At 40.2% G+C, this 72,089-nt stretch overlaps 3 protein-coding genes and 1 non-coding gene across 7 annotated transcripts; 2 read left to right on the forward strand and 2 right to left on the reverse strand.

Annotated features, from left to right (window-relative positions):
• Nucleotides 1-14,223: 14,223 nt before the first annotated feature.
• On the forward strand, nucleotides 14,224-24,579 carry LOC107814469 (phytanoyl-CoA dioxygenase). Of its 3 annotated transcripts, none has more exons than XM_016639891.2 (9): nucleotides 14,224-14,413; nucleotides 14,505-14,629; nucleotides 14,713-14,773; nucleotides 20,332-20,409; nucleotides 20,485-20,603; nucleotides 22,616-22,763; nucleotides 22,850-22,994; nucleotides 23,113-23,199; nucleotides 24,321-24,579. In XM_016639891.2, the coding sequence occupies exons 1-9, from the start codon at nucleotides 14,356-14,358 to the stop codon at nucleotides 24,361-24,363; spliced, it is 864 nt and encodes a 287-aa protein (XP_016495377.1). In that variant the 5' UTR covers nucleotides 14,224-14,355; the 3' UTR covers nucleotides 24,364-24,579. The 3 variants fall into 3 exon arrangements, with proteins under 3 accessions (XP_016495377.1, XP_016495379.1, XP_016495378.1); XM_016639892.2 differs by having other exon boundaries at nucleotides 14,225-14,413; nucleotides 20,341-20,409; XM_016639893.2 differs by lacking the exon at nucleotides 20,332-20,409.
• On the reverse strand, nucleotides 21,093-21,193 carry LOC142178764 (U6 spliceosomal RNA). Its single transcript, XR_012707018.1, has one exon. It is a non-coding gene; the product is annotated as a U6 spliceosomal RNA (small nuclear RNA).
• A 6,154-nt stretch (nucleotides 24,580-30,733) lies between the features above and the next one.
• LOC107814470 (nudix hydrolase 25) lies at nucleotides 30,734-38,669 on the forward strand. Of its 2 annotated transcripts, XM_016639894.2 has the most exons (6): nucleotides 30,737-30,948; nucleotides 32,311-32,361; nucleotides 32,679-32,771; nucleotides 32,950-33,044; nucleotides 38,077-38,188; nucleotides 38,281-38,669. In XM_016639894.2, exons 1-6 carry the CDS (start codon nucleotides 30,883-30,885, stop codon nucleotides 38,383-38,385), a joined length of 522 nt encoding a protein of 173 aa, XP_016495380.1. In that variant the 5' UTR covers nucleotides 30,737-30,882; the 3' UTR covers nucleotides 38,386-38,669. The 2 variants fall into 2 exon arrangements, with proteins under 2 accessions (XP_075103856.1, XP_016495380.1); XM_075247755.1 differs by lacking the exon at nucleotides 32,311-32,361 and having other exon boundaries at nucleotides 30,734-30,948.
• Nucleotides 38,670-39,234: 565 nt separating this feature from the next.
• On the reverse strand, nucleotides 39,235-41,153 carry LOC107780457 (large ribosomal subunit protein eL31-like). Its single transcript, XM_016601038.2, has 3 exons — nucleotides 41,004-41,153; nucleotides 40,791-40,913; nucleotides 39,235-39,667 (listed from the first exon to the last, which is right to left on the reverse strand). Exons 2-3 carry the CDS (start codon nucleotides 40,871-40,873, stop codon nucleotides 39,388-39,390), a joined length of 363 nt encoding a protein of 120 aa, XP_016456524.2. The 5' UTR covers nucleotides 40,874-40,913; nucleotides 41,004-41,153; the 3' UTR covers nucleotides 39,235-39,387.
• Nucleotides 41,154-72,089: the final 30,936 nt, after the last annotated feature.

The following is a 72,089-nucleotide window of genomic DNA, read 5'->3' on the forward strand; positions in this document are numbered from 1 at the left end:
CTTGGTGGGGAAAGGTTTTTGGGACAGTTATAAAGTGTGGGACTTGCATGGAGAAGTATTAGTAAGAGTTAAAAATTCTAATGATGTATGCAATGTCGAAGTAGATGATGATACTGTTGAAACAGATGATATTCCAAAAATGATTCATGATGCTTGTGGAGTTATAAATATGGAGAATATGAATAATTATCAAGAGGAAAATGGAGAGCCAAATGTGCATGCGAAAAAGTTCTACAAATTGTTGGAAGATTCTGAGAAAGAACTTTATCCTGGTTGTAAAAAAGTATCAAAGTTGTCTTTTGTAGTTAGACTACTTCACTTGAAGAGCCTTAATCATTGGAGCAACAAATCGATGGATGCATTGTTGAGATTCTTTAAAGAAGTTCTTCCAGATGGGTCATTTGTATCATATTCTTTTTATGAAGCGAAGAAGGTACTTCAAGACTTAGGCTTGGGTTATACCAAAATAGATGCATGTGATAATGATTGTATCTTATATTGGAGAGAGTATGCCAATGCCGAATCATGTCCTAAGTGTAGTAAGTCTAGATGGAAGTCAAAAGATACTGGAGGCAAGAAAGTAGCTAATAAAGTATTGTGACATTTTCCAATCAAACCAAGACTATAGAGATTATACATGGCAAGAGAGACAGCCAAAAAAATGAGGTGGCACAAGGAGCAAAATATTAATGATGGTGTATTGCGACATCCATCTGATGGCATGGCTTGGAAATCTTTTGATGAGCTCCATCCAACCTTTTCAGCTGAATCAAGAAATGTTCGATTAGGTTTAGCAAGTGACGACTTCCAGCCTTATGGGAACATGAGTACTAGTCATAGCATTTGGCCAGTCATATTAGTTCCATACAATTTGCCACCATGGGATTGCATGAAGGATCCATATTTCATGATGACACTTCTTATCTCAGATCCTAAGTCTCCAGGCAATGATATAGATGTATACTTGCAACCAATGATTGAAGAGTTAAAAGAATTATGGGAGGGGGTGGAGACTTATGATGCATACTCAAAAACTAATTTTATGATGCGTGTGGCTATCATGTGGACGATTAATAATTTTTCTGCATATGGGAACCTTTTAGGATGGTCAACCAAAGGTAAACTTGCATGTCCTTGTTGCCATAAAGATACACAATCGGTTTCTTTACGTAATAAGTTGTGTTATATGGGTCATCGTCGCTTTCTTCCATTGGACCATCCATGGCGTAAAAATAGGAGGTTATTTTTCATTTTACATGTATCCATTGTTTTTTAAACTAAACTTAGTACAATCTCTAAATTCAAAAGAAAATACCTGGGGACTCCACTGTCCCCACCCTCTCCTTTCACATTCAAGAAAACAACCCCCTTTTGCTTTGCTGAGTGCTAAATCTGCTGACAAAACCAATCTAGATGATATGGGGATCAACTAATTACTAAGAAATTCTCAAATTTATCTCTGGTCATTTTGGTCTCTAGTATGTGTCCCTCTCTGCTCAATGCATAAGTAGTTTTTTGTTGATCATTTGAAGTGTGTGTTTACTCACCATATCAAGGGAATGAATAAATCATTGTTAGGTGGCTGACTGCATAGAATTCAATTCTGTTATTTTATTGACTGGTGATTGATTGTGCATTATAGATGGTTTCAGTAGGTTCTTAGTCAAATATTACGTTGTCGTGTTACTTTCAACAATTTGGACAAAGATTATGTAATACGACTTTGTGCATTCAATTCAATTCGTGCACTTCAGATTTATTATTATTAGTTTTGGTTTTGATAACTGAATTTCACAAAGTATCAATTGCATCTCACACCGATTGAATTTTTTTATAATAATTTAGACTAAGCATCCTTACCCTATATATATATATATATATATATTGTGACCGCAAGATTGATGTTTCCATGCTTTAAAAAGTTATTGCTTGTGGGGTTTTAGAAGTTTTCCAGAAATACCTTTCTTTGCTTTACATCTTCTCGCTCTTTTCGGCTAATTTTCTCTTCAAACTTACAGTATTTTTTGTACATATGCGTATATTAATGATGTTCATCTTTATTTTTTAATAGCAAGGACAAGATACTTCAAGAACGAGGAAGTGAAGTTGCTCGAGGTGTAGTTTGAAGATATTTTTATGGTCGTTTTGTTTATCGTAGAAGACATTGGAGTATGTCTTGAAGACTATTCCTTTTTTGTTTGTGTCGTGAAATGGCAATGTATATACATTGACTACTTTTGACTGTGTAGACTTTTTAACATTAAAAAGATAATAATTCTATTTTGAGAATTGTTATCGGGTTGTACAAATATTTGTAGTTTTATATTTTCTTTTATGGAAAACTTGTGTTGTGACGAAAAATAAGAGCTTTTGCAATTATAACCTACTGCCTCTAAAAGAAAATATAATTAGTAGCGATATTTTGTTGCCACAAAAAATGGAGATTTGGTGGCAATGCCAAGTTGTCACTAAAATATAATTTTTAGTAGCGACAAAAGTAGCCACCAAAGTCAGGCTTTGGTTGCACCCATAGTCGCCGCCAATGATCTCGCCACCAAAGGCTAGCATTTAGTGGTGACGGATTCTCTAAAGTGAATTCTAGTGGCAATCCAAAATAAGTTTTGTGACGTCAAATGTCGCCACGAAAGGTGGACCTTTTGTGGCGACCATTATAAGTTGCTACCAATAAGTATCTGCCACTTAGTATAGTCAACGGCCACTTGGTCGCCACGAAAGGTATTCTACGACGACAATTAAACTTTCTGTGGCAAATTTTGTCAACACTAAAAGCCCTTTTTCTTGTAGTGCCGCCATGAACAAATTATATTTTTTGGTGTTTTACGGCCATAAAACTAGAATTCTACCTGATTCCCATTCGGACGCTCCTGAACTCGGATCGCCTAATATTAATCAAATATGACCTAAGGAACCATAGTCACCGCCTTTCAATGACCAAATTACATTGTTTGGCATTTTACGGCCATAAAACTGGAATTCCGCCCGATTCCCATATTTTTGTGTGCTATATAGCCCACGCTTTCCGCTGTGGGCTTGGTCCCTAGACCCAAATCGCATAATATTTTTTAGGGACATCAAATACGACCTAAGGAACAATAGTCACCGCCCCTCCTTGACCAAATTATATTTTTTGGCATTTTACGGCCATAAAACTAGAATTCCGCTTGATTCCCATATTTACGTGTGATATATCCCACGCCTTCCGCCGTGGGCTCGGGCACCCGAACCCGGATCACCTAATATTTTTTCGGGACATCAAATACGACCTAAGGAACCATAGTCACCACCCCGCCATAACCAAATTACATATTTTGGCGTTTTACGGCCATAAAACTTAAATTCCGCCGGATTCCCATATTTTCGTGTGTTATAGCCCACATCTTTCGCCGTGGGCCCCCTTACCCGAAACTGCTAATATTTTTTTAGGGACATCAAATACGATCTAAGAAACCATAGTCACCGCCTCGCCATGACCAAATTACATGTTTTGGTGTTTTACAGCCATAAAGCTGGAATTTTGTCCGATTTCCATATTTTCATGTGCTATAGCCCACGCCTTCTGCCGTGGGCCCGGGCCCCTGGACTCGGATTGCCTAATATTTTTTCCGAACATCGAATACGATCTACGGAACTATAGTCAACTCCCCACCATGAACAAATTGTATTTTTTGGCGTTTTACGGCCATAAAACTAGAATTCCGCCCGATTCCCATATTTTCGTGTGCTATAGCCCACGCCTATTGCCATGGACCGGGAGCTCCCGGACCCAGATCGCCTAATATTTATCAAATATGACCTAAGGAACCATAGTCACCGCCTTTCAATGACCAAATTATATTGTTTTTTATTTTACGGCCATAAAACTAGAATTTCGCCCAATTCCCATATTTTCCTGTGTTATAACCCACGCCTTCCATCGTGGGCCCGAGCCCCCGAACCCGGATCGCCTAATAATTTTTTGGGGTATCACATATGACCTAAGGAACAATAGTCACCGCCCCACCATGACCAAATTATATTTTTGGCATTTTACGGCAATAAAACTGGAATTCTGCCTCATTCCTATATTTTCGTGTGTTATAGCCCACGCCTTTCGCCGTGGACCCGGGCCCCCAGAACGGATAGGCTAATATTTTTCGATAAATCAAATATGACCTAAGAAACCATAGTCATCGCCATGCCCTGACCAAATTACATTTTATGGCATTTTACGTCCATAAAACTGGAATTCCGCCTCATTCCCATATCTTCTTGTGTTATATCCCACACCTTTCGTCGTAGGCCCGGGCATTCGCCGTGGGCTCGTGCCCCCAAACCCGGATCACAAAGTAATTATTAAATACGACCTAAGGAACCATAGTCTACTGCCCTCCATGACCAAATTACATTTGTTGGCGTTTTACGGCTATAAAACTAGAATTCCACTTGATTCATATATTTTCGTGTGTTATAGCCCACGCCTTCCGTCGTAGGCCCGGACACCAGACCCGGATCGCCTAATATTTTTTTGAGACATCAAATACGACCTAAGGTATCATAGTTCCCGCCCCACCATGACCAAATTACATTTTTTGAAGTTTTACGGCCATAAAACTGAAATTCCGCCTGATTCTCATATTTTCGTGTGCTATATAGCCCACGCCTTCCGTCGTGGGCCCGAGCACTGAACCCGGATCGCCTACTATTTTTCCGGTACTTCAAATACGACCTAAGGAACCATAAACACTGCCCCGTCATGACCAAATTACATTGTTTAGCGTTTTACGGCCATAAAACTGGAATTCCGCCCGATTCTCATATTTTCGTGTGCTATAGCTAGGGCTGATCGGGCGGATATGGCGGTTAATTACTCTTAATGGTTTAGCTTAACGGTTATCGGCTTTTAAATGTATTAATCCGCTAGCCACCCGATAAGATATCGGGCGGATTGGTATCGGTTTAGCTCTTATCGGGCGGTTATTGGCCTAATTAAATCTATATTGCGTGCATTAATTATTTGTTGACCGCCTAGCATACAAATTCATAATATGAAATTACATATTGAGTCCCGACAAACATGTATGCTAACGCCTACATAAGAATGATGTAGTGTGTCATGTGTTGTAGAGTGAAAAAAGTAGCACACATTGTAGGCTAGATTACATCCCAAAGCAGACTACATATGAGTCCAGACATACATGTATGTTAACGCCTACCATTAGATCCCAAAGTAGACTACATTACATGAGTCCAGACATACATATGTCTATTAACGCCTAGCATATAAATTCATAATAGGAAATTCCAGTCTATATTCAAAGTGAATCCAGGATACATATTTCAAAATGATTAATCCATAAGTGAGCAGAATACACATAAATGTTTGGCCTGCAGCTAACGCCTAACAGAGCTTGAATTTATGCAGCTTCAAAGTTCAAACAACAACTTCAAATTTCTAACTTAAACTCTCAACCAGGCATTTCACGCTATATCATTAACCATACAAACAACACCGAGCAAAAGGCAGTTATGTATAGAAATATGGATGGATTATAAGTAGTAAACAATTTACAGGAAATATAGATGCGCTATTTCCCCAGAACATAATTCAAGACAGTATTATCGTCAATATTGTGGGATAAAAGTTGTGGCAACAACACTGTTGTTCTTCTATTAAACATAGACAGTAAACATTAGTTTTAAAAAACAAAAGCAGAGGTGAACCATAGACAGCAGCTTAAACAATCTTATAGTAGGGTGGGAGAATAAGCTAAGCAAATAGGTGGAAGAAGTGGAAGAGTTTTTGATATTTAATATATATATGGATAAAAATAAATTAATATATATATATATATATATATATATATATATATATATATATTCTTAACGGGTTAACGGATTATCCGTTAAGAAAATTGAATAATCCGCCCCCAAACCGATAAGCCGTTAATAAAAAAATTTCAATCTGTTCCCCGTTCGTTAAACCGTTAACCCGATACCAATAAGCCATTAAGCTTCGATTTCGGTTCGGATTTCGGTTTCGGTTCGGTTTTGAACACCCCTAGCTATAGCCCACGCCTTCCGTCGTGGGCCTGGGCCCCCGGACCCGGATTAACTAATATTTTTCCGAGACATCAAATACGACCAAAGAAACCATAGTCACCACCTCTCTATGACCAAATTATATTTTTTGGCGTTTTACGGCCATAAAATTGGAATTCCAATTGATTCCCATATTTTCGTATGTTATAGCCCATATCTTTCGTCGTGGGCCCAGACCTCCAAACCCGAATCGCCTAATATTTTTCGGGACATCAAATACGATCTACAAAACCATATTCATCGCCTCACCGTGACCAAATTATATGTTTTGGTGTTTTACGGTCATAAAGCTGGAATTTTGCCCTCGATTCCCATATATTTGTGTACTACAGCCCACACCTTCCGCCGTGGGTCCGGACCCCCGGACCAGGATCGCCTAATATTTTTCGGAACATCAAATAAGACCTAAGGAACTATATTCACCGCCCCGCCAGGAACAAAGTAAATTTTTTGGCGTTTTACGGCCATAAAACTAGAATTCCACCCGATTCCCATATTTTTGTGTGCTATCACGCCTTTTGCCATGGGTCAGGGTGCTCCTGGACCCGAATCGCCTAATATTTATCAAATATGACCTAAGGAACCATAGCCACCACCTTTCAATGACCAAATTACATTGTTTGGCATTTTACGGCCATAAAACTGGAATTCCGCCCGATTCCCATATTTTCGTTTGCCATATAGCCCACGCTCTCCTCTGTGGGCCTGGGCCCCAGACCCAAATCGCCTAATATTTTTCAGGGACATCAAATACGACCTAAGGAACAATGGTCACCGCCCTTCCATGACCAAATTTCATTTTTTGGCATTTTACGGCCATAAAACTAGAATTCCGCTCGATTCTCATATTTACGTGTGATATAGCCCACGCCTTCCGCCGTGGGCCTGGGCCCCCGGACCCGGATTAGCTAATATTTTTTCGGGACATCAAATACGACCTAAGAAGCATAGTCACCACCCCGCCATGACCAAATTACATATTTTGGCGTTTTACGGCCATAAAATTGGAATTCCGTCGGATTCCCATATTTTCGTGTGTTATAGCCCACATCTTCCGCCGTGGACCCCCTTACCCGAATCGCCTAATAATTTTTAGGGACATCAAATTCGATCTAAGAAACCATAGTCACCGCCTTGCCATGACCAAATTACATGTTTTGCTGTTTTACGGCCATAAAGCTGGAATTTCGCCCGATTTCCATATTTTCGTGTGCTATAGCCCACGCCTTCCGCCGTGGTCCCGGTCCCCTAGACTCGGATCGCCTAATATTTTTTCGGGACATCAAATACGATCTACGGAACTATAGTCACCGCCCCTCCATGAACAAAGTATATTTTTTGGCGTTTTACGGCTATAAAAGTAGAATTTCGCCCGATCCTCATATTTTCGTGTGCTCTAGCCCACACATTTTACCGTGGGCTAGGGCGCTCCCGGACCCGGATCGCCTAATATTTATCAAATATGACCTAAGAAACCATAGTCAGCGCCTTTCAATGACCAAATTACATTGTTTGGCATCTTACGGCCATAAAATTGGAATTCCGCCCAATTCTCATATTTTCCTTTTTATAGCCCACACCTTCCGCCGTGGGCTCGGGCCCCCGGACCCGGATCGCCTAATAATTTTCTAGGATATAACATACGACCTAAGGAATAATAGTTACCGCCCCACCATGAACAAATTATATTTTTGGCATTTTACGACAATAAAACTAGAATTCTGCCTGATTGCCCACGCCTTCCGCTGTGGACCCGGGCCCCTAGACCCGGATCGGCTAATATTTTTCGATACATCAAATATGACCTAAGGAACCATAGTCACCGCCCTGCCCTGACCAAATTATATTTTTTGGCGTTTTACGGCCATACAACTAGACTTCCGCCAGATTCCCATATTTTCTTGTGCTATATACCCCACGCATTCGCCGTGGGCCCGCGCCCCAGACCCGGATTGCCCAATAATTATTAAATACGACCTAAGGAACCATAGTCAACTCCCCACCATGACCAAATTATATTTGTTGGCGTTTTACGGCCATAAAACTGGAATTCCATCCGATTCTCATATGTTCGTGTGCTATAGCCCACACCTTCCGCCGTAGGCCCGGCCACCAGACCCGGATCACCTAATATTTTTTCGGGATATCAAATACGACCTAAGGAATTATAGTTCCCGCCCCGCCATGATCAAATTATATTTTTTGGCGTTTTACGGCAATAAAACTGGAATTCTATCTGATTCCTATATTTTCGTGTGCTATATAGCCCACGCCTTACGTCGTGGACCTGGGCCCCAGACCCGGATCACCTAATATTGTTCCGGGACATAACATACGACCTAAGGAATCGTAGACACTATCCCACCATGACCAAATTATATTGTTTAGCGTTTTACAGCCATAAAACTGGAATTCCGCCCATTACTATATTTTCTTGTGCTATAGCCCAAGCCTTCCGCCGTAGGCCCGGGCCCCCAGACCTGGATCACTTAATATTTTTTCGGGACATCAAATACGACCTAAGGAACCATAGTCACCACCCCTCCATGACCAAAATACATATTTTGGCATTTTACGGCCATAAAACTGTAATTCCGCCTGTATTCCCATATTTTCGTGTGCTATATAGCTCACACCTTCCGTCGTGGGCCCAGGCACCAGATCCGAATCGCCTAATATTTTTTCAGGACATCAAATACGACCTAAGGGACCATAGACACTGCCCTACCATGACCAAATTATATTATTTAGCGTTTTACGGCCATAAAACTGGATTTTCGCCCGATTCCCATATTTTCGTGCGCTATAGCCCACGCCTTCCGTCGTGGGCCCGAGCCCCCACACCCGTATTAACTAATATTTTTTTGAGACATCAAATATGACCTAAGAAACCATAGTCACCACATCTCCATGACCAAATTATATTTTTGGCGTTTTACGGCCATTAAACTGGAATTCCGCTCTATTTCCATATTTTCGTATGCTATATCCCATATCTTTCGTCGTGGGCCCGGGCCCCCAAATCCGAATTGCCTAATATTTTTTGGGGACATCTAATACGATCTAAGGAACCATAGTCACCGTCTCGCCATTACAAAACTATCTGTTTTGGTGTTTTACGACCATAAAACTGGAATTCCGCCCGATTACCAGAGTTTCGTGTGCCCCTGATCTAGATCGCCCAATATTTTTTCGGGACATCAAATATGACCTAGGAACTATAGTCACCCCCCAACCATGTCCAAATTACATTATTTTGCATTTTACGGCCATAAACTTGAATTCCGCCTAATTCCCATATTTTCGTGTGCTATAGCCCACATCTTCCGCCGTGGGCCCGGTTACCCAGACCTGGATCACCTAATATTGTTTTGAGACATCAAATATGTCCTAAGGAACTATAGTCACCACCCCGCCATGAACGAATTATATATGTTGGCATTTTACGGTCATAAAACTGGAATTCCGTTTGATTCCCATATTTTCGTGTGCTAATGCCCACGGCTCCCTCGGACCCGGTTCGCCTGCTATTTTTTCGGGATATCAAATATGACCTAAGGAACAATATTCACCACTCCACCATGACCAAATTACATATTTTGGCATTATTCGGTCATAAAACTGGAATTCTCCCGATTCCCATATTTTCATGTGTTATAGCCCCTATCTTCCGCCGTGGGCCAAGGCTCCATTACTCGAATTGCCTAATATTTTTTCGGGACATCAGGTACAATCTAAGGAACCATAGTCAATGCCTCGCCATGACCAAATTACATATTTTGGCATTTTACGGCCATAAAACTGGAATTCCCGATGTTTAAATGCCCCGAACACGTATCTGAATATATATTCTGGTATTCCCGGGGTTAAAGTGTTGCAATGCGGCCATGTAACTGGGTAGAGATGCAAATGACTTATCCTAGTTACCATAAACAATTTCAAACGCACGTTTGCGCCCGAGAAATGCCTTTCTTTTGGTAATGATGCACCCATATTTCTGGTGGATGGATGTAATACACTCTTTGATCTTGTACCTTATGGACGCTTCAATGTGTGAAATCAAGATAAGAGAAATCAAGTCAACATCCAAGTTAAAGTGATTCCCACTGAATGTGTCCATTTCATAATTGTGGGTACCAATGTATTTACCCATAACCCACATATTTGTTTTCTTCTTCTTCGCACGCAATATCCAATTACAACCCGTAAACCATCTACGGCAAAAACCTTGTATACATCCGGAGTTGACTCCCATACCGTCATCTCACGACACTCTTTTACGATGTACATTTTTACTGCACTGCTTAGGTGCGCTTTATCAGGAAAAAGCATGCCCTTTGACAGCACAGTTGGTCTAGACTCATCCCATATTGCTGTCCGAATTTCGTCAGTATCCTTTGTGAGGTCATCCACATCCGGCATACTTGGCAAATGATCAAGGTAGGGAATCTTCCTTGAATGAGCACGTGAGACTCGTACACTCTTGGTCTAACGGGAGGTGGAGCATGCTCCCTCGTCAAATCAGGTCCAACATTCTCTTCCTCCTCATCATCACCCTCATCAGGGAAGGATGTGTCATCTCCGGACTCATCGGCATTGTTTTCATAATCACTGTTCTCTTCCTGACTCTGTGCATCTGCCAGATCTCGATTAAATATGTCGTCTTCGGGCAATTGAGTCAGGACAGGATGTTCAAGTTGCTCGTTTTCACTGCACAACCAACAAAATAATGAGTTACTCAAATTGATAAATACTTTACATATAGCTATATCACTTCACTTACAAATCGTAATGTGTTAACATCCCATGATGGACATCATCCTGTTGGTGATGACTCCCAGATGGACCACCATGATCCAACACACCAGAACTACGCATATTCCAACTGGGTGTTGATTCATAACTTGTAAAATTCATATCTGGGCGGTACCCCCTGTGGAATATATGAGTGTTAATACAAATTCAATACAACAAAAATAAACATCGTAACACAAAGGAAAACTGAAGTTTACCACTCGTCTTGTGGATTATGTAAAGTAGGAGAGAAATTATTTCCCCGCTACTCATTCGCCCGTGGAGATAAGTTTAGATCAGGCCAAACTCTTTCAGCCGGAACCTGTTCAGCTAAAACTGCTCCAAAATAACTACCCGATAACTGAGGGATATCCCTGCTTTGCGCAATCTCATTATTGCGAACGTCTTCAGCCTTGACGTACATTTCCAACATTTTTATCAAAAGAAATTCCCGGTATTCATCCGGAGTCCTCAAAAAATCACTCAGAGTTTCATCATCCTCGATGTTAAACTCAGCATAACAAGTAACCCCTTGCGTAGTGACAGAATACGGATATCTTCCGGTTACTTTAAGGTTCACCGAACGTTTGCTCACACTCATTTTTTTTTACATAACAACGATATCAATCTATCATACTCCATTGCAAGTGGCAACTTAACATGACACTGTGGAGATAAACTATAGCTTACTGAGTTATTCGCCACCACAACCTCACCCCTCACCCCTTCCCCCCTCCCCAATATAATGAAACCCTAATTCTTCGCACTTCAGATATTTTGATAAAATGCAAAACAACTTAACGAAGAAAAATTTAACAAGACTTCAGAATTTTTCTGAATGGATTTTTACAAAATCCTTAACATCTTTAAATAAGGTAATGCCCAATCCGGGGAATCGATTTTTTTGAGGTTTAGCGCCTTAAATAAGGGCGCTATACCCAGTTAAATTATTGTTATGTCAGTTAAGCGTAGAATAATTATTGGTAGGCCCACAAAATATGTATATCGCCTTAATAAACGATGCTATACTTACCTGTCTTTTTATATTTAAGTATAACGCTCTTTTAAAGGGCACTCTACCTTAACGGACAAACGACCATTAAGGTATAACGCCCTTTAAAAGGGCGCTATATGTATTTTGGTCACTAATTTTTTTCACTTATTTTTGTGTCTTGAGTCCAAAAATTCATTATTTTTATTTCGGACTCGACATTTGCTTAATTGCTCTTTTTGTGCCTGGCGTCATCAGTCATGTCATGGCATCATAGGCCATAGGTTTTTGGCCTTTGAACATTTTTCTTTTATTTTTCATATACACTCTTGATCCTCCATCCGATTCCGGCTCATCTCTCGAACTTTTATTCAGACTTCAAAATCCTAAATCACTCGATTTTATTCCACAACATCTACATAGTTCAGAATAACTCCTACAAGGCATAAAACACACAATTAATGCAAAACACTATCAATTAAAGGTCAAAATAAGTAAAGTACAGTAAATTAGAGTGCAATAAGCGACTAAAATACGAGATTATAGCTTATCATCATGCACACGATTATTCCTTGAATAAGCACTCTACATAACTGCGTAAATGATTTAACTTTGCATTCCGCCTATAAACAATTACTCCTTTCGTTTCTTTTTAGCTGGCATGGCGGTGGGTGTTGAGTTTAATAGTTTAAGGAAAAACTTTTCGCACGTACGAAAAGTATCTTTATAACTTATAGTTATAAATATGACTATAATAACATGTCTTTAAAAGTAAAATGAGAGTGTGTAAATAAACAAGAGGAAGAAACGGTTACAACATACATAGAAAAAGGGATTGTATGTACTAAACATATTACAAATGCATTGCAAGATTTTTAAAAGGGATAGATTTACATTTAAGTTGTAAGTCGGTGAAAGGCAAATCGTTGCAATTTTTATGTTCAGTCAAATTCGATTGGCCAAATTTCTAAAAATTGAGTAGCAATTTATGTTTGATTAATGCATCTTAATTTTTGAATTCTCTTCAAAAAATTAACAGTACTATTTTTCTAGAACTCTACATCACTTAAATAGTAAAACGGCAAAGGGCCAAATATACCCCTGTACTTTCGAAAATGGTCTAAAAATACCCCTCATTATACTATTGGGCTATATATACCCTTTCCGTCATACTTTGAAACAAATATACCTTTATTTTGGATGGAGTGCCATGTGTCAGCACCAGATGAAAACGACCCTTTTTTTTATCCGATCCGTTTTAAAAAACCCATCACCCGACCCGTTTTAAAATTCAGTTTTTTTAAAGCATATATTTTGTAAAAACTAGAATTTGTTTTTGTAAAAACTGAAGAAAAAAAAAGGAATTTGAAAAATATATATTTTTAAGTCTTTTCAGTTTTTTAAAAGTATTATTTTTGTAAAAACTGAAAAAAAAATATTTTTTTTAAAAATGCTTTAAAAACTGAAAATATATATATTCTGTAAAAATTAAAAAAAAAAAGGAATTTGCAAAATTTATATTTTTCAGTTTTTTCAGTTTTTTAAAGTATATTTTTTTGTAAAAACTGGAAAAAAAAATTGCAAAATATTTTATTTTTTTAAAACTAATGCATATGTAGACCACTGTTTAGGAGAGTTTTTTTTTTCAGTTTTAAAAAACATATTTTTTTTCAGTTTTTACAAAAATAAATACTTTAAAAAACTGAAAAGACTTAAAAATATATATTTTACAAATTCTTTTTTTTTTTCCAGTTTTTACAGAATATATATTTTTCAGTTTTTAAAGCATTTTTTAAAAACATATTTGTTTTCCAGTTTTTACAAAAGAATACTTTATATTGTACAATTTTTTTTTCAGTTTTTACAAAAATAAATTCTAGTTTTTATAAAATATATGCTTTAAAAAAACTGAATTTTAAAACGGGTCGGGTGATGAGTTTTTTAAAATGGATCGGATAAAAAAAAAAGAAATGAGTCGTTTTCATCTGGTGCTGACACGTGGTACTGCATCCAAAATAAGGTTATATTTGTTCCAAAGTATGACGGGAAGGGTATATATAACCCAATAGTATAACGAGGGTTATTTTTAGACAATTTTCGAAAGCAAAGTATATATTTGGCCCTTCGACAATAGTAAAATGGTATGACAGTGAGGTTTTTGAAATTTTTTTCCCCCAATTTCATCTTTATTTTCTTAAAATTTCGCGATCGCCTAAAAATTGACTCTAATGTTTGGAGATTTCGGCAGCATATATATATTTGTCACCACTGATAGCTAGGAGGGCAGATCATGAAATTATGGTAAGAATATGGACCATGAACACAAACAACGATGCTAAGATATTCTTGAATTTGCATTTTAGTACCAAACTTAAAGTAATTTTCGTATTAGCTCTATAAATTCTCAGAGAAAACACCGCGTCAACACGTCATACAATTCTAACAACACCTCTTAGACGGAAAGGTCAAAGATGGGTATTGAAGGAGGAAACCTGAGTTCAGAGCAGCTTCAGTTCTTCGACTCTAATGGTAATCTCATCTATGTTTTAACTAAGCAGTGTGTAATTTGATGATGTAACAGTTATTCGATTTGAATGCAATACAACACAACACACTACAGGGTATTTGGTGTTAGAATCATTTGCAAACCCAGCAGAGATTGAGTCCCTTAGGAAGAGAATGGAACAGATGCTTGATGAGTTTGATTGCTCTTCCACTGCTTCTATTTTCTCTACCAAGAACCAAGTAAATATTCAATTTTTTAACTCAAATACTTTCGTTTAATTCGTTTTGTGCTTAACACCCCCCCAAATTGTTTTTTTTTCCAGCAACAGACGACTAATGACCACTTTTTTGAAAGTGCAGAGAAGATTTCATTCTTCTGGGAAGGTATATATGCTTCTCTTAAATTGATGATATTTTGGATTTTAAATATCTGATCCTGCTTTTCAGTACTTTGCATCTATGTCCGTCACTTTCAATTCCTTTCGTAAGCTTCTAGGTTGATGTTTATGGTCTTGGCAGAGAATGTTAGATTGAAGCACAAGCAGCTATGGCGGAAAGAAAAGAAGAAAACCCTAGTTAGGGCGAGAGAGAGATGAGAGAAGTCTGAAAAAGAAGAAAACCCTAGTTAGGGCAAGAGAGAGATGAGAGAAGTCCAGACTCTGCGTCTGTTTATTTTTTCTATATTGTTCTTCCATAAAAGAAAAATCTGTATTTATATTTACATCAACTAAAATGTAAAGAATAAAAGAAATGGGAAGTGAAATCCGGTTATTTTTTCATTCTTGCTGGGCTGGGCCATTTCCTTTTGTTGAAATGGCTGAGTCCATATCAGTGTCAACACCCCCCTTCAAGCTGGAGGGTGAAAACACACCAAGCTTGCCAAGAATGCTGTGATGAAGCTGTCCAGATAGAGCCTTTGTCATAATATCAGCCAGCTGGTTAGTACTAGAAACAAAACGTAAAGAGATAAGCCCAGAATTCAAACACTCACGAACATAATGGCAATCAATCTCAATATGCTTTGTACGCTCATGAAAAACTGAATTTCTGGCAATGTGAAGGGCAGCCTGACTATCACAATGGATTGGGACAGGAGAACAAATATGAAGACCAAGATCCCTAAGGAGTCTGACCAGCCAAGAAACTTCAGCAGTAACCTTCCTTAGGGCCCTGTATTCAGTCTCAGCTGAAGACAAGGAAATGGTGGGTTGTTTCTTGCTTTTCCAAGATATAGGGCTCCCACCAAGTGTCACATAAAACCCAGTAACTGATTTGCGAGAGATAGCACAGGATGCCCAATCAGAGTCAGAATAGACCACAAGAGACAAGTCAAGAGAATTGGAAAGAAGCACACCCTGAGAAGGAGCAACCATCAAATATCTGAGAACATGTAAGCTAGCCATCATGTGAGAAACATAAGGTTTCTGAAGGAACTGGCTCAAATGTTAGACAGAAAAGGAAATATATGGCCTAGTGTGCTGCAGGAAATTGAGCTTGCCAATTAGTCTTCTGTACAGACTAGGATCAGGAAGTGGATCACCCATATCTATAGTCAGCTTGACATAAGGGTCCAAAGGAGTCACAACAGCAGAAAAATGATTGCAGTTGAACTCAACAAGAAGATCAGAGGTGTATTTATGTTGACTCATGACATAACCCTGAGTAGTCTTTGAGATCTCCAGACCTAAGAAATAATGGACAAAACCCAAATCCTTTATCTTGAACTAAGCATCCAAAAAAGATTTCAAAGATTGCATTTCAGTTAGATCATCTCCAGCCAATAAGATATCATCAACATAGACAGCCAATATCACTAGAGATCCAGAAGAAGATTTGGTGAAGAGAGAGTAATCATTGAGACTAGAAATGTAGCCCCTTGAGAGCAAAGCCTTAGACAGTTTTGAAAACCACCGTCTGGAAGCTTGCCTAAGGCCATAGAGAGATTTCTTGAGTTTGCAGACTAGATGAGCTGAAGAAGAAGCAGAGCAGACATCAAGACCAGGCGGGATTCTCATATAGACCTCCTCATGGAGATCACCATGTAAGAAGGCGTTGTTGACATCCAGCTGGTACACAGTCCAACCTTTCTTGATGGCAAGAGTGAGGAGACATTTGATGGTGGTGAGTTTGATAACAGGGGAGAATGTTTCAGTAAAATCTATGCCTTCTCTCTGAGTATCACTTCTAATAACCAACCTAGCTTTGTACCTTTCAATAGACCCATCTGCCCTCTGCTTAATCTTATAAACTCATTTGCAGGGAATAGCCTTTTTATTTTGGGGAAGAGGGACAATGTCCCAAGTCTGATTAGCCTCAAGAGCATGAAATTCCTTTAGCATGGCCTCTTGCCATGCAGGATTACCTGCAGCCTGCTGGTAGAACTAAGGTTCATGCATGTGAGCTTCACTAGAGGAAATCTTGGATTGTGTAGAAGCATGGTTGGAGAGGGCAGAGGAACAGACATAATCCTTAAGGTAAGAGGGTTGAATAACAGTTCTAGTGGACCTTCTTAAGGGAGGAGGTTCAGAAACAATGGTGGTGGAATTAGGAGAATAAGGAAAGGAAACAGGGGAAACAGGAGGAGGTGAAGAATAAGTAGCAAGAGGGGGAGAGGATCAGGATGGTTAATAAAGGGAGTAACCACCGGAGGAGGATCTGGGATATCCACAAAAGTGGGAGGTAACACATTGAAATGGGAAAAAGTGGAAGAAGAATAGGGAAAAGTATGTTCATGGAATACTACATCTCTAGAATGAAAAATAGAAGAGTAAGACAGATTGAGTAATTTGTAACCTTTCTTGCCACAGGGATATCCTAAGAATATACATGCAATGGCTCTAGATTGAAATTTATCCCTGCCTACCTTAGGAGAAGCAGAGACAGCCAAATGATCTTAAGTGATCATAGGAGGGTGGATGCCCATGAAGTTTTGCAAAAGGAGAAAGCTTAAGGAGAAGTGGTGAGGGCATCCTGTTGATAAGGTATGTAGCAGTGAGGACACATTCCCCCCAAAATTTCAGTGGTAGTTTGGATTGAAACATTAGGGCTCTTGAGACTTCTAAAAGATGTTTTTGTTTCCTTTCCCAACACCATTTTGTTGTGGAGTATAGGGAATGGAAGTTTGATGTAAAATGCCTTGAGAAGCAAAGAAGCTGATGGCTTCAGAACTACTCCCAAGTTCAAAAGCATTATCTGATCTAAAAGTGTGTATTGAGGAGTTAAAGTGAACTTTCACCATAGAAGTGAAAGCTTTAAGAATTGACAAAGCATTACTCTTGGAAGAAAGAAGATGAGTCCAAGTGGCTCTAGTAAAATCATCAACTAAAGTGAGGAAATACCTAAAACCATTATAAGTTTTAGTGTTGTAAGGACCCCAAATGTCAATGTGAACTAGTTGGAAAGGTTTGGTAGAAGAAATAGTACTATCATGAAAAGGGAGTCTTTGTTGTCTAGCCATTGGACAAATTGAACAAATAAAAGGTTGTTTAGTAGAGACTTTGTCAGACAGAAAAGAAATAGACTGCATCTTATGAAAAGGCATGTGACCCAATCTTTGATGCCAAAGTAGATCCATCTTTTTAACAAGTGAAGTTTGATTACAACTAGGTGGAACATTAAGATGTAAAGGTGCATGAATAGACTTATTACAAGTTGTATTAACAACAGAAGATAGAGAAGAACTTGTGTTGGGGAATAGATCTCCATCTGGGTGAAGATAGTAGAGCCTGCCAGCAGCCTTACCAATTACCAGTGGCCTCTTCAGAGAAAGGCCCTGTAGAGAACAATGGAATTTGGTAAGAACTGCTATACAATTCAACTGAGTAATAAGTTGATGAATAGAGATCAAATTGAAATGAAAAGATGGTACTGGAAGGACATTAAGCAAAGTTATATCATGTCTTAGATTCAAGGAACCAGTTGATATAACCTTAACTTTGTATCCATTAGGTAAGGTGACAAGAAATGGTTTAGGTAAAGGCACAACATTGTGAAGCAAATGTTTGTGTGGAGTCATGTGATTAGTGGACCCTGAATCCAAGATCCAAGGGTTTGGATCTAATTGTGAAGAAGCACATACATGGGAACCTACAGATTCTACAGCATAGGCAGTAAACAAACCTGCAAAATGAGCAAAAGCAGAATCCTCATCTGATTGGATGGTTGGTGCAGCACCAGGAGAGACCTGAGCTTGTTGAAATAGAGTGGGGAGGTGTTGATACTGCTCCTTTGTGAACCCATGAACTGGAGCAGAGTTACCAGGAGACTGACTGAACCTAGAAGATGATTGAGGATAGGAGACATCACCTTGGACACAAGAAGCAGACTTCTTACTCTTAGTAAATTTGAAGTCAGGGGGAAAACCATGCAGCCTGTAGCATTTTTCCACTGTGTGTCCAGGTTTCTTGCAGTATTTACATGACACTGTGGACACATTCTTCTTGGGTTCAAAATTGACTTTCTGGGTAAAGTTTTTATTGTTTTTGTACTGAGCAGGATTTACATAGAAAGATGCATAATCCCCAGAAATGTTGGAAACATTGGAAAGAGATTCCTTTTGACTCTCATCCTGTTGAAGAAGGGAGTAAGCCTTGCTTATAGGAGGGAGAGGGTTCATCATCGTGATGGCACTCTTGACAGTAAAATATGATTCATTCAATTCATTCAGAAACTGAAATAATTGTTGGTCCTCTATGAATTTTGGAAGTGCCCCACAAGAGCACACTGGACCAACATAAGAGGAGTTCAGTTCATCCCATAAGCTCCTAAGCTTAGTGAAGTAGGTAGCAATGTCTGATGAACCTTGAGTGGTTGTACTAATTTCCCTTTGGATTTGAAGGTACTTTGACCCATTTGACTGACCAAATCTCTCATTAATGTCTTTCCAGATTTCTCTCGCAGTCTTTAAGGCACATGACACTGGTGGCAATTTCTCTAGACACAGAATTAGTTATCCATGCCTTCACCATGTCATTGCACCTTTCCCAATATGGGTAATAAGGAGAATCTGGTGATGGTTGAGGGACCCTACCATCTAGGAGACCTAACTTGTTCTTTGCAGACAAGGAGGTAAGCATACTGCTTCTCCACAGAACAAAACCACAACCACTAAAAGGTACAGACACCAGCTGACTATCAGGACTATCAGACGGATGCACATATAAAGGATGGGATGGTCAATCGTGAAGGGAGTGAAACCCTCAGAGGTTGTACTACTAGGCGATCCTATGTTTTCCATAACACTACCCATAGAGTGAAATTCAAGTTCAGTAAGTTGAAACAAAACTATCATCAACTGAATCAATACAATTTCTACACAAATATGCTACATGCAACATCAGATATATACGATTTCGGGGTTGAACAGGAAAGGTATTACCAGCCTTCTTCTCAAACTCGAAGAAGAAGAGTCTTCTCCGAATATGAAACCCTAAAAAATCGAATCTGAAGGGATCGTTGAAGAAAACCTTGGAAAACCTTAAAAATCAAATCTTCTAGCAATACCAGACGCTTGAAGAAGAAAAACAGGGAAATCCCCAAAATCGACGATTTAGCAGTTGACTTCGATCAACTAGAGACGGAAATGAAACCGTCCAAAACTCTGAGCGAGGGTAACATCGGACTGAAGCTCATGAAGCGAGGAATCATAATTCCTGCTCTGATACCATGTTAGATTGAAGCACAAGCAGCTATGGCGGAAAGAAAAGAAGAAAACCCTAGTTAGGGCGAGAGAGAGATGAGAGAAGTCTAGACTCTACGTCTGTTTATTTTTTCTATATTGTTCTTCCATAAAAGAAAAATCTGTATTTATATTTACATCAACTAAAATGTAAAGAATAAAAGAAATGGGAAGTGAAATGGTAGTGGGCCGGGTATCCGGTTATTTTCTCATTCTTGCTGGGCTGGGCCCTTTCCTTTTGTTGAAATGGCTGAGTCCATATCAGTGTTAACAGAGAAAGCATTTGATGAAGATGGCAACTTAAAGCAGCCAAAGCAACTGGCAATAAATAAAGTTGGGCATGGTAATCTTCTGTTCATTACTTATTGTCAAAAGAGTTGTTTCATTTTGATTTCTTTGACCTGTGGTACTGCTGCAGCTCTTCATGAGAAAGATCCTGTATTTAATAAGTTCTCTAGCTCGGACAAAGTCTCAGGCATGCTGCGGTCATTGGGCTACCAAAGGCCAGTAGTCATTCAGTCAATGTACATATTCAAGGTAAATACTGGTACTGTTTTATCCAGTTATGGGGTTTCTCTGCCCTACGTCTTTTTATACAATACTTTGGTTAAATCGTGTCCAATCCCTAGTTGTTCAAGATCACCTTCTGATGCCCGGTAAGATATGGCATTAGTTATGAGTGTCATTCTAGAAAATATGTGTCTTAATAAGGCTAGAATGTATCCCAGTTGAAAAGTGACCCCTTTTCTGGACTTAGTGTGCAGAAGAAAGCTCGAACATTTTATTTAACAAGGTCAATGAAATTATCTAAAGGAAAAGCATCCAAGGGTGTTGGATCCCGTATACAACAAGGTATAAACAATTCGTACATAACAAATTCTCGCATGCCTATATGGATCTACCCCAAAAAATTTCAAAGCAATTTGTTCTCCTTTGACTGGGTTTTGGTATTAGCTTTTCTAGAACTTCTACTTACATGATTAAACTCCAGTCAAGCATCTAAGCATGTGCTCTTTTATTTTAATACAAAATTGGGACCATTTCTCGATTTGTGCATGTCATCCTTGTGTCGTGACCATGCTAATCTCTCTGTGTCTTCCAATTTTATCAGATGCCCCTGAAGGGACCTAATCATGTTCTTATTTACTATTTCCTGTTTCTCTTTTTCCTCTTATCTTCTGCTATCACTTGCCAATTCCTAATAACTGGATGAAGCTTGAATGTTTAGGTTGAATCTTTGGTACTTGATTGTAAAGCTAATGTCTATAGTCTATACATAGGTAGCATCTCCTGCTCTAATGCAATGATCTTGGACTGAAACTTCTATCTGTACCATGACAAAGAGTATTAAAGAAAATGAACACCAATAAGAATTACTTCATGTTACCCTGTGTGCTTTCTAATTTACTCTATTCCATTTTCTCCCTAATAGACCCAAATTCTGTAATGATCAATGGCACCACAAGATACATTGTCATATTAACCTAATACACAGCCATATGTAGGATCTTTGAAGTTCTTACAATTCTCCAAACAACATGATGACTCTGTATAAAATACTGTTTAACTTATGATGCTGATTTCCTTAGCTGTTCAAGGATTCCAGTCTGAGATATTAACTGCTAAAAAGTTTGATCTAAGATGCTATCCGTGATGTAAAGCAAATGTCGCATTCTTATGACTTTGTGCACATGAATTGGTCTTCTAACTACATAAATAGAGAAGATTTTCCTATATTTATATTTATAAATCATTGATTTGCCATTTGAATTTTCTTTTCTTATCTGTCTATATTTTTTTATAAGGTTTTCATCTGTCTATATTTAGTACTTGAATCTTACTGCCTCTGTTCATTTTTATGTGGCACTGTTACTATTTGGGGAGCCAAAGAGGTTCTTCTTTGACCACGATTTTCTTGAATATTTTCTTACGTATTTTGAATTATTAACTATTGTAACTTATCATAGTTTTTATATTGCTTTTAAATATGTAATTTTTTGTCAAATAACTTGAAGAGTTGATGTCTGAATTCACAACAAAAAGTAAGTAGTTTGATTCACAACATAAAATGGAATGGATGGAGCATGTGATTTCATAGTCAACTTGTTGATCCCAAATTCCATACTTGAGTAACCCCAATATTCCTAGCTAATATTTATATTATTTGGATGAATCATGTACTCAATAGCATATTAGTTCTTGAAGTTAAATAATTTTGCTCACGTCACATCACCTTGCTCGTGTTATCCAAGCATGCATCTGTACCATGTGCACGTCTTGTCACTTTAAAAATTCTAAACCTCGCTATGGTGAAGTGAACTAATAAGTGCTCTTTAGTGGTGCATATCCTCGTGTCCCCTTGAAAATGGTTTCTCAGTTGTCTCTAATAGTATGATAACATCGTAGAGGAGGCGTGTTTTCCTGTATATGTGGAGTCACCACACTCTTTGCAATTGAACAAATTACAGAAAAGAAGTAAAACCCCTAAGGTAGTTGTAGTAACTATTATCCATCCTTCTGCGAGTGACATGTAAAACTTTGCTTCTCAGCAACCAGGTATTGGGGGTGAAGTAGTGCCGCACCAGGATAACTCTTTTCTGTACACTGAACCAACAACGTGCACTGGCTTGTGGCTGGCTTTAGAGGATGCAACAATTGTAAATGGCTGTCTCTGGGCTATACCGGGATCCCACAGAAGTATTGTTTTCCCAACTCTACTTTGCCTTGCTACCTTTAATCATCGAATTCCTTCATATAACATACATAAAGTTCTATTTCTTTAGATGGCCTTGTGAGGAGATTCCTTAGAGATGAAAATGGGGTTCACTTTGATAGGCCATCTCCATGTTATAACCAGAAAGATTTCGTTCCGCTTGAAGTAAAAGCTGGATCTTTGGTAGTCATTCACGGAGATCTTATTCACCAGAGGTCAGTCACTTCCAGAACTTCTCTGGGACCATATAGAACTGCCAGTTGTGCTATCGTTTGTATTTGGCTCGTTTGGAATGTTTTTTATCCATTCAATCTTTTCAATGGATGATTGCAGTTTTGAGAACCAGTCTTCAAAGTCACGACATGCATACAGTTTGCATGTGGTGGATACTAATGGCTGCAAATGGGCAGAAGACAATTGGTGAGTGGCCAGGGTTTTGTGTTTAATTTGCTCTGTTTCTTGATTCTTAATGCCATATTTTACTGAGGGGTAAAGCAGCAGAGTCATGCTATAGCTGTAATTATCAGGAAGGACCTCTAATGTCTGATACGGAAGCTAAGGTTCACACAGTGGGTGCAGGGTGACTTGTAGATTATTAGGAACATCAAAAAGTTGTTCTCAACATTACAGCTTAGTATAGGTGTTGGCACATCATTTTTCATGGTTCTGAATTACTGAAAACTACATGGGGAACTTCTATAGATCCTTTTTAGAAAGCAATATTTGCAAAGTAATACTGCATACGATAGACCCAATGTGGTTTGACCTGTTCCCAGATCCGCATAGGGGATATAAGTGCACCAGACTGCACCTGTTCCCAGATCCGCATAGGGGATATAAGTGCACCAGACTGCCCTTTGTAATAGCTACATCTCCACTTCGAGTCTATTGCATGGCACATTTATTTGTTTGATCATCTAGTTGGAACCTATTTAATTGTTTTATCCTTCTAACCTCTAAAACTGGTGCTAAAGTGTGCAGATCTCCTCTTCTGACTCTTGAAAATTATTAACTATATCTTTTATGATATGGCTAGATACTCCTATTCTTCAAGTTGTAAAGTTGAAGCAAAGATTAAGATTGTCCGGAATTCAGGTTTACCTGAATTTTTTCTTAATCAACATTAGATCTGCATCTGAATGGATCACATGTAATTTCTTACATATGAGAAATCATTTAATTTATATTCAATAATATGTCATAGTATCAGGCCCCGTCCAATATAACTTTAGATTTTGGAAATTGAGTATTTTCCTCCCTTGGATTGTGACAGGATGGGGGGTGGAAAAGGATACGTAGGATGATAGTTTATATAAATCGACCTATTTGCTGAGATGTAGCTTTCACTCATAGAGAAACTCGGAAAATATTCTTACCAAACGAAAAGCTATGTTGCCAAGGAAAAAGGATCAAGAGACTCAAAAGCAGGCATGCTTATTGAATCAATAGCTACTTTTGCTGAATGATATGCGACAACAGATATATAAGTTTCTAGTTATGATCCAACTTACATGCTGCTTTTGTTTTTAAAAATGTTTCAGGATTAGAAGAAATGTGGATCCAGAGCCCTTATACAGTTGTTGAATCTGCCCTCAGAGTCATCAACCGCTAGTTTCTTACTAAAATATCAAGTGAACCTTGGGAGCGACCTGTTTAACTTTCTTAGCTCACTTATGTATATGCACATCAAGTACTTGATGAATAAGATGACAAATCATTGAATATGGTTGTTTTTCAAATATTTATGTCTCAAAAAAGAAGGTATATATTGCACCAGGTAGCCACTTTTAGCACCTTTACTTAAAACGTATCCAGTTTTTGGAAGAATCTATTTACAGTTTAGCCAGTTTTGGCGAACTTCAGACTGCTCCTCCTCCTGCTTCTTCATACCCGAAATAGCATAACCTCGCACCTGAAGGTTTGATCCACCAAAACCAAAACTTAGGTTTTGGCATTTCAAAATTCCAACCCGTTTGTGAAGTTTGAAACTTCAAAGCTGATTGGTTGGAAGTTTGACTCTGAGGTGATTAAACTTTGTAAACTCGGCAGGCAATTATAGTGGAAGTCAGCTTTACCTCATGGGCTTATTTGGTAAAGCCCAGGACCATCCATAAGCTGAACTTCGACAGATTTTTTCATTTCTATATACTATTTGAAACCTTATTACGAAAAATGTCCATGTATTGGTATTTACCTGACCTAAACATATTTTAGTTATAAAATATATACAATCCACCTTAAAAAGCTCTCAATCCATTATTTGTGCCTTCAATCAAGGGATTTAGTTACACCCTTTTCCTTTTTTTCTCTCATCTCTCCCCTCTTCTCTCTATATTCTCTCTTTCTCCTCATATCTTGAGTAAACGGAGTGCTTTGAATAATAACGAATTTTTCAACTAAATCTGCTACTCTAACAGACTTTGCTCAAAATCCTCTTTCTTACTCTTCTTTTTTATCTTATTTATATACTCCTTAAAGTGTCAATAGATGAGCTAACCTCATGTACTAGTAAAGGTAATCACTGAATTGAATGATAATGAATTGAGAATTCTTTCCAACTACCCTGCCCTTCACCAAGGACAAACCTGTTGCAGAAAGTTCAAGTACTATTTTAAGATAACCCGCTTTACCCTTAAATCTTGTCCTTTAATTAACAAAGATGAATATTATGAATTGTTGTTTCAACCGGCAACTACCATGCCCTTAATTCTACAAAGGAATATTAACAAAGAGAATGCTCAAGGAAAATTCAAAGTTACCGTTACACCATCTTCTCTTATAATTAAATTCTTGCATTTCCTTTGCTATCTGTTCATGTGGATGGGATTATAGTGGTCGATATGTTAATTTTAATGTCGACAAAATTGTGATAAACTCAGAGTCAAGTTACGACGCATTACTTTCAGCCATTACAAAGCATCTATCAATTGATATACAATTACAACTTTCATACATTATTTCTATCAAGTTATATACAACTACAATATCATACCACTTAAATACATTTTTTATATAAATTTTATACAATGTTTTTTGTATATTTTATATCTGATTTATACATAGTAAAAATAAATTTCATACAACTAAGTATATGTTATACAACTTATCTACAACTTATCTACACTTTCATACTTTATTTTTACCCAGGTATATACAACTACAATATCATACAACTTAAATATAATTTTTATACAATATGTCTTTTGTATATTTTGTATCTGATTTATACATAGTAAAAACAAATTTCATACAACAAATTATATATTATACAAATTATCTACAACTTATCTACAACTTTTATACATTATTTCTACCCAGTTATATACAACTATAATATCATACAACTTAAATATAACTTTTATACAATATTGTTTACTTTCATACAATATTTAAATAAAAAATATATATATAAACAACAGATTTTTCTACAATTTTACTACAATTTCGTAAGTATAATGTATGTCATGTCTTCTTCTTCTTCTTCTTCTTCTTCTTCTTCTTCTTCTTCAGCCAAAATCAAGTCTAATCTTCACCAAAACACCCTCAAAATTGAGATATAAACTCAAAATAATATTCTCAATTGTTTGCAACAACACCCAATCCAAACAAATAATGATTTTTGAAAATTCAAATTCGAATTCAAAGCTTCAAAACTTTTTAATGGCTATCAATGGTGGAATTGCTGCTCTCTTACTGGAATTAGGGATGATCTTCGAAAGTGTTTTCTTCTTCATTGAAAGTTAAGCAAGCAACAAGCGTTAACGGAAGTGTGTGGTAGAGTATTTAGAGCTTGAATCATTAATAATGGAGATTGATTTTTGAAGAAGAGTGAAAAAATATAGAGAGATTTTTGAAGAAAAGTGTATAGGAATGTAAAAATTCCAAAATTATTTCCCTCCAGGGATCGTCACAGCCGACAAGCTAAACATCTCAAGCTTTACAAATGAATCAAAAGATGATGGTATCAAAATTTCCACTACTGAAATCATTCCATGTGCTGCCTAGCCCAAAGATCAAATTAACAGAGTAGCTGCAAATAAAAAATATTTTTGACTAGTCCAATTTAAAAAATACTCTAACGTCTTCTTCAAAGGGGGTGCGTGGAGAGAGAAACGCGGGGGAGAGGAAATATAGACGTTAGAGTGATTTTAGGATTTAATTATTATCATTAAATGCCTAAAAATGTACATTATTGGTAATTTTGTATATATATGTAATTAGAACTTGAGTAGGGAGGGTAATAAAGTTTGAAATAGTGTATAGGAATGTAAAAATTCCTTAATTGTATAATACTTCATACGTGTGTCATACATTTGGTTAATTTTGTCTTTTATATATTTTGTATCTGATTTATGCATAGTAAAAAAAAATTCATACAACTAAGTATATATTATACAACTTATCTACAACTTATCTACACTTTCATACATTATTTCTACACAGTTATATATAACTACAATATCATACAACTTAAATATAATTTTTATACAATATGTCTTTTGTATATTTTGTATCTGATTTATACATAGTAAAAACAAATTTCATACAACTAATTATATATTATACAAATTATCTACAACTTATCTATAACTTTCATATATTATTTCTACCCAGTTATATATAACTACAATATCATACAACTTAAATACAACTTTTATACAATATTGTTCAACTCTCATACAATATTTAAATAAAAAAAAATATAAACAATATAATATAATTTTTCTACAATTTTACTACAACTTTACTACAATTTCGTAAGTATAATATATGTCATGTTTTCTTCTTCTTCTTCGACTTCGAGTTTCAATCTGAAATTCATCCAAAATCAAGTCTAATTTTCACCAAAACACTCTCAAAATTGAGATATAAACTCAAAACAATATTCCCAATTGTTTGCAATAACACCCAATCTAAACAAATAATAATTTTTGAAAATCCAAATTCGAATTCAAAGCTTCAAAGCTTTTTAATAGTTGTCAATGGTGGAATTACTGCTCTCTTACTGGAATTAGGGATGATCTTCGAAAGTGTTTTCTTCTTCATTGAAAGTTAAGCAAGCAACATGCGTTAAAGGAAGTGTGTGGTAGAGTATTTAGAGTTTGAATCTATAAAAATGGAGATTGATTTTTGAAGAAGAGTGAAAAAATGTAGAGGGATTTTTGAAGAAGAGTGTATAGAAATGTAAAAATTCCAAAATTATTTCTCTCAAGGGATCGTCACAGCCGACAAGCTAAACATCTCAAGCTTTACAAATGAATCAAAATGTGATGGTATCAAAATTTTCACTAATGAAACCATTCCATGTGCTGCCTAGCCCAAAGATCAAATTAACAGAGTAGCTGCAAATAAAAAATATTTTTGACTAGTCCAATTTAAAAAACACTCTAACGTCTTCTTCAAAGTGGGTGTGTAGAGAGAGAAATGCGGGGGAGTGAGATATAGATGTTAGAGTGATTTTGGATTTAATTATTATCATTAAATGCCTAAAAATGTACATAATTGATAATTTTGTATATATTATGTAATTAGATTAAAACTTGAGTAGGGATGGTAATAAAGTTTGAAATAGTGTAAAGGAATATAAAAATTTATTGAATTAAAAGACCTCCGCTTCTTTTTAATCGGATGTCCCACAAGGGACAATACGTCCCATTCACTCTTAGACCTTTCAAATGGACCTTCAAAATAATAAGAAGTTTAAACAAGCGAAATAAATTCGAAGAAAATTTATAAAAATATTAGTAGATTTTAGCAAATTACCTTCAATTTTTTATCGTTGCGGTGGATTATCACAAATTGGCACAACAACTTTGGCGAAAGTTTTCTTCTGTTTATAGAGAAGGGCAAAGTCGCGTGAGTTTAATGAGGAAAAAGTGGGTAGATATGGATTAGTTTGGTCATAATAAGGGATTTCAAAAGTTTAGGAAATTTTTTGAATTTTCTGTAAAAACCAAACGGTAATATTTTGTGCCAAAAATAATTCTTGAGCCGGTTTTAGAATTTTAAAATTTGCCAAAATATGGATAAAATCTACAAACAAAAGTATTTGCCAAAGAAAATTTGGAAAAAAATTGGCAAAATTTATGGCAAACGGGGACGAAGAATCGATTATGCGATTATAAATATAATAATGATTTATTTGATCTTGAAACAACTAATCCTAATTATACCATAACATTTTCAACATAGTAAGAGCATCGATTGAAAAAATCCGATCAAATCAAGCAATTTAAGTTGACTTTGGATAAAGTGGGGGAAAGTGACTAAATAAGTGGACTTTTACCCCATTAATTGTGCATTGAATTAAGTAGTACTCAACCCATATGCTAGTAATTATAATAATAATGACAAGTGGCTTTTAATGACTCCTTAAATAATTTCAAACTAAAAAGTAGGGCGTGGATATTAAGGTTATTATTCTTTTCTTTATGAAATAAAATAATGACAAATCCACCTGAAGATGATGCCATTCCCCATTATTAGATTCTTTTTTCCACTCAAAAGTTCCTAAAAAAGTCAACGCGCCTTATTCCCCTCCACTATTTCTTTTCTCTGCTCTTTTTGTCCTTTTCTTTTTGTAGAGAAATTTTATTTGTCTTTGGGTGATTTGTTTTTTTTTATTTAGTAAATTAATGAACCCAAATATTTTACTCTTAAATCCACAATTTTTGGGTCCATTAATTTGTAGAACAAAAAAAATATGCAACTTGTGTCAACTAGGAACAAAATAAAAGAAAATCTTCTTTTTCTATGAGCACTCTTTTTTATTGCTTTTATTTTTTCTAACTCCTCTTTTCAATCGTAGTCGTCGTCTGCAATAACTTATTGGCATCCATCTCTCTGTCATATAAAATGAAACGATACAAAATAATGAATAGTCAATGAGTTGATACACACGTTGATTATGATTGAAGAAGGTTAGGAGAAAAAAGAATCCAGTTTTTAGTTGTGGAAGAAAAGATGGAAAATTGGTTAAAAGTAAAGAATTTAAGCGTTGAAATCAGGGAATAAAAACAGCTGGTTTACACATTTTGTTAACTGTTGAGGTGCTTCAATTTTTTGTTTAACACTTACCATATGATGTGTGACTAATGAGTCAAATTGCAAAATTAAGAGTGAAATTTCTTCTTTAGTTCAAGAGAGAAAATATGTATTGAACCAAGTTTAATTAAAGACAAAATGGATTTAATGATTTGATAAAAATACGGTAAAAATGCATTTATTAAACTATTATTAGTGAACATTTCAATAAATAGAATTTTTTTTATATTCCTTGTTATCATGTACCCACTTTGCACACCCTTACCCATATTAATTGATGCATATTTTTAATGGATTTGAGAAAATAATTTGAAATGAGTAATTAATAATATGGGTATAAGTGTATAACAGGAAAAAAGAAATTGTCTCCTTTTAATATGATAAAAGTGACAACTAAAAATAAAAATCTATTTTTAAAATACTAGACAGGTAAAAGTGAACGGAGGGAGTAACTTTTTAAATTCCTTTATTCCAGCAAAAATAACATGGAATAGGGTCCATGCCCAGCCCGTGGACATCATTGATGAGATATAGGCAATTCAACACACAACACACACAAATAAGAATATAATTTGGTCTATAATAAAATTTAGGGATAATTTCTTAGTGTATTTCACATCATCAATTATCTTTTTTTTTTTGTGTGTAGAATTACGCTTCTATTTAAACACGATTATGTAAAATTGAGATGCCAAAAACTAGTTGTTATGTCTAATTAAGTGAAACCACCAAGAATATTGTAAGATTTATGATATCCTCAATAAATTATGAATATAAAAAAGAAATTATATTGGAAATATCGAATATAGTGGAAGAGAAATAGTGAAACAGAGCGTCATCATCACCTCATTCCTTTGAGCAAAATGCATAAACTCTTTTTGCACTTTTTAAAGTTGTAGTAGTACAAAGCTTTGACTTTTATCATATTGCTCAGCTCTTGTTTCTGATTTCTGATAGTGATCTTCTCTCTCTCTCTCTCTCTCTCTCTCTCTGACTTTCTTTGAGAAAACATTTGTACAAAGACAAATAATCCAAGAAAAGACAGTGCAGCAGCTTCAAATGGAGGGACTCCCCTCTGGTTATCGTCCCAACGTTGGAATTTGTCTCATCAACCACGATCATTTGGTACCTTTTTTTCTTTTCTCCCTATCATTTATGAAACATTTATTGAAGTATTCCTTTCATTTACTACTCTATAAATATAGCTGCTGCCTTTCTAACTTAATTTTATTGATAGCTGATTTGTTTGATTTGCTTTCTGGTTCTGGGGTTGACCATTTATAAGTTTCTTATTAGAATTTCCACTTAGTTATCTTGATAAAAATTTGATATATATTTTTTTCAGCCTCAGCAAATCATTTGATGTACTATGGGTGTATAACTACCATCTCATCAAGAATTATTGTATTGTTTTTGGGCTTTAAGTCTTTTGATTTTCTGTGTAATTTGAATGTTGATTTATCTATTTGGATCTAAGGAACAATTATCGCGTTGTTAAAGTTAAGTTTGATGATTACAGGTTTGATTTGAGAATCATCAGTGGTGCTTATACTAAAAATGCAAGGGAAAGGATTAAATCAGTAACGGAGCTGTTAAATTAAAGGGGTGACAATTTGAGATTTTTTAGTTGGTTGGGATATTTGAGATATTGATGTTTGTTAAATGGTAGAAAAAGTGATTGTCTATTGGTCTAACCTGCATCTAAATCTAATCTCTAAGGAAGAAAAAAGAAATCTTGTAAGGGATGCTAAAAGAGAGCACTTTTACTTGATGTCAATAATTATTATGACTTGTAGAACTAGGTTGTTTTAGCTTTCTGATTTGTCAAATAGGAGCTAAAAACAAAGGACTAAAATTAGAACAAGCCCGAAAACATAAAGAAGGAAAATAGGGAACAATAGGTGCGACGAACCTGCACAATAATGTTAGAGTTGAGGTAGATTTGAGCTGGTTTAATCTTGTCTGTGCTCTTGGAATGACAGTGGAGAAAAGGAGTCCGCTGGTTGTCATTATGTTAGTGTTCCATAGACAAGGTTAGCACTTCCACATAGACGGGAAAGAACTATATTTCTGCCAATAGATGTATTGTTATATTTTTCACCTTGTACGTTTCATGACTAATGACATTTTCAACATTTTGATGAACTTCTGATTTTCTCACCTTAAACGGCTCAGTGTTGATTACCTTTTTAGAGTATTTGATTGTTGGATATTCCACATCGGTGGGGGTGTGGTCCTTTGGTTTCCTTATATGATCTTGCCTCTTAGCTGCTTTAGGGGTTGAGACTTGCACCCAGAAATTTCATTTTATTGCTTCCTCTTTTTGCGTCTTCCTTTATCCAATATACATAATCATAATAAGATAATAATTTTCACTTCTCCCTGAAATTTTTATTAATGGAACTTGTTACGGCAGAATGTTATCTGCTCTAAGTAAATAAATAGGTAAGAAACTGTGTATTTATATGGTGGTGATGCAATTTGCAGGTTTTCGTGGCTTCCAGATTGAATGTTCCTGGAGCATGGCAAATGCCACAGGTTAATTGCTATTAGTATCTTCCTTACTCTCAAATGTTCAAATGATTTATTCACTGTTGAAGGTGGTTCAATGTCAGCTGGCTAGGAATAGAATCATTGTCTAGCCTTTATTATTAATATTTGAAAGCAGGAACTTTTGTAGCATTGGACTTCTGATCCTTAAGTGAAAATTGCCCCGTGCCATCAGCCAAAATTTATCTACTCACTGTTTGTTCAAACTAACTTGTGGCACCTAGCTAGAGTCACTCAATGAATTCTTAGCTGTGCTTGTATAATTTAGCTGTCTTATGAGGTTTATTTGATTCTTGCTGAGTTAGGGCGGGATTGAAGATGGAGAGGACCCAAGATCTGCTGCCATTAGGGAATTGCGTGAAGAAACTGGAGTAACATCAGCTGAAATAATTGGAGAGGTCTGTTTAAAGTTTCTTTCTTTGGATAGTATGTCAAGGTTGTGTCATGTTAAATGTTAACTTCCCTAGGATCCCAAAATATTTATCCTGCGAAAACATCAAACTTTGGTATGTTCCAAACTATTAGATTCATCAAATGATTACTCGTTTATCTATAAAGGTGGTTTCATATTGTCAGGTCCCACAGTGGTTAACCTATGACTTTCCACCAGCTGTAAAGGCCAAAGTAAGCCGTCTTTGGGGAGGAGAATGGCATGGACAGGCACAGAAATGGTAGGTACCGTATGGTATTTTGATAAGCTAATATTTTATTCTTTTAATGTGTATCAAGTTGAATAAGTTTTTGTTAAGTATACTTCCAAGGGGAATATTGTGCTTGTCAATCATAAAAATTTGTGGAAACAATTTCTAAAAGAGAGTTAAGGGGAACATTGTGGCCATAAAAGACTTGTTTCCTGTGAGCCACTTATGCTTGCTTCATCAAACTCTATATCATCCCTTATTCATACTTTCTCTATCGAGCAATGGTATCAAATTAAATTGCTGTGGTATGGGTCAAGCCTTAGCAAAAGCAGATCAGAAGATACACGAGTGAGGTCCATTTAGTCCTTCTCAATTCACTCTCTTTCTCTCTCTCCTCTGTTCACTTGCATTTCGTAGATATTTGTCCTCTTTCCTCACAGGTCCATACTGGAAAAAGATAACACTCTTTGTAGTTTCCTTAGGCTGTGGGCTTTGGTTGGTCTGAAAGGTATTACTGAAAACGCATAGGTGACAAAGGAACGAATTATTCTCTCAAGGAAGACGACCGCCAGGTTTCATTCATCGGTACTTAAATGTAATTTGGTTTTCTTGTGATTTGCATAGAAAAGATTACAGTTAAGTGGGAGTGCTTCCTCTGATATCAACTATTTCATCATCACTCTTGTTCACTACTGAATATTTTCCACCTTCATATTTGAAATGTTTCGGTATGTCACTGAAATGTAAAATGTCGGTGGATTTCCTTTGGAAGTGGATTTAATGGTCTAGAGTTAAAATCTACGAACGACTATTTGTTTTTAAAAAAAAGTTAAATGTACTTAATTTTCATCAAATTTGAACTATTTCCTATTAACTCCAGTTTGGTCAAATTCATTTAGTCTTAACTTGGAATTAACAAAGTAATAGGTATGAGGGCAGTCTAGCTGAAAAGTTGTTGACTTTCTCACACTGGGGTTTTTTCATATGCTTCAGAAACTGTTTTTTCCTGGTTGTGCGACACTCTAGTCAATGTGAATATGTTGTAATACTTATAGACGGTCATATGGAATTATGTCATTCTTGTTACTCATATTAAATTGTAGTAATACTTAAAATTTGATGTGAAAGGAAAATTGTGCAACCTGAGCATAGTGTTCATAGTTCACTGCTCTATGTCCTCAATTACATTATGAAATGATGCTAACAAGTCCCACGTCAGGAGAAAAATAACGGTCCTTTCGGGATAACCTACATCCTAAATTATATTTTGAATCAGTCACACTCAAATGCACTTGTCACGTATGTTACTCGGACTCTTCAAAAATGTTGTTGGGTGCGTATCGGATCCTCCAAATTTATTGCATTTTTGGAGGATTCGACACGGGTGCGGTAACACTTTTGGAGAGTCCGAGCAACATTGCTTGTCACGACCTAAATTCCCCCTCTGTGCATTGTCGTGACGGCACCTAGTCTCTACGACTAGGTAAGCCTAACACTTACGGAAATAAAATAAAAGCATGATCATTAACAACTAACAGTAACGATAATCTAAATAAGCAACTAAATGCCGCTCGGCATATACAATTACCAACTTCCGAAATGTCCGAAACAATCCCAAAACCCGGAACACCGTAAGTCACAAGCTACTAAGAAGTCTTAACTGTTCTATACATCATTTTTCTACACAAAGAGGAAAAATGAACATAAGGGGATAGAGGGGGACTCCGAGGATCTGCGGGCGCAGGCAGATGTACCTTGAAGTCTCTGACAGCTGCGGCTGCAACTACGAGCGAGGATGGTAAGAAAGACCTGGATCTGCACACGAAAAACATGTGCAGGAAAGGGCGTGAGTACACCACAATGGTACTCAGTAAGTGCCAAGTCTGATCTCGGTCAAGTAATGACGAGGTCAGGGCTCTACTAGTATATAATAATATAGCAAGACAAGAATGAAATATTGCAGTATAATAAAGACTGGAATTGAACAAGGAAGAAAACATAACAGCTCAGTACACAAAAATGCAACAGAGGATCTCCCGAGATACCGTCTCGTAGTCCCAAACGTAAATGTGCAGGAGGATCTCCCGGAATACCGTTCCGTAGTCACAAAGTAAATATTCAAGACAGGGGGATCTCCCGGAATACCGTTCCGTAGTCCCAAAGTAAATATGCAGTACAGGGGGATCTCCCGGAATACCGTTCCGTAGTCCCAAAGTAAATATGCAGCCAAACAATAGAATTCAATAGTTACGGCACGAAATTCTACAGTTCAACCTAAGTACCAGCTAAGGAAAGACAGGTAAATTCACTAAACATGCTGCATGTAGTTCAAGTAAACAGTTAAGGCAAGTAGGCATGCTATTCTAGTCTAGCAGGACACTACACATGCTCATGAAACTCAAATAAGAAGGAAATCAGGTATTACTTAGTAGAAAAATCGGGTTTTTACACAATTAGCCCGTGTACGTATTCGTCACCTCACTTACACGATGCTCATATATCAAAAACAGTACAAATCCTACGGGGAGTTCCCCCACACAAGGTTAGGCAAGCCACTTACCTCGAACCAAGCTCAAATCAATCCGAAATAATGCTCTTTCCACGAATATCCGACTCCGAATGGCCCAAATCTAGCCAGAACCAATTACATAACATAAATATAATTACAAGAAACTAATCTAGCGAACGAAATCAAAGTTAAAGCAAGAAATTGGAAAATCGCTCAAAAAGCCTCCCCGAGCCCACGTGTCGGAATTGGGTAAAAGTCACAAATTATGAACACTCATTCACTCACGAGTCTAACCATACCAAATTTGCTCAAATCCAATACCAAAATCCCGATCAAAACCCCAAAATTCGGCCTAAGTACTTTTCTCAAATTTTCCCCAATTTTCTACTCCAAATCACTAATTTATTGATGAAGTTAAAGACATAATCATGGGAATTAACCAAAACTAGGTAAGAATCACTTACCCCAAACACCCACGCAAGAATCTCTCCAAAAATCGCCTTCTACCGAGCTCCCAATTAAATTTTGTGATATGAACTCAAAACCCTCGATTTGAACCTTTAAATCTGTCCAGTGATTTCTTAATCGCGATCGCGGAAATAGCCTCGCGATCGCGAAGAACAACTTCGCTGCCCCAGGATTTAACCCTACGCGGTTCACTAGCCCTCATGTTTACGTGATCGCGAACAACCCCACGCGTTCGCGAAGAATAACACTTAAATTCCACTGCTGCTTAACTTACTCTTCGCGAACGCGGCCTAGCCCACGCGTTCGCGATGCACAACCTGACCAACCTACGCGATCACGTCCTCAAATTCTCGAACGCGAAGAACAACTTTAGCTGGCCTCTCAGATTGCCTTACGCGATCGCAAGACCTCTTCGCGAACACGATGAAGAAATAGTCTGCAACAAAACACCAGAAAATTTGCTATCTTCCTTAAGTCCAAAATGGCCCGTTGAGCATCCGAAACACACCCGAGGCCCCCGGGACCTCAACCAAACATACCAATCAATCCCAAAATACCATACGAACTTAGTCGAGCCTTCAAACCACCTCAAACAACCATCACGAATCATCCTCCGATTCAAACTTAAAGAACTTGAAATTTTCAAATTCGACAACTGATGCCGAAACCTATCAAACCACGTCCGATTGACCCCAAATTTTGCACACAAGTCATAAATGACACTACGAACCTACTCCAACTTCCGGAAATCCATTCCGACCCCGATATCAAAATTTCTACTGCCGGTCAAAATCGCCAAAATTCCAATTTTCACCAATTCAAGCTTAATTCTACTACGGACCACCAAATCACATTTCGGACGCGTTCTTAAGTCCAAAATCATTTAACGGAGCTAACGGAACCACCAAAATTCAAATCCGAGGTCGTTTACACACAAGTCGACATCCGGTCGACTTTTCCAACTTAAACTTCCAAATAAGAGACTAAGTGTCTCAATTCACTCCGAAACCACTCCGGACCCGAACCAACCAACCCGGTAAGATATAATACAGCTGTAAAGCACAAAAGAAGCAGAAAAGTGGGGGAACGGGGCTATAACTCTCGAAACGACCGGTCGGGTCGTTACAGCACTAGAAAAGGTATTAGGAAAATTTCTCCTTTAAGTGGAGCTACCTCTTAGTCTATCCTCTGGTGAATTATGTCACCCTAAGTAAGGAGTTTCATCCGCGTTAAAGAAGTATGGAGTGCTACAGCAATAGATATGTCTTGTACTAATTTTGGGACTTGGAAGCGGATGTAGTTTAAATCAAATATTTCCTGTATTACCAGGGGCTAACTATGTTACATGGACTCGGGAACATGTACCTGTATTTGGTAAGCGTGTATACAAGAATCCCATAGGTACATCTAGTTTTGTTTCTAATTTTGTGTATATTTTGAAGATTTTCTTAAGACGTACTCTACGACGTTTCACACCCATTCGATACGGATAGGTCAAGACAATTGAAGGATCTGTGGCCTAGGGAGCTAATGGATTAATTACTTAAAGGGTCAGCAATGAACTTGGGATCGGTAATGGTAAAGCAACAGCCTGCAATTAGATCTAGATTTCCTACTTCTGCAGTTCTGCTTTTGTAAAATGAGGATTCTGCATAATTTCTTTCAACTTAGTGGTTGAACTGTGTCAAGTACTTTGGTTAAATGATTAGTATCAGTGCTGCTTTTTACTTGATTATGATTTGGATTTGCCGCTGCCTTTTACCTTGTTGTTATTAATTGGTTATTGCTTCCTTTCATTGTTCTTGAACTGAGGGTCTATCGGAAATAGCATCTCCACCGTCAGAAGGTAGAGATAAAGTCTGCATACACATTACCCTCCCCATACCCCACTTGTGGGATTCCACTGGGTTTGTTGTTGTTGTTGTTGTTTGATTTGGATTCACCTCTCATTAAACAAGAGAAGTATATAAACAATTGTATTCCATAAGCTTTGTCTAGTTTTCTGCCAAAATGCCAGATTTCTGCTATTGTTAGATATCTGTTTGTAACTTAAACTTGGCTTAAGAAAATAATTGTGACTGGCAGGTTTCTTATGAGATTTACCAACGATGAAAGTGAGATAAACTTAGCGACTGGTGAAGCAGAGGCAGAATTCTCAGAGTGGAAATGGGCGAGGCCAGAAGAAGTAATTGAACAGGTGTTTGGCGAAGTGGCTAGCCACTACAATTCTCTATACACTTTAATGCATGTCAAAAATCTAACTTGGGAACCTTGTGTTTCTGATAACAGGCCGTAGACTACAAGAGGCCAACATATGAGGAAGTTATTCAGACTTTCCAACATTACCTCAATGATGGTAGCAAAGCTGCTAAATGCCAATCAACAAAATGGTGACTTCTGTGCATGTTCTTATTCCTCACACAAGTTACTTGTTATTCGGGTTCTCGACTTCACTGGGCTCTTTGTACATGAACTTGTCTTCTAAGATCTGCAAATATAGGTCGGTGATCTGATTGTAATAACATACTTCCTTCTGAATGTTAATTGATTTTGTCTGAGAAAATAGATGTTATTGAGTAGCTGAACTATACTTTTACAGTGAAAGACCAATGTGTAACAGTCAAGCTAGTTCCTTTGTGCAAGATCAATTTAAGCAAAGAAGTTAATTTTGTTGTTGATGACCACTAAGTTGAAGCCCTGAGTCATATGGTCGGGTGTCGGGGCTGTAGTTGCTATAACCTACACATCATTTGCTAAAATTTCTGCTCATTTTACGTCAACTTAGCCTGGAAAATAAGGGCTGAGTGTTGGTTTTACAATGAAGATTACAGAAATGATATTGAAGAAATTTTTCCATATACGAGTTTTAGCTGTAATTATGTACCAAAATTGTAGATTCTGTTACAAGAGATTCTCAAAGCATGCAATTACTAACCCATTAGAGAACATATCCAAATCCTCGTTAAGCAGCCAAAACGTAATGACTACAACAACCACTTGGTGTAATCTCACTAGTGGGGTCTTGGAAAGGTAGAGTGTACGTAGGCCTTAACCCCTACCTTCAAGAAGGCCGAAAGGCTATTTCCGATAGACCCTCGGCTCAAAAAAGGTAAAAGGACAACAAGCATACCAATCGGAAAACCGAAGCAAAAATACAAAAGTAACAGTAGGTACTACATTCAGAAACAAAAGCAACAAGTAATAACATAACAAAACGTAATGACGGCAGTGATACTTAAACCATGAAGAACAGAAAAGATGATTCAATTAAACTGATGGCAAATAGGATGATCCAAAAAAACAAAATTAAGTTTCCTAACAAAATTGATCAGTCTCAAAGAATTACAAAAACATCATGTATTTTTTTTTAATCATTCTCCACTACTGATAGATAGCTTAATCTTCGTCCTCAATGATCTTAGTGCCAAGCCCCTTCAATCCCTCTGGTGGGATCTCAGTTACTGTAACCAAAGAGTAGAGGTCCTCCTTCGCATCTTCATCGTCATTCCTCTTGCGAGCAATACGAACTCTGACCCTCCTTGGAACACTTCTGATTCCCCTGCTCCAGATGAGCTTGTTCAGCTTCACGTCCACTCTGACATCCTTTGTTCCCATTGCTTTCTGTGCAAACTTACGGATCTCTTTGATAGCATTAGGGGCCTTCTTCTTGAATGTGCTATTAACAAAACACCAATCTATAGTCAGGCAGTCCGCTCACAGCATAATTTATACTTGAATGGTCACTAACACATGAAATGATAGCTCAAATTCTTCTGATGTAACACTGTCTTCCAAATTACTCCATTTGAAAGGTTATGATGTTATGTTTATGGGTCTCAAATTTCAGCTCCTGCTCGTTTGGTCTAGAGATTTTTTCTTTTGACGAATTTAGGAACTTTTGCTAACAGAGCAATTGAGGCAAGGAAATACTCTGTAGCATGCGAGTTTGAACATATGTCAGTAATTGGGTCCCAAGCTGCTCACAACATAAGGTTTTGCATCACATAATTATATTCTTTGAACATAACTGAAAACTAGAAGCTCCTACTATTTGCTCACTTTTTGCTACTTTCAATACGAACACTCCATTCAAACGACTTAGAAATAGAAAAATCACAACCATACCAACATTGTGAAATAATGGTACTTTGATTGGTTGACAGAAGCTAAAAGATCAAACTGTACCTAGACTGTCTCTGTTTCAAACATTCTACTCAGCTAAATCAATAACTGATAATTAAGCTTGAAAGAAGTGATTTTGGTGTATAACAGTATTGAAGCATGTCAACCTTCTCTTCCTAAAAGCTCCTAGATGAGTTTTATTGCCTTTCAATTCCATTCACAGATTTTCTTTTCCACAATTTTACAAATTTTGTTAACAGTTCATCAGTGTTTAGTAAAATTTTGCTCATGCAAGCACACAAGGGCGACCTAGTTTCTTTCCTTGGGTATCTGAACTAAACATCACACTATAAAACTCAAAAATCCCCAATACTATCATACATTTACATACACATAAACGGATTAGCAAAAGTCAGGTACTAAAAATTGAAAATGAAAACAACATAGCTTGATGATCAAGTGCCTGATTTCTTCAGCTTAATTAGATAAACGATAATCATAAAATAGACAAAATTAATCAGCTTTATTAAATTAAGTACTTGATATTTTATTTAATAAATGATCTGATTTGGGTACAATAACCAAACACTGATTCAGACTATGAAACTGAATATCAAATCAGGATTAATAAGAATCCTAAGTCAAATAACCCTCAAGTATAAAAAGATAATACATACCAGCCATGCAAGCGCTTGTGGAGGTTGATGGTGTACTCTCTAGTAACCACTTCCTCTTTTCTTCCTTTAGTTTTGTCCGACATTTTTGCTGCTCCAACTCCTTTACTCTACAGTTACACTTTCCTGTATACAATCAACAAAAATACCTTTTCAATTTAGCTTAAACCCAAAACCAAGAAAGAGAGAAAGAGAGGCTGAGGAGAGAGCACTTACTAGGGTTTCAAAGGAGGCGGCAAAGAGCGGGCCGAATGGTAGAGCAAGTGCTATTTCTACTCTTTAGCTGGGCCTGCCTATCAGGCTACTTGAGCTGCTCCATAACTCCTTTTTTCGGCCCAAAGAAAGCAAATTCCATATGGCTTGAAAATCTTGTTCTTTTGGACAAGTTGGGAAACTTTTTAAGGTGGTGGTATTAAATTTTTATACCAGCACTATATCTACTTATGGGGGCGGGCTTAAGCGGAAGACGTGGGTTATAGCACACAAAAATTAAGTAATCGAGAGGAATTCAAGTTTTATGGTCGTAAAACACGAAAAACGAGGAACGGCCACGGCGGGGTGGTGACTATGAGTCCTTAGGTTGTTTTTTATGGCTCGGGAAATATTAAGCGATCCGAGTCCGGGGTTCGGGCCCACGCGGAAGGCGTGGGCAATAGTACACGAAAATTAATGAATCATGCAGAATACAAGTTTATGGCCGTAAAACGACAAAAAATGAGAAACGATCACGGGGCAGTGACTATGATTCCTTAGAATATTTTTGATGGCCCATAAAAATTTAAGGCAATCCGGGTTTGGGGGCGGGGCCCACGCGAAAAGTGGGCTATAACACACGAAAATGAGGGAATCGGGCGAAATTCAAGTTGTATGGTCGCAAAACGCCAAAAAATGAGGAACGGTAACGGTGGGGCAGTGACTATGGTTCCTCAGGTCATTTTTTATTGCCCGAAATAATTTGAGACGATCCGGGTTCGGGGGTCGGGCCCACGCGGAAGGTGTGGGCTATAGCACATGAAAATCAGAGAATGAGGTGGAATTCAAGTTTTATGGCCGTAAAACGCCAAAAATAAGGAACGGTCATGACGGGCGGTGACCATGGTTATTCTGGCCCGGAAAAATTAGAGTCGATCTGGGTCCAAGAGTCAGGCCTACGCGGAAGGTGTGAGTTATAGCACACGAAAATCAGGGAATCAGGTGGAATTCAAGTTTTATGGCCGTAAAACGCCAAAAAATGAGGAACGGTAAAGGATGGGCAGTGACTATGGTTCCTCGGGTAATTTTTGATGGCCCGAAAAAATTTGAGACGATCCGGGTCCGGGGGTCAGGCCCACACGGAAGGCGTGGGCTATTATAGCACACAAAAATTAGGGAATCGGGCGAGATTCAAGTTTTATGGCCGTAAAACACCAAAAAACGAGGAACGATCACATTGGGGTGGTGACTATGGGTCCTTAGGTCGTTTTAATGGCTCGGGAAAAGTTAGGCGATCCGAGTCCGAGAGTCGGGTCCATGCGGAAAGTGTGGGCTATAACCCACAAAGATGAGGGAATTGGGCGGAATTCAAGTTTTATGGCCGTAAAATGCCAAAACATGAGGAACGGTCACCGCGGGGCAATGACTATGGTTCCTTACATAATTTTTTATCGCCCGGAAAAAGTTGAGGCAATCCGGGTCTGGAGGTCCGGACCCACACAGAAAGCGTGGCTATAGCGCACGAAAATCAGGAAATCTGGCACAATTCAAGTTTTATGGCCGTAAAACGCCAAAAAATGAGAAACTATCACTGCGGGAAGGTGATTATGGTTCCTTAGGTCATTTTTGATGGCCCGAAAAAAATTGAGGTGATCCGGGTCTGGGGGCCGGCCCCAAGCGGAAGGCATGGGCTAGAGCTTACTAAAATTAGGGAATTATGCGGAATTCAAGTTCTATGGCCGTCAAACGCCAAAAAATAAGTAACGGTCACGACGGAGCGGTGATTGTGGTTCCTTAGGTCGTTTTTGATGACATAAAAAAAATTTGAGGCGATTAGGGTCTAGGGCCAGGCCTACGCGGAAGGCGTGGGCTATAGCACACGAAAATCAGGGAATCGAGCGAAATTCAAATTTTATGGCCTCAAAACGGCAAAAAATGAGAAACGGTCACGGCAAGGCAGTGACTATGGTTCCTTAGGTTATTTTTGATAGCGGGGGAAATGTTAGGCGATCCATGTCTGGGTCCGGGGGGTCGGGCCCACGCGGAAGGCGTGTGCTATAGTGCACACAAATTAGGGAATCGGGTAGATTATAGGTTTTATGGCCGAAAAATGCCAAACAAATGAGGAACAGTCATAGGGCGGTGACTATTATTCCTTAGGTTGTTCTTGATAGCCCGGAAATATTTAGGGCGATCCGAGTCCTGGGAGCCGAGCTTACGTAGAGGGCGTGGGCTATATCACACAAATATCATGACATCGCGCGGAATTCAAGTTTTACGGCCGTGAAACACCAAAAAATGAGGATTGGTCACTACGGGGCGGTGACTAATGGTCCTTAGGTCATTTTTATGGCCCGGGAAATGTTAAGCGATCCGGGTCTAGGAGCCGAGCCCACGCGGAAGGCGTGGGCTATAGCACACGAAAATGAGGGAATCGGGCAGAATTCAAGTTTTATGGCCGTAAAATGCCAAAAATCGAGGAACAGTCACGGCGAGGGAGTGACTATGGTTCCTTATGTCGTTTTTGATAGCATGGAAAAATTTGAGGCGATGCGGGTCTGGGGTTATGGGCCCATGCGGAAGGCGTGGACTATAGCGCATGAAAATTAAGGAATCTGGCGGAATTGAAGTTTAATTGTTGTAAAACGCCATAAAACAAGTAACGGTCACGGTGGGGAATTGACTGTGATTCCTTAGGTCGTTTATGATGAAATGAAAATATTTGAGGCGACCCGAATTCGAGGGGGTCGGGCTTACATGGAAGGCGTGGGCTATAGCACACAAATATCAGGGAATCAGGCGGAATTCAAGTTTTATGGCCGTAAAACACCAAAAAATGAGGAACGGTCACGACAAGGCATTGACTAAGGGTCCTTAGGTCATTTTTGATGGCCCGTAAAATGTTAGGCGATCCGGGTCCGGGGTCCGGGCCCACGCAGAAGGCGTGGGCAATAGCACACGAAAATTAGGGAATGGGGAAATATACATGTTTTATGACCGTAAAACACCAAAGAATGAGGAACGGTCATGGGGCAGTGACTATTATTCCTTAGGTTGCTTTTGATGTCCCAGAAAAATTTGAGGCAATCCGGGTCCGGGGGTCGGGCCCACGCCGAAAGCCTGGGCTATGGCATACGAAAATGAGGGAATCGGGAGAAATTCAAGTTTTATGGCCGTAAAATGCCAAAATATGAGGAACGGTCACGGCGGGGCAGTAACTGGTTCCTCAGATCATTTTTTGATAGGTCGAAATAATTTGAGACGATCGGGGTCCGAGGGACCGGGCCTACGTGGAAGGCGCGTGGGGTATATTACATGAAAATCATGGAATGAGGCGGAATTCAAGTTTTATGGTCGTAAAACGCCAAAAAGTAAGGAACGGGCATGGAGAGACAGTGACTATGGTTCCTTACGTCGTTTTTGATGGCCCAAAATATTTGAGCCTATCCAGGTCCAGGGGTCGGACCCACGTGGAAGGCGTGGACTATAGCACAAGAAAATTAGAGAATTTGGCAGAATTCAAGTTTTATGGCCGTAAAATGCCAAAATACAAGGAACGGTTACAGATGGGCGGTGATTATGGTTCCTTAGATAAATATTTATGGCCCAAAAAAATTTGAGGTAGTATAGGTCCAAGAGGTCGGGCCTACGCGGAAGGTGTGGGCTATAGCACACGAAAATCAGGAAATCAGGAGGAATTCAAATTTTATGGGTGTAAAATGCCAATAAATGAGGAACGGTCACGGCGTGGCGGTGAGTATTGTTCCTTACCTCATTTTTGATTGCCCGGAACAATTTGAGGCTATTTGGGTCTGGGCGTCCGGGCCCACGCGGAAGGCGTGTGCTATAGCGCATGAAAATTAGGGAATCTGGCGGAATTCAAGTTTTATGGCCGTAAAACTACAAAAAAAGAGAAACTATCACGGTGAGGCGGTGACAATGATTGCTTAGCTTGTTTTTGCTGGCCCGAAAAAATTTGAGGCGATACGGGTCCGGGGTGCCGGGCCCAAGCGGAATGTGTGGGCTATAACACACTAAAATCAAGGAATCGGGCGGAATTCAAGTTTAATGGCCGTAAAATGCCAAAACATTAGTAACGGTCACTGAGGGGCAGTGACTATGGTTCCTTAGGTAATTTTTGATGACATCAAAAAATTTGAGGTGATCAGGGTCTGGGGTCCGGGCCCACGCGGAAGGCGTGGGCTGCACATGAAAATCAGGGTAATCGGGCATAATACCGATTTTAGGGCCGTAAAATGCCAAACAATGGGGAACGGTCATGGCGAGGCGGTGAATATGGTTCCTTAGGTCGTTTTTGATGGGCTTGAAAAATTTAAGGCGATTCGGGTCCGGAGGGCTGGGCCCACGCGGAAAGCGTGGGCTATAACACACGATAATGAGGGAATCGGGTGAAATTCAAGTTTTATGGCCGTAAAAATCCAAAATATGAAGAACGGTCATTGCGGGGCGGTGACTATGGTTCCTTAGGTCGTTTTTGATGATATGAAAAAGTTTGAGGCGATCAGGGTTTAGGGGATCAGGCCCACGTGGAAGGCGTGGGCTATAACACATGAAAATCAGGGAATCACGAGGAATACAGGTTTTATGGCCGTAAAATGCCAAACAACGAGGAACAATCATGACGGGGCGGTGACTATAGTTCCTTAGGTCGTTTTTGATGGCCCAGGAAAATTTGAGGCGATCTGGGTCTAGGGACCAGGCCTACGCGGAAAGCGTGGGCTATAACACACGATAATGAGGGGGAATCACGCGAAATTCAAGTTTTATGACCGTAAAATGCCAAAAAATGAAGAACGGGCACGGTGGGGCAGTGACTATGGTTTCTTAGGTCAGTTTTGATGGCCAGAAAAAATTCGAGGCGATCCGAGTTTGGGGGTCGGGCTTACGCGAAAGGCGTGGGCTATTATAGCACACAAAAATCAGGGAATCGGGCAGAATTCAAGTTTTATGGTCGTAAAACACCAAAAAACGAGGGACGATCACATCGGGGCGTTGACTATGGATCCTTAGGTCATTTTAATGGCTCGAGAAATGTTAGGTGATCCGAGTTAGAGGGTCGGGCCCATGCGGAAAGCGTGGGCTATAACCCACAAAAATGAGGGAATTAAGTGGAATTCAAGTTTTATTGCCGTAAAGTCCAAAAAATGAGGAACGGTCACGACGGGGTAGTGACCATGGTTCCTTACGTGGTTTTTGATCGCCCAAAAAATTAGAGGCAATCCGGGTCTGAGGGTTCGAGCCCACACGAAGGCGTGGGCTATAGCGCACGAAAATCGGGAAATCTAGCGGAATTCAAGTTTTATGGTCGTACAACGCCAAAAAATGAGAAACTATCACGGCGGGGAGGTGATTATGGTTCCTTAGGTCATTTTTGATGGCCAGAGAAAGTTTGAGGTGATCCGGGTCTTGGGGCCTGGCCCAAGCGGAATGCGTGGGCTATAGCTTACTAAAATTAGGGAATCAGGCGGAATTCAAGTTCTATGGCCGTAATACGCCAAAAAACAAGTAACGGTCACGACAGAGCGGTGACTGTGGTTCCTTAGGTCATTTTTGATGAAATGAAAAACTTTGAGGCGGTCAGAGTGTGGGGGACAGGCCCACGCGGAAGGCGTAGGCTATAGCACACGAAGATCAGGGAATCAAGCGAAATTCAAATTTTATGGCCTCAAAACGGCAAAAAATGAGAACCGATCACGGCGGGGCGGTGACTATGGTTCCTTAGGTCGTTTTTGATAGGTGGAAATATTAGGCGATCCGGGTCCGGGGGCCCGGGCCCACGCGAAAGGCGTGGACTATAGCGCACGCAAATTTGGGAATCGGGTAAAATATAGGTTTTATGGCCGAAAAACGCCGAACAAATGAGGAACGGTCATGGGGCGGTGACTATTGTTCCTTAGGTTGTTCTTGATAGCCCAGAAATATTTAGGGTGATCCGAGTCCGGGGACCCGGGCTTACGCGGAGGGCGTGGGATATATCACACAAAAATCAGGACATCGCGCGGAATACAAGTTTTACGGCCGTGAAACACCACAAAATGAGGATTGGTCTCGGCGAGGCGGTGACTAATGGTCCTTAGGTCATTTTTGATGGCCCGAGAAATGTTAAGAGGTCCGGGTCTGGGAACCGAACCCACGCGTAAGGCGTGGGCTATAGCACACGAAAATTAGGGAATCAGGCGGAATTCAAATTTTATGGCCGTAAAATGCCAAACATCGAGGAACGGTGATGGTGGGGCGGTGACTAATGTTCCTTATGTCTTTTTTGATGGCGTGGAAAAAATTGAGGCGATCCGGGTCTGGGAGTATGGGTCCACGTGGAAGGCGTGGGCTATAGCGTACGAAAATCAAGGAATTTGGCGGAATTCAAGTTTTATTGCCGTAAAATGCCAAAAAACAAGTAATGGTCACGGCGGGGCGGTGACTGTGATTCCTTAGGTCATTTATGATGAAATAAAAAAAATTGAGGCGATCCGAATTCGGTGGGTCGGGCTTACGTGGAAGGTGTGGGCTATAATACACAAGTAAGGGAATCAGGCGGAATTCAAGTTTTATGGCCGTAAAACACCAAACAATGAGGAACGGTCATGGTGGGACGGTGACTAAGGGTTCTTAGGTCATTTTTGATGGCCCGAAAAATGTTAGGCGATCCGGGCCCGGAACCCGGGTCCACGCGGAAGGCGTGGGCTATAGCACACGAAAATTAGGGAATGAGGTAGAATACAAGTTTGATGACCGTAAAACACCCAAAAATGAGGAACGGTCATGGGGCAGTGACTATTGTTCCTTAGGTTATTTTTTATGTCCCAGAAAAATTTGAGGTGATACGGGTTCGAGGGTCGGACCCACGCCGAAAGCCTGGGCTATTGCATACGAAAATGAGAAAATCAGGCGAAATTCAAGTTTTGTGGCCGTAAAATGCCAAAAAATGAGGAACGGTCATAGCGGGGCAATGATTATGGTTCCTCAGGTCATTTTTGATAGGTCGAAATAATTTGAGATGATCCGGGTCCGAGGGACCGGTCCTACGCGGAAGGCGTTGGCTATATTACATTAAAATCATGGAATGAGGCTGAATTCAAGTTTTATGACCCTAAAACGCCAAAATGCAAGGAACGAACATGGAGAGACGATGACTATAGTTCCTTACGTCATTTTTGATGGCCCGAAAAATTTGAGGCTATCCAGGTCCAGGAGTAGGGCCCACGCGGAAGGCGTGGACTATAGCACAAGAAAATCAGGGAAACTAGCGGAATTCAAGTTTTATGGCCGTAAAATGCCAAAATACGAGGAACGGTTATAAAGGGGCGGTAATTATGGTTCCTTAGGTAAATATTTATGGCCCAAAAAAGTTTGAGGTAGTCTAGGTCCAAGGTGTCGGGCCCACGTGGAAGGTGTGGGCTATAGCACATGAAAATCAGGGAATCAGGCGGAATTAAAATTTTATGGGTGTAAAATGCCAAATAATGAGGAACGGTCATGGCGTGGCGGTGAGTATGGTTCCTTACGTTGTTTTTGATTGCCCGAAAAAATTTGAGGCTATTCGGGTCTGGGCCCACGCGGAAGGCTTGTGCTATAGCGCATGAAAATCAGGGAATCTAGCGGAATTCAAGTTTTATAGTCGTAAAACTACAAAAAAAGAGAAACTATCATGGTGAGGCGGTGACAATGGTTGCTTAGCTTGTTTTTGCTGGCCCGAAAAAATTTGAGACGATACGGGTTCGGGGTGCCGGGCCCAAGCGGAATGCGTGGGCTATAGCACACTAAAATCAAGGAATCAGGCAAAATTCAAGTTTAATGATCGTAAAATGCCAAAACATTAGTAACGATCATGGCGGGGCAGTGACTATGGTTCCTTATGTTGTTTTTGATGACATCAAAAAAATTGAGGCGATCAGGGTCTGGGGGTCCGGGCCCACGCGGAAGGTGTGGGCTATAGCAGAGGAAAATCAGGTAATCGGGCGGAATACCGATGTTATGGCCATAAAACGCCAAACAATGGGGAACAGTCACGGCGAGATGGTGACTATGGTTCCTTAGGTCATTTTTGTTGGACTTGAAAATTTTAAGCCGATCCGGGTCCGGGGGTCGAGCCCACGCGGAAGGCGCGGGCTATTATAGCACGATAATGAGGGAATTGGGCGAATTTCAAGTTTTATGGCCATAAAAGCCAAAACAATGAACAACGATCATGGCGGGGCGGTGACTATGGTTCCTTAGGTCATCTTTGATGGACTAGAAAAATTTGGGGCGATCTGGCTCTAGGGGCTAGGCCCACGCGGAAAGTGTGGGCTATAACACTTGATAATGAGGGAATCACGCGAAATGCAAGTTTTATGGCCGTAAAACGCCCAAAAATGAAGAACGGTCACGGCGGGGCAGTGACTATTCCTTAGGTCGTTTGTGAAGGCCCGAAAAAATTTGAGGCGATCCGAGTCTGGGGATCGGGCTTACGCGGAAGGTGTGGGCTATAGCATACAAACATTAGGGAATTGGGCGAAAATCATGTTTTATGACCGTAAAATACCAAAACACGAGGAACGGTCACAACGGGGTGGTGATTATAGGTCCTTAGGTCGTTTTAATAACTCAGGAAATGTTAGGTGATCCGAGTCCGAGTGTCAGGCCCATGCGGAAAGCATGGGCTATAACCCACAAAAATGAGGGAATCAGGCAGAATTCAAGTTTTATGGCCGTAAAATGCCAAAAAATGAGGAACGGTCACGGCGGGGCAGTGACTATGGTTCCTGATGTCATTTGTTATTGCCCGAAAATAGTTGAGGCAATCCGGGTCTAGGGGTCCGGGCCCACGCGGAAGGCGTGGGCTATAGCTTACTAAAATTAGGGAATCTCGCGGAATTCAAGTTGCATGGCTGTAAAACGCCAAAAACAAGTAACGGTCACGCCGGAGCGGATACTGTGGTTCCTTAGGTCGTTCTTGATGACATTAAAAAATTTGAGGCGATCAGGGTCTGGGGGCCAAGCCCATGCAGAAGGCGTGGGCTATAGCACACGAAAATCAGGGAATCTGGCGAAATTTAAATTTGATGGCCTCAAAATGGCAAAAAATGATAAACGGTCACGTCGGGGCGGTGATTATGGTTCCTTAGGTCATTTTTGATGGCGGGGGAAATTTCAGGCGATCCGGGTCCGGGGGCCCGAGCCCACGCAGAAGGCGTGGGCTATAGCACACGCAAATTAGGGAATCGGGTAGAATATAGGTTTTATGGCCAGAAAACGCCAAAAAATGAGGAACGGTCATGGGTCTGTGACTATTGTTCCATAGGTTGTTCTTGATAGCCCGAAAATATTTAGGCGATCCGAGTCCGGGGAACCGGGCTTACGCGGAGGGTATGGGCTATATATCACACAAAAATTTGGATATCGCGCGAAATTCAAGTTTTACGGCCGTGAAAGACCAACAAATAAGGATTGGTCATGGCGAGGCGGTGACTAATGGTCCTTAGGTCATTTTTGATGACCAGGTACATGTTAAGAGATCCGGATCTAGGGGCCGAGCCTATGCGGAATGTGTGGGCTATAGCATACGAAAATGAGAGAATTGGGTAGAATATATTTTTTATGGCCGTAAAATGCCAAACAATGAGGAACGGTCACGAGGCAATGACTATTCTTCCATAGATTATTTTTGATGGCCCATACAAATTTGACGCGATCTGGGGCCGGGGGCCGGGCCCACGCGAAAAGCGTGGGCTATAGCAAACGAAAATGAGGGAATAAGGCGGAATTCAAGGTTTACGACCGTAAAATGCCAAACAATGAGGAACGGTCACGGCGGGGCGGTGGCTATGGTTACTCAAGACATTTTTGATGGCCCAAAATAATTTTAGACGATCCGGGTTCACGGGCCTGGCCGACGCGGAAGGCGTTGGCTATAGCACACGAAAATCAGAGAATCATGCGGAATTCAAGTTTTATGGCCGTAAAATGCCAAAAAATAAGGAACGGTCATGGCGGGACGGTGACTATGGTTCCTTAAGTCGTTTTTGATGACCCAAAAATATTTCAGGCGATCTGGGTCGGGGGTACGTGCCCACGTGGAAAGCGTGGGCAATAGCACATGAAAATTAGGGAATCGGGTGGAATTCTGGTTTTATGGCCGTAAAACGCCAAAAATTGAGGAATGGTCAAGGCGGGGCGGTGACTATGATTCCTCCGGTCATTTTTGGTGGCCCAAAAAATTTGAGACGATATCGGTCAAGGGCGTCGGGCCCACGCGGAAGGCGTGGGCTATAACACACAAAAAACTGGAAATCAGGCGGAATTCAAGTTTTTTGTCTGTAAAACACAAAAAATGTAATTTGGTCATTGAGGGGCGGTGACTATGGTTCCTTAGGTCGTATTTGATGTCGTAGAAAAATATTAGGCGATCTGGGTCCGGGGGCCCGGCCCCCTACGGAAGGCGTGGTTTATATACACACGAAAATATGGAAATGAGACTGAATTCCAGTTTTATTATCGTAAAATGCCAAAATATGTAATTTGGTTATGGCGGGGCGGTGACTATGATTCCTTAGGTCGTATTTGATGTCCCAAAAAAATATTAGGCGATCTTGGTTTGGGAGCCTGGGCCCACGGAGGAAGGCATGGGCTATAGCATACGAAATCATGGGAATCACGCGGAATTCCAGTTTTATGACCGTAAAATGCCAAAAATGTAATGTGGTCATGGCGGGGCGGTGACTATGGTTCCTAAGGTCGTATTTGATGTCTGGAAAACATATTAGGTGATCTGTGTCCGGGGGGGCTGGGCCCACAACGGAAGGCGTGGGCTATAGCACACGAAAATATGAGAATCATGCGGAATTCCAGTTTATGGTCGTAAAATGCCAAAAATTATAATTTGGTCATGGAGGGGCGGTGGCTATAGTTCCTTAGGTCGTATTGGATGTCCCGGAAACATATTAGGCGATCTGGGTCTGGTGGCCCGGGACCACGACGGAAGGCGTGGGCTATTATAGCACACGAAATATGGAAATCGGGCGGAATTACAATTTTATGGCCGTAAATTGCCAAAAAATATAATTTGGTTATGGCGGGGCGGTGGCTATGGTTCCTTAGGTCGTATTTGATGTCCCCGAAAAATATTAGGCGATCCGGATCCGGGGGCCCGGGCCCACGGCGGAAGGCGTGGGCTATAACACACAAAAATATGGGAATTGGGCGGAATTCCAATTTTATGACCGTAAAATGCCAAAAAATGTAATTTTGTCATGGCGTGGCGGTAACTATGTTTCCTTAGGTCGTATTTGATGTCCCGAAAAAATATTAGGTGATCCTGATCTGGGGGTTCGGTCCCACGGCGGAAGGCGTGGGCTATAGCACACGAAAATATGGGAATCGGACGGAATTCCAGTTTTATGGCCGTAAGATGCCAAAAATGTAATTTGGTGATGGCGGGACGGTGACTATGGTTTCTTATGTCGTATTTGATGTCCCGAAAAAACATTATGCGATCCGAATATGGGGGCCCTGTCACGCCCCAACCTGGGGAGGCGTGGCTGGCACCCGGTGCCGTGCTAACCCGAGCGAACCACTCTGTAACTTATTTGTGTTTCTTCTGTAACTATCATGGGCCAACATGTCCACAACTCATAGTGTATAACTATAAGTCGGCAAACATTGTATCAATGAACCATCGTTCTTAAAACATGAGTACATATGTGTCGTCAAGACCTCTGATATACTGTACAAAATGAACCTCTGTCTACAAAGCCTCTAAGATTATTTGACATCAAATGGGACAGGGTACCGGCTTACCCATAAGTCTGTAGCAAAAGTCTGACATGCTGACTCATAGATTTGGCTGCACTTCGAATGAGGTGGAGTCTTACTGATCCTTCGCTGAATGTCAATCTCGTCTACTATGAGGGCTCGTCAAACTGATTATCTATACCTGTAGGCATGAATGCAGCGTCCCCAACAAAAGGACGTTAGTACGAATAATGTACTGAGTATGTAAGGCAGAACTGAAACATAACAATAAGTCAACATTAATTAAAGACATAAGAATCAACCTGAATCTCTGAAGTGCCACCGTATATGAATACTTATTATACTTACATATATAATGTTTCTCTTTGAGACTATTTCTATTATCCTTATCGTATGATGCATGACTGCCCAACTGATCAGTGGTAACTGCCCGACCAGCCGCCGCACGATGGTAAATGTATGACTGCCCAACCGGTGGTAAATAATGATACATAACTGACCAGCCATTGGTTACTGCCCGACCGGTCATTGCCCGGTGGTAAATGCATATCTGCCCAACCGGCAGTAGCATAGTGGTGAATGAAGATGCATGACTGCCCAACCGTACTCTCTTAGAATCGCAAATCTCACACTTTATCGCATTATGAAGTTCAAACGAAATATTTTGAGGCTCCATCGTTAGCAAGCTTAGCATAACGTTGCTGGTCTAATTCTAAGCATGCCATCACTTCTCTTATTTTCTAAGTTACATTACCAAATAAAGAGACCAAGCAAAGGTAATTATCCAAAAAAACCTTTACGTGTAATCAAGGCATTCATGTGTCATTACTCATCGTGGACATTGGTGCCACCTTGGCTTAGCTTAGTGCTATGTGGCGGCCCACACAAAAGAAACTTTTATCCACTTAATCTAATTTAATACCATAATTATTCCCACCATTAATCAATTATCCACATAATTAAGAATTATCTCAAATTACTTATAATACTACTCACTTTTAACACAATTTATACATCTTGCTATCATAGTCATGTGGTACCTTGTATGACAGTAGTCCATAAATACCGGTTATTATAGCTCAGACCGTATTTTATCTCAAAATGACAACCTTCGACGAAACTCATTTTCTTCGATTCGCTTACCCTCTCGCCTTCACGAATTTACTTATCACTTGCTTGAAATAGCATAATACTTATAATCTCCAAATAAACTTGTCCTTGAACTGATGTCAATTATCTTACGACAAATTCTTCGTACAATACTACAAGGTGTAACATCGTAGTAATATAATATTGTGGAGCGTAACATCATCGTAATATAATACTGTGGAGCGTAACATCATCGTAATATAATACTGCGGAGTGTAACATCATTGTAATACTGCGGGGCATAACATCATTCCCCTCTTTGGAATATTCGTCCTCGAATGTTGACTGACGCACTTATCATTTTCATAACCTATGTCTTCCGAATACTTTAGTACCCTCCTTTCCATCTAGGCAACTGTTCTGTGAATAATTTCAAAGGCCAGGGCATTCCTCCCTTTATGCCTCTTTCTCACACCACGACGTGTGGTCGAAATCCTTCCAATCTCGTAACTGTCTCTGACCTTGTAAATGCGCCTATGCGACTCTTCTCTCCTTTGTAAACTAAACTAAAACTCAACCTCTATCTGATGTCTGGACTATTCACAACCTTTTGTATTTGAGTATCTCGTATCTTCTTCACATTTACCTTACTTACCTTTCAATCTCGCATCTTATCTTCTGTTTCTTTCATAACCTCCCTTCAACATAGATGGAAATTATGCCTTAAAGCTTTATTGTGATAGCACCTCTGGTGCATACAAAATTCGGTGGAAGCTTTATACTGACTTATTACGACTTAGATCTATGGAACGATCTGGAAACAAAAGAAGGGTAACATTTCCTAAATTCCTTATAGCCACTCAATTATAAATGTGGCGCGCAACACTCCCATAAGTGATACTCTACTAGGCACGACTTTATAGACTCCCTAGGACATGACCCGCTCTGATACCACTTTGTCACGCCCCAACTGGGGAGGCGTGGCTGGCACCCGGTGTCGTACTATCCCGAGCGAACCCCTCTGTAACTTATTTGTTTTTCTTCTGTAACTATCATGGGCCAACCTAGCCACAACTCATAATGTATAACTATAAGTGGGCAAACATTGTATCAATGAACCATCGTTCTTAAAACATGAGTACATATGGGCCGTCAAGGCCTCTGACATACTGTACAAAATGAAACTCTGTCTACAAAGCCTCTAAGATTATTTGACATCAAATGGGATAGGGTACCGGCCTACCCATAAGTCTGTAGAAAAACTCTGACATGATGACTCATAGACTCGGCTGCACTCCGAACGAGGTGGAGTCTTAACGATCCTTCGCTGAATGCCCATCTCGTCTACTATGAGGGCCCGTCAAATTGATTATCTATACCTGCAGGCATGAATGCAGCGTCCCCAACAAAAGGACGGTAGTACGAATAATGTACTGAGTATGTAAGGAAGAACTGAAACATAACAATAAGTCAACATTAATTAAAGACATATAAGAATCAACCTGAATCTCTGAAGTGCCACCGTATATGCATACTTATTATACTTACATATATAATGTTTCTTTGATACTATTTCTATTATCCATATCATATGATGCATGATTGCCCAACTGATCAGTGGTAACTGCCCGACCGGCCGTCGCACGGTGGTAAATGTATGACTGCCCAACATGTGGTAAATAATGATACATAACTGCCCAACCAGTGGTAACTGCCTGACCGGTCGTAGCCCGATGGTAAATACATGTCTGTCCAACCGGTCGTAGCACAGTGGTAAATGAATATGCATGACTGTCCAACCGACCGTAACACGGTGGTAAATGTATATCCACCCAACCGACCGTAGCTCGGTGGTAAATGCATGACTGCCCGACCGGTCGTAGCTCAGTGGTAAATGTATAACTGCCCAACCGGTCGTAGCCCGATGGTAAATGCATGAAGATGCATGTATCACTATATTATAAACATTAATATCTTTATCAAATACCTCAATAGAGACTTAGGAACATACTTAGACATGCTTGAATATCATTTTACATGAATGAATAACATATATATCCTTAACTGCTAAGAGTAGAACTACTTATGGAATAACATTTCGTTTACGTAACGTTGCTTGGATCATGCCAAAAGAAAGAAGGGATAGCCTTTACATACCTGAGCCAATTCTCTTGACAATCCCCCTAACACATGTCTTTTGCAAAAATATGTAACGACGGATCGAAGTAGGGGAAATCCGTATGATATTCTTGAGAAAGATTTCATCGTACTCCCTTAGAATCACAAATCTCATGCTTTATCGCATTATGAATTTCAAACGAAATATTTTGAGGCTCCATCATTAGAAAGAATAGCATAACGTTGCTGGTCTAATTCTAAGCATGCTATAACTTCTCTTATTTTCTAAGTTACATTACCAAATAAAGAGAACAAGCAAAGGTAATTATCCAAAACAACCTTTACGTGTAATCAAGGCATTCATGTGTCATGACTCATCATGGACATTGGTGCCACCTTGGCCTAGCTTAGTGCCATGTGGCAGCCTACACAAAAGAAATCTTTATCCTCTTAATCCAATTCAATACCATAATTATTTTCACCATTAATCAATTATCCACATAATTAGGAATTATCTCAAATTACTTATAATACTACTCACTTTTAACACAATTTATACATCTTGCTATCATGGTCATGTGGTACCTTGTATGGCACTAGTCCATAAATATCGGTTATTATAGCTCGGACCGTATTTTATCTCGAAATGACAACCTTCGACGAAACTCATTTTCTTCGATTCGCTTACCCTCTCACCTTCATGAATTTACTTATCACTTGCTTGAAATAGCATAATACTTATAGTTTTCAAATAATCTTGTCCTAGAACTGATGTCAATTATCTTACGATACATTCATCGTACAATACTACATGGTGTAACATCGTCGTAATATAATACTGCGGAGCATAACATCATCGTAATATAATACTGCAGAGCGTAACATCATCGTAATACTGTGGGGCGTAACAGCCCCAAGCCCACGGCGGAAGGCGTGGACAATATCATACAAAAATATGGGAATCGAGCGGAATTCCCATTTTTATGGTCGTACAATGCCAAAAAATGTAATTTGGTCATGGCGGGGCAGTGACTACGATTCTTTAGGTCGTATTTGATGTCCCGGAAAAATATTATGTGATCCGGGTCTAGAGGCCCGAGCCCACGACGGAAGGCGTGAGTTGTAGCACACGAAAATATGGGAATCGGGCAGAATTCTAGTTTTATGGGCGTAAAATGCCAAAAATATAATTTGGTCATGGCGGGGCAGTGACTATGTTTTCTTAGGTTGTATTTGATGTCTCGAAAAAATATTAGGCGATCCGGATCCGGGGGCCAGAGCCCACGACGGAAGGCGTGGGCTATAGCACACACAAATATAGAAATCGGGCGGAATTCCAATTTTATTGCTGTAAAAACGCCAAAAATGTAATTTGGTCATGACGGGGCGGTGACTATGGTTCCTTAGGTCATATTTGAAGCCCCGAAAAAAATATTAGGAGATCCGGATCCAGGGGCTGGGGCCCACGACGGAAGGCCTAAGGACATCAAATACGACCTAAGGAACCATAATCACCGCCCTGCCATGACCAAATTACATATTTTGGCTTTTTACGGCCATAAAACTAGAATTCCACCTGATTCCCATATATTCGTGTGTTATCGCCCACACCTTCCACTGTGGGCCCGGGCCCCCGGACCCGGATCGCTTAATATTTTTTTGGGACATAAAATACAACTTAAGAAACCATAGTCACTGCCATGGCATGAACAAATTACATGTTTTGGCGTTTTACGACCATAAAATTGGAATTTCGCCTGATTCCTATATTTTCGTGTGATATAAAGCCCACGCCTTCCGTCGCGGTCCCGGGCCCCTAGAACCGGATCACATAATATTTTTTCGGGACATGAAATATGACCTAAGGAACCATAGTCACCGCCCCGCGATGAACAAAGTTCATTGTTTTGGCGTTTTATGGCGAAACAACTGGAATTGCTCCCGATTCTCATATTTTTGTGTACATACCAACGCCTTCTGCCATGGACCCGAGCCCCCGGTCCGGATCGCCTAAAATTTTTCCGGGACATCAAATACGACCTAAGGAACCATAGTCACTGCCCCTCCATGACCAAATTATATTTTTGGCATTTTACGGCCATAAAAGTAAAATTCCGCCTGATTCCTATATTTTCATGTGGCTATAGCATACGCCTTCCGCTGTGGGCCCGGGCCTTCGGACCCGTATCACCTAATATTTTTTCGGGACATCAAATATGACCTAAGGAACCATAGTCACCGCCCCATCATGACCAAATTACATTTTTGGCATTTTACGGCCATAAAACTTGAATTCCGCCCGATTTCAATATTTTCGTGTGTTATAGCTCACACCTTCCGTAGTGGGCCCGGGCCCCCGGAACCCCAGACCCGGATCGCCTAATAGTTATCAAATATGACCTAAGGAACCATAGTCACCGCCCCGCCATGACCAAATTATATTTTTGGGTGTTGTACGGCCATAAAACTAGATTTCTACCTGATTCCATATTTTCGTGTGCATAGCCAACGCCTTCGTGAGAGTTCATGCATCTAAGCCTGACTTGTTTCAACCAGAGGATAGTTGTTAAAATTTTGTCAATTAACTTTCTGATTTCTTAAATCATCTCAAACCTAATTATTTTTTTGACAATAATATAGGAGAAAGCTCCTCACATATAAAAGGCAGAGAAAATGAAGGTCGAATATGAAAAGAACATGGATGCTTATAACAAGCAACAAGTAAAAACCATTTGTTTATAGTTGATTTATGCCCTCTATGGGCACCCGGACCCGGATCGTCTAATATTTTTTCGGGACATCAAATACGAACTAAGGAAATGTAGTCATTGCTCCGCCATGACCAAATTGCATTTTTTGACGTTTTACAGCCATAAAACTGAAATTCCGCCCGATTCCCATATTTTCGTGTGCTATATCCCACGTCTTCGCCGTGGGCCCAGGCCCCCGGACCCGAATTACCTAGTATTTTTTCGGGACATCAAATATGACCTAAGGAGCCATAGTCACCACCCCGCCATGACCAAATTATATTTTTTGGCGATTTACGACCACAAAATTGTAATTCCGCCTCATTCCCATATTTTCGTGTGCTATACTCTACGTCTTCCGTCGTGGGCCCGGGCCCCCGGACCCGGATCGCCAAATATTTTTCCAGGACATCAAATACGACCTAAGGAACTGTAGTCACCACCCACCATGACCAAATTACATTTTTTGGCATTTTACGTCCATAAATCTGGAATTCCGCCTGATTACCATATTTTCGTGTGCTATAGCCCATGCCTTCCGCCGTGGGCCCAAGCCCCGGATCCGGATCGCCTAAAATATTTTCAGGATATCAAATACGGCTCAAAGAACAATAGTCACCGCCCCTCCATGACCAAATTACATTTTTTGGCGTTTTACGGTCATAAAGCTGGAATTCCTCCCGATTCCCATATTTTCGTGTGCTATAGCACACGCCTTCCGCCGTGGGCCTGGCTCCCCCGATTCGGATCACCTAATATTTTTTCAGGACATAAAATACTACCTAAGGAACCATAGTCACTGCCCCGCCATGACCAATTTACATTATTTTGCATTTTACGGCCAAAAACCTGGAATACCGCCCGATTCTCATATTTTCATGTGCTATAGCCCACGTCTTCCGTCGTGGGCCCAGGACACGAGATCCGGATTGCCTAATAATTTTCTGAGGCATCAAATATGACCTAAGAAACAATATTCACTGCCTAGCCATGACCAAATTATATTTTTTTGCATTTTACGGCAATAAAACTGGATTTTCGCCCGATACCCATATATTCGTGTGCTATAACCCACGCCTTCCGCCGTGGGACCGGGCCTACAGAACCGTATCACCTAGGGGCCCGGGCCCACGACGGAAGGCGTGGTCTATAGCACACAAAAATATGAGAATCAGGGGTAATTCTAATTTTATGGCCGTAAAATGCCAAAAATATAATTTGGTCATGGCGGGGCAGTGACTATGGTTCCTTAGGTAGTATTTGATGTACCGAAAAAATATTAGGCGATCCGGGTCCGGAGTCCCGGCTCACGGTGAAAGACATGGGCTATAGCACACGAAAATATGAGAATCAGGCGGAATTCTAGTTTTATGGCCGTACAATGCCAAAAAATGTAATTTGGTCATGTCAGAGCGATGACTATGGTTCCTTATGTCGTATTTGATGTCACGAAAAAAGATTAGGCAATCCGGGTCCAAGGGTCCGGGCCCACGGCAGTAGGCGTGGGTTATAGCACACGAAAATATGGGAATCTGGCGGAATTCCAGTTTTATGGCCGTAAAATACCGAAAATATAATTTGGTCATGGAGGAGCGGTGACTATGGTTCTTTAGGACGTATTTCATGTCCCGAAAAAAATATTAGGTGATCTAGGTCCGGGGGCCCGAGCCCACGGCGGAAGGCGTGGGCTATAGCACACGAAAATATGGGAATCAAGCGAAATTCCAGTTTTATGGCCGTAAAATGCCAAAAATATAATTTGGTCATGGCGGGGCGGTAACTATGGTTCTTAAGGTCGTATTTGACGTCTCAGACGACGGAAGTTGTGGGCTATAGCACACTAAAATATGAGAATCAGGCGGAATTCCAGTTTTATATCAGTATAGCGCAAAAAATGTAATTTGGTCATGGCGGGGCGGTGACTATGGTTCCTTAGGCCGTATTTGATAATTATTAGGCGGTCCGGGTCTAGGGGACTGGACCCACGGCGGAAGATGTGGGCTATAGCACATGAAAATATGGAAATCGGGCGAAATTCTATATTTATGGCGGTAAAATGCCAAACAATGTAATTGATGTCTCGGAACAATATTAGAAGATCTGAGTCCAGGGGCGCGGGCCCACGGCAGTAGACGTGGGTTATAGCAAACGAAAATATTGGGAATCACGCGAAATTCCAGTTTTATGGCCATAAAATGCCAAAATATGTAATTTGGACATGGCAGGGCGGTGAATATGATTCCTTAGGTCGTATTTGATGTCCAGGAAAAATATTAGGCAATCCAGTTATGGGGGCACTGGTCCACGACGGAAGGCATGGGCTATATATTACACGGAAATATGAGAATCACACGAAATTCCTGTTTTATGGCCGTAAAACACCAAAATGTAATTTGGTCATGGAGGGGCGGTGACTATGGTTTCTAAGGTCGTATTTGATGTCCCAAAAATATATTAGCCGATCCGGGTCCGGGCGCCCACGGCGGAAGGCGTGGGCTATAGCACACTAAATATGAAAATTAGGCGGAATTCCAGTGTTATGGCCGTAAAACTCCAAAATATGTAATTTTGTCATGGAGGGGTGGTGACTATGGTTCCTTAGGTCGTATTCGATTTCCCGGAAAAATATTAGGCGATTCGGGTTCGGGGGCCCGGGCCCACGGCGGAAGGCGTGGGATTATAGCACACGAAAATATGAGAATCGGGCTGAAATCCAGTTTTATGGTTGTAAAATGCAAAACAAATATGTAATTTTGTCATGGCGGGGTGGTGACTATGGTTCCTTATGTCATATTTGATGTCCCAGAAAAATATTAGGCGATCTGGGTCCGGGGCCTGGGCCCACGGCAGAAGGCGAGGGCTATAGCACATGAAAATATGGGAATCAGGCGGAATTCAAGTTGTATGGCCGTAAAACACCAAAAAATGTAATTTCGTCATGGCGGAGTGGTGACTATGGTTCCTTAGGTCGTATTAGATAAATATTAGGGGATACGAGTCCGGGGGCTTGGGCCCACGACGGAAGACGTGGGCTGTAGCACCCGAAAATATGGTAATTAGACGGAATTCTAGTTTGATGGCCGTAAAACGCTAAGAAATGTAATTTGGTCATGGTGGGGCGGTTACTATGGTTCCTTAGGTCGTGTTTGATGCCTCAAAAATATATTAGGCGATCCGGGTCCGGGGGCCCGGGCCCACGACGGAAGGCGTAGACTATAGCGCACGAGAATATGGGAATCAGGTGGAAATATAGTTGTATGGCCGTAGAACGCCAAAAAATGTAATTTGGTCATGGCGGGGCAGTGACTATGGTTCCTTCAGTCGTAATTGATGTAACGGTAATATATTAGGTGATTTGGGTCCAGGGGCCCGTGCCCACGGCGGACGATGTGGGCTATAGCACACGACAATGTGGGAATCAGGCGGAATTCCAGTTTTATGACTGTAAAATGCCAAAGAATGTAATTTGGTCATGGTAGAGCAGTTACTATGGTTCCTTAGGTCATATTTGATGTCCCGAAAAAATATTTGGCGATCCGGGTTCGGGGGCCCGGGCCCACGGCGAAAGGCGTGGACCATAGCACACGGTGAAGATGGGGACTTCTTACGAGCTAGTTGTGGAGATAGCTCGGAGGATCGAGAGTGTCCGTCAGCAGAGCCGAGAGAAGATAACGTGGGATAAGCGATTACGATATTTTGGAGAGTTCTGTGGTGCCCAGACTGGGGGCAGGGGTCAGTTCGTGAGCGGTCAGTCTAGTAGGCCCACATATCCAGCACTGATGCCTCCTTGCGGTGCTTTAGTGCTAACCAATTTCAACACCATGCTAGAGAGTTCCTACCGCCTACCAACTTTTCAGGGTTCCTCCAGTGGGTATGCAAGCCATCAGGGTCAGACTTTAGGCCAGCCATCCACCGTGCCGAGAGGTTATTTCGAGTGCTAGGATCTCAGTCATGTTTAGAGGTTCTGCCTTAGGCTTCGGGGTAAGGCAATACAGCAGGGTCACCAGCCTATGATTATAGCACCAGCTGCCCCACCAGTCGTCCAACCACCTAGAGGTAGAGGGCAGGTGGGTAGGAGCCGTCTTAGAGGTAGAGGCCAGGCAGGTGGAGGCCAGTCAGGTAGCGCTCCAGCTAGGTTTTATGCTTTCCCGGCCAGACCAGATGTAGTAGCCTCAGATGTCGTGATCACATGTATTATTTCTGTCTGCAGTAGGGATGCTTCAGTACTATTTGTCCCAGGATCTATATATTCATATGTTTCATCTATGTTTGTTCATTTTCGAGGTGTTCCTTGTGAGTCCTTAGGTACTCATGTCTATGTGTCCACTCCTGTGGGCGATTATGTTATTGTGGACTGGATCTATCGGTCCTGCATTGTTACATTATGTGGTTATGAGACTAGAGTGGATCTTATATTGCTTGATATGACCGACTTTGAGGTCATCTTGGGCATGGACTAGTTATCCCCATATCACGCCATCCTTGATTTCCATGCCAAGATTGTTACCATGGCGATTCCAGAGTTGCCTAGATTAGAGTGGAAGGGTTCGTTTGTTAGTTCATCTAGTCGAGTTATTTCTTTTTCGAAGGCTCGACATATGGCCAAGAAGGGTTGTTTGGCTTATCTAGCCTATGTTAGGGATACTACCACATAGACACCGGCGATTGATTCAGTGCCCGTGGTCCGAGAGTTCTCCGATGTGTTTCCTTCTGATCTTCTAGGCATGCCACCAGATCGGGATATCGATTTCTATATTGATTTGTCTCTAGGTACCCAGCCTATATCTATCTCGTCGTACCGCATGGCTCCGAAAGAGTTGAAGGAGCAGCTTGTGGAGGTTCTAGCAAAAGGGTTCGTCAAGCTGAGTGTATCACCTTGGGGTGCACCAATGTTATTTATGAATAAGAAAGATGGGACTATGCAGATGTTCATTGATTGCCGCCGGTTGAACAAGGTTACCATCAAGAATAAGTACTCGTTGCCGCGTATTGATGATTTATTTGACCAGTTGCAGGGTGCCAGGGTGTTCTCTAAGATCGACTTGAGATCGGGGTACCATCAGTTGAACATTCAGGATTTGGATGTTCTTCCAAAGATTGCTTTTCGGACTAGATATGGCCAATATGAGTTTCTAGTAATGTCCTTCGGTTTGACTAACGCAACGGTTGTGTTTATGGATTTGATGAACCGGGTGTTCAGGCCTTATATTGATTCGTTTGTCATTGTCTTCATTGATGACATTTTTATCTACTCACATAGCATGAAGGAGCACAAGTAACATCTGAGAGTGGTGCTTTAGACCTTGTGGGAACATAAGCTATATGATAAGTTCTCCAGGTGTGAGTTCTGGTTGGATTCTATGGCATTCTTGGGGCATGTTGTATCGGGCGAGGGTATTAAGGTAGACCCTAAGAAGATCTAGGCATTTCAGAGTTAGCCTCATCCTACCACATCGATTGAGATCAGGAGCATCTTGGGGTTAGCGGGTTATTATCGATCGTTTGCGGAGGGCTTCTCGTCTATTGCAGCACCTTTGACTAAATTGACCCAGAAAGGTGCTCCATTCCGAAGGTGTTATGATTGCGAGGCGAGCTTTCAGAAGGTCAAAACTGCATTGACTTCAACACCAGTGTTAGTGTTGCCTTCTGGTTCAGGAATGTATACCGTGTATTGCGACGCTTCACGCGTTGGTTTAGGTTGTGTATGGATGCATGGGGGGGGGGGGAGTTATTGCATATGATTCACGTCAGTTGAAGCCCCATGAGAAGAATTACCATATGCATGATTTGGAGTTGGCCGCGATTGTTCATGCTTTTAAGACCCGGAGGCATTATCTTTATGGGGTGTCCTGTGAGGTTTATACCAATCATCGTAGGTTGCAGCACTTGTTCAAGCAGAGCGGTCTCAATTTGAGGCAGCGCATGTGGCTTGAGTTACTAAAAGACCATGATATCACCATCCTTTATTATTCAGGAAAAGTGAATGTAGTTGCAGATGCCTTGAGCAGAAAGGCGGAGAGTAGTTTGGCTTTCATTTCAGTTGAGGAGAGGCCATTAGCTTCGAACATTCAGTCCTTGGCTAATGGACTTGTGAGGTTGGATATTTCAGAGCCCAGTAGAGTTCTTGCATGCGTCGTTGCTCAATCTTTACTATTCGAGCAGATCAAGGCTCGCCAGTTTGATGATCCATACTTGTCGGATCTTGAAGAGACGGTACTACATGGTGGTGCCAAGGAGATTACTATCGGTGAGAATGGTGTTATGCGACTCCAGGGTCGCCTATGTGTTCCAATTGTTGATGGCTCGAGGGAGAAGATCATAGAGGAGGTACACAATTCTCGGTATTCTATTCATCTCGGTGCTACGAAGATGTATTGTAATTCCAGTTTTATGGTCGTAAAACGCAAAAAATGTAATTTGGTCATGGAAGGCGGTGACTATGGCTCCTTAGGTCATATTTGATGTCCCGGAAAAATATTAGGCGATCCAAGTTCAGGGGCCCGGTCCCACGGCGGAAGGCGTGGGCTATAGCACACGAAAATAAGGGAATCAGGAGAAATTCTAGTTATATGGCCGTAAAATGCCAAAAAATATAATTTTGTCATGGCAGGGCGGTGACTATGGTTCCTTAGGTCGTATTTGATGTCCCAGAAAAACATTAGGCGATCCGAGTCCAGGGGCCCGGGCCCACGGCAGAAGGCGAGGGCTATAGCACACGAAAATATGGGAATCAGGCGTAATTCTAGTTTTATGGCCGCAAAACGCCAAAAAATGTATTTTGGTCATGGCAGGGCGATGACTATGGCTCCTTAGGTCATATTTGATGTCCCGAAAAAATATTAGGCGATCTGGATCTAGGGGGCCGGTCCCACGACGGAAGGCGTGGGCTATATAGCACACGAAAATATAAGAATCGGATGGAATTCCATTTTTATGACCGTAAAACACCAAAAATGTAATTTGGTCATGGAGGGGCGGTGACTATGGTTCCTTAGGTCCTATTTGATGACCCGAAAAAATATTAGGCGATCCGGGTCCGGGCCCACTGCGGAAGGCGTGGGCTATAGCATACGAAAATATGGGAATTTGGCGGAATTCCAGTGTTATGGCCGTAAAACTCCAAAATATGTAATTTGGTTATGGAGTGGTGGTGTATATGGTTCCTCAGGTCGTATTTAATGTCCCGGACAAAATTAGGCGATCAGGGTCCGGGAGCCCGGGCCCACGGCGGAAGGCGTGGGATATAACACACGAAAATATAAAAATCGGGCGGAAATCTAGTTGTATTGCCGTAAAATGCCAAAATATATAATTTGGTTAGGGCAGGGCAGTGACTATGGTTCCTTAGGTCATATTTGATGTCTCAGAAAACTATTAGGCAATCCGGGGGATCGGGTTCTAGGCAGAAGGCGAGGTCTATAACACACGCAAATATGAGAATCACGAGGAATTCCAATTTTATGGCCTTAAAACACCAAAAAATTTAATTTCGTCGTGGCGGGGTGGTGACTATGGTTACTTAGGTCGTATTTGATAAATATTAGGCGATCCGGGTTCGGGGCCGGGGCCCACAGTGGAAAGCGTGGGCTATAGCGCACGAAAATATGGTAATTAGGCGGAATTCCAGTTTTATGGCCGTAAAATGCCAAGAAATGTAATTTGGTCATGGCAGGGCGGTTACTATGGTTCCTTAGGCCGTGTTTGATATCTTGAAAAAATATTAGGCGATCCGGGTCCGGGGGACCGGGCCCACGGCGGAAGGCGTGGGCTATAGCACACAAAAATATGGGAATCTTGCGAAAATCTTGTTTTATGGCCGTAGAACGCAAACAAATGTGGGAATCGGGCGGAATTTCAGTTTTATGGCCGTAAAACGCCAAAAATGTAATTTGGTCTTGGCATGGCTGTGACTATGGTTCCTTAGGTCGTATTTGATGTCCCGAAAAAATATTTGGCGATCCGGGTTCGGGGCCCCGGGCCCACGGTGGAAGGCGTGGGCTATAGTACACGAAAATATGGGAATCAAGCGTAATTCCAGTTTTATGGCCATAAAATGCCAAAAAATGTAATTTGGTCATGGCGAGGCGGTGAGTATAGTTCCTTAGGTCGTATTTGATGTCCCGAAAAAATATTAGGCGATCTAGGTTCGGGGGCCCGGTTCCACGGCGGACGGCGTGGGCTATAGCACACGAAATAATTTAGGGGTGGGCATAAAATCCGAAAAACCGAATTACGAACCAAACCGAATTAATTTGGTATTTTGGTTTCAGGTTTTTTGGTATTTCGGTTTATTTCGGTACAAAAATTTCGGTATTTCGATAATTTGGTTCGGTATACGGTATTGGGTTTTTGATATTTCGGTATACCGAAATACCGAAATAGTTTAGTCAAAGCCCAACTTTATTTTTAATTTTCAGCCCAATAACCTTAAGCTCACACCCCAAATTCCAAAGAGGAATCGACATGGGTGAGCACTTTTTAAAACTTATTTAAGAAAATAATAATATTCTTTATTTATTACATAAATGAAAGATTTTTTTACACTAATAGCATATTATAAAGATTAAGCAAATAATTAATGACCAGACAAGATGCATAAATCATGGGACATTCTCTACCATCTTAAAGAACTTTTGACATACTTCCTTGATCCGGCAATATCCAACATTGAAATGCATCCTATGGTGTTTCATGTGTTCCATTATTCTATAGGATTTTAATGGTTTATGTTAGATATATTATACGTATATATCTATCACTATATGGAACATACCTCTTTATATATGTACATTATGTCATACAACTATATAACTTACTCCAAACATATAGTAATATTTATATGATAAATATACCACAAACTGGTTTATAACATATAATACACTCTAGAATTTTTATATCAATATTTCGGTGGAATTCTGAATATATAATATTTATACCAATATTATTCTGTAAATATTTCTTTCTAAGTATTTATGTATCTTTTACCATTTATATAATTAAATATGCAATATACTATAATTATTCCATAAATATAAAATAAAATTATTTCATTATTATACCTTTTATAATATTAAATGTTGCTAATTAAATATGTAATATACCAAAAACTACGTTTGGCGGAAGTCATTCATGCGAGAAATTAGGAATAGATTGTGGAGAATTGGTTGATCCATGGCAGAAGAAATAAACAAGATATTTCAGTTGTTTGCTTCCTATTAATTAATGGAGTGAGGGAGATAGTGAAAAATTTGGTTTAAATCGAACCGTACCGAACCAAAATAAGAAATACCGAACCGTACAGAAATAATTTGGTACGGTATTTGGTATACACAATTGATAAACCGAATACCGAAATACCGAACCGAAATTCTTAAATACCGAACCGAAATACCATATGCCCACCCCTACGAAATATGGGTATCAGACGGAATTCTAGTTATATGGCCGTAAAATGGCAAAAAATATGATTTGGTCTTGGCAGGACGGTGACTATGGTTCCTGTCACGACCCAAACCGATGGGCCTTGACGAGCACCCGGTACCTTACTCAACTGAGTACCAACGTAACGTATATTTCTTATTATATCATCATATACACGTGACATACGGGCCTATAAGGCCAACGTGATCATTTATAAACTCAAAACATAGGCCGACAAGTCTGTACAATATTTCACGTACACGACATATGTCTACAAGCCTCTCAGAGTACATAAATGTTATAAAGGTCGTGACAGGGCCCCACCATACTAATCAATACATGTCCTAATCATAGTGACCACATAAGCAACCCCGGAGCAAATGGAGCGCACCAACATATTACGCTGAGCTGATCGCCTACTTGGAGGACTCTCGACCTGTTTATCGAGACCTGCGGGCATGAAACGCAGCGTTCCCAGGCAAAAGGAGCGTCAGTACAGATAATGTACCGAGTATGTAAGGAATGAAAATCAGTAAATAATAGACATGAGAGAAACATGGAGTAAATGATTCGACATGTACGTCTGCATAGCTGTGTGAATCATTTTATTTTTTTATAATGTCATGCATATGTGTATAAATGTCATAGCATGCATTGGTATATGCGTTCATAACATCATCAAGCCTCTGAGGGCATCCCGTCATATCATTTTGGCCACTGTGGGCAAATCATCAATGTATACCAGCTGATCAGGTGGTGGTGCGTATATAACGTTGTAACCTTTTCCTAATTTCCATATCCATATAATATACATATATACGCGTATATAACGCCATCTGGTCATGGGTCAATGTACATGTATAAATGCATGAAATGCATAAGAAATACGTTAATAAGATTTTATCGGAATGCCATAAAAATCATTATACCTTTCGGCTAAACTTTATCAAATACGTATTTTTCTGAATCTTATGAACATAAGATATAATAATAATTCACATGGGGAATCAGTAATATCGACACCACTAATATTTCTACGAATAAAGTCATTTATGAAAATTGTGTATTTGCTCGTTTCGTTTGTATCGTATTGATCATACCAAAAAGAAAGAAGGGATAACCTTAACATACTTGGAGTAGGAAAAAATCCATATGATATTCTTGAAAAAGGTTGCACCGTATTCCTTTAGAACCGCAAAAGTTTACATTGCTACGGTTCTAATAATTCTCATTGGAATTGTTTGGATGCAAGAAGTTTGGTTGAAATCTTGTAAGAATTGCTTGAAGATCATGTCTTGCATAAGACTTACGTTTGAGACAAATGTTTGTAACGTACAAACACTCACGTTTTTGAATGCACATAGAAATGGATTTGTGACTTTACTGAATTGGAGAAATCTTCTAAGGCTTTTTACTAAAGAACGTTACCATTTTTCACATAATTTGTGAATTTAGAGGTTTTTATGGCTTAGCCAAGAATTTCTTTCAAAGTGACACCTAGCAAGGTTATCTAAGAGTCACTTAAAGACTCTTACGTTGCTGCCACGTTTTGGGAGGATATCCTTATCCAATAATTAACCATTACTTCTCTTACTTAATTGTTAATCTACCATTATAAAATAATTCACATAATTAGGAATTATCTCCAACTACTTAAAATACTACTCACTTTTAATACCCTTTATAGACCTTACTATCATGGTCATGTGGTACCTTGTATGGAACTAGTGCATAAATACCAGGTATTTTAGCTCGGGCCGTATTTTATCCCAACCTGATAAATTTCGACGAAATTCATTTTCTTTGATTTACTTACCCTCTCACCTTCACGAATTTACTCATCACTTGTTTGAAATAGCATAATACTTATAATCCCAAAATAATCTCATTCCCAAATTTACGTCGATTAACTTACGACAAAACTTTAACGTACAAAAACATGGGGTATAACAGTTCCTTAGGTCGTATTTGATGTCCCAAAAAAATATTAAGTGATTCACGTTCAGGGTCACGGGCCCACGGCGGAAGGCGAGGGCTATAACACACGGAAATATGGGAATCAGGCGGAATTTCAGTTTTATGACCGTAAAATGCCAAAACATGTAATTTGGTCATGGCAAGGCGGTGATTATGGTTCCTTAGGTCGTATTTGATGTCCCAGAAAAATATTATGCAATCAGGTCCGGGGGCATGAGCCCACGGCGGAAGGCGTGAGCTATAGCACACGAAAATATGGGAATCAAGCGAAATTCCAATTTTATGGCCGTAAAATGCCAAAAAATACACTTTCTTCATGGCGGGGCTGTGACTATAGTTCTTTAGGTCGTAGTTGATGTCCCAAAAAAATATTAGGTGATCCGGGTATCGGAGATCGGGCCCACGACGGAAGTTGTGGGTTATAGCACACGAAAATATGGAAATCAAGCAGAATTCCAGTTTTATGGTCGTAAAATGCCAAATATGTAATTTGGTCATGGCAGGGCGGTGAATATGGTTCCTTAGGTTGTGTCTGATGTACGGGAAAAATATTAGGCGATCCGGGTCCGGGGGCCAGGCCCACGGCGGAAGGCATGGGCTATAGCTCACGAAAATATGGGAATCAGGCGGAATTCTAATTTTATGGCCGTAAAACACCGAAAAATATAATTTGTTCATTGAGGGGCGGTGACTATAGTTCCTTAGGTCATATTTGATGTCCCGGAAAAATATTAGACGATCTGGGTCTGGGGGACCTGGCCCACAACGGAAGATGTTTGCTATAGCACACAAAAATATGGGAATCGGGCGGAATTTCAGTTTTATGGCCGTAAAACACCAAAAACTATAATTTGGTCATGGAGGGGCGGTGACTGTGGTTCCTTAGGTCGTATTTGATATTCCGGAAAAATATTAGGCAATCCAGGTCTGGGGGCCCGGGCCCACGATGACAAGCGTGGGCTATAGCACACGAAAATATGGGAATCGGGTAGAATTCCAGTTATATGGTCGTAAAACGCCAAAAAATGTAACTTTGTCATAGAAGGGCGGTGACTATGGTTACTTAGGTCGTATTTGATATCCCAAAAAAATATTAGGTGATCCGAGTCCGGGGGCCCGGGCCCACGGCGGAAGGCGTGAGTTATAGCACACGAAAATATGGGAATCTCACGGAATTCCAGTTTTATGGCCGTAAAATACCAAAAATATAATTTGGTCATTTTAGAGAGGTAACTATGGTTCCTTAGGTCATATTGGATGTCCCAGAAAAATATTAGGCGATCCGGGTCCGGAGGCGTGGGCTATAGCACACAAAAATATGGGAATCAAGTGGAATTCCAGTTTTATGGCCGTAAAACGCCAAAAATATAATTTGGTCATGGCGGGGCGGTGACTATAGTTTTTAAGGTCATATTTGACGTTCCGGGAAAATATTAGGCGATTTGGTTCCAGGGGCCCGGGCACACGGCGGAAGGCGTGGCCTATAATACATGAAAATATGGGAATCACGCGGAATTTCAGTTTTATGTTCGTAAAGCGCCAAAATATGTAATTTAGTCATGGAGGTGTGGTGAATATGGTTCCTTAGGTCATATTTGATAATTATTAGGCGATCCGGTTCTGGGAGCGCGGGCCCCCGATGGAAGGCGTGGGCTATAGCACAAAACACATATGGGAATCTGGCGGAATTCCTATTTTATGGCCGTAAAATGCCAAAAAATGTAATTTGTTCATGGCGGGGCAATGCCTATAGTTCCTTAAGTCATATTTGATGTCCTGAAAAAATATTAGGCGATCCGAGTCTGGGGGACTGGACCCACGGCGAAAGATGTGGGCTATAGCACACGAAAATATGGAAATCGGGCGGAATTCCAGTTTTATGGCCGTAAAATGCAAAATTATGTAATTTTGTCATGACGGGGCGGTGTCTATGGTTTCTTAGGTCGTATTTGATGTCCCGTAACAATATTAGCCGATCCGAGTCTGGGGACGCGGGCCCACG

Source organism: Nicotiana tabacum, chromosome 24 (assembly GCF_000715075.1).
Source record: "Nicotiana tabacum cultivar K326 chromosome 24, ASM71507v2, whole genome shotgun sequence".
NCBI classification, from domain to species: Eukaryota; Viridiplantae; Streptophyta; class Magnoliopsida; order Solanales; family Solanaceae; genus Nicotiana; species Nicotiana tabacum.

Bases quoted from the DNA above. Each gene is read 5' to 3' on its own strand.
- LOC107814469 (XM_016639891.2), top strand. From the start codon at position 14,356: ATGGGTATTGAAGGAGGAAACCTGAGTTCAGAGCAGCTTCAGTTCTTC. The intron at 14,774-20,331 runs GTATATATGCTT...AGTCCATATCAG, and splicing joins GATTTCATTCTTCTGGGAAG to TGTTAACAGAGAAAGCATTT. The intron at 22,995-23,112 runs GTCAGTCACTTC...GGATGATTGCAG, and splicing joins GGAGATCTTATTCACCAGAG to TTTTGAGAACCAGTCTTCAA.
- LOC107814470 (XM_016639894.2), top strand. From the start codon at position 30,883: ATGGAGGGACTCCCCTCTGGTTATCGTCCCAACGTTGGAATTTGTCTC. The intron at 32,772-32,949 runs GTCTGTTTAAAG...TCATATTGTCAG, and splicing joins CAGCTGAAATAATTGGAGAG to GTCCCACAGTGGTTAACCTA. The intron at 33,045-38,076 runs GTAGGTACCGTA...TGTGACTGGCAG, and splicing joins CATGGACAGGCACAGAAATG to GTTTCTTATGAGATTTACCA.
- LOC107780457 (XM_016601038.2), bottom strand. From the start codon at position 40,873: ATGTCGGACAAAACTAAAGGAAGAAAAGAGGAAGTGGTTACTAGAGAG. The intron at 39,668-40,790 runs GTATGTATTATC...TTTTGTTAATAG, and splicing joins CACAAGCGCTTGCATGGCTG to CACATTCAAGAAGAAGGCCC.